The sequence below is a fragment of the Pygocentrus nattereri genome, chromosome 8 (genome assembly GCF_015220715.1).
Source record: "Pygocentrus nattereri isolate fPygNat1 chromosome 8, fPygNat1.pri, whole genome shotgun sequence".
Classification (NCBI taxonomy): domain Eukaryota; kingdom Metazoa; phylum Chordata; class Actinopteri; order Characiformes; family Serrasalmidae; genus Pygocentrus; species Pygocentrus nattereri.
The window spans coordinates 44,221,121-44,282,068 of NC_051218.1; the positions used below are offsets into that span (position 1 = coordinate 44,221,121).

Consider the following 60,948-nt stretch of genomic DNA (forward strand, 5'->3'; position numbering starts at 1 on the left):
AGGTATTTGCAAGTTCCTTTGTGGCCTGCCCTTTTATGATGGGAGGAATTTAAGCGCCACGAAAGGCCGAGTTAAATTGAATGCCAAAAAAACTCTAAGCTTGTATGTCTAAAAAGAAATTCAATTAAATGGGATTTTAGTGTTCTGAATGCGTCGGAGTCTTTCCTCGGCTGATAAGGGCTCCGCCAAGCTGAGACCACCTTTATGCCGGCGAATGATCTGCTCCCTCTAAACGTGTAATCCTTACTCAGAGCACAATATGGATAGCTGAAATATCAATGCACCCGGGATCCAATTTAAACACATCGAATCAACTGAGAGGGACAGTTGAAGATGGACTTCCTGTGGCTTAGAGAAGCCCACACAAGATTTAGAGGTGCTCCTTGAAAAGAGAGGCTACAGCCTTAATAATAGCCCATGCCCCACTAGTGGCAAACAGTCTTTTATACCGCTGCAGATGTTTGTATTTTTCTATACAAAGATACAAAGTTTAAACAAAATGAAGAAACTCCCAAAAAAGGGGTTCCCAGACTATAATATCTTAACACACTGACTGTTCCTTTAAAAGTTAGACAGAAAGATCAAACCGTTACAAAAGCAAAACACAAACCAAATGTCTTCTGATGACTGGAATAGAAACTGTTTGCTAAAATAGTGTGTGTTGTGCTGGTGCGAGTGGATCAGACACAGCAGTGCTGCTGGAGTTTTTAAACACTGTGTCCACTCACTGTCCACTCTATTAGACACTCCTACCTTGTCGGTCCACCTTGTAGGTGTAAAGTCAGAGACGACAGCTCATCTGCTGCTGCACAGTTTGTGTTGGTCATCCTCTAGTCCTTCATCAGTGGTCACAGGACGCTGCCCACAGGACGCTGTTGGCTGGATATTTTTGGTTGGTGGGCAATTCTCAGTCCAGCAGCGACACTGAGGTGTTTAAAAACTCCAGCAGCACTGCTGTGTCTGATCCACTCAGACCAGCACAACACACACTAACACACCACCACCACGTCAGTGTCACTGCAGTGCTGAGAATGACCCACCACCCAAATACTACCTGCTCTGTGAGGGTCCATGGGGGTCCTGACCACTGAAGAACAGGGTAACAGAGTATCAGAGAAACAGATGGACTACAGTCTGTAACTGTAGAACTACAGAGTGCAGCTATACAGTAAGTGGAGCTGATAAAGTGGACAGTGAGCGTAGAAATGAGGGGGTGGTCAGAATGCTATTCCTGACCGGTGTATGTTTTCCGCTTTTTTTCCTAATGTTGAAAAATGAATAGCTTGCACTTACTGGCTGTTTGGACTTTCACTCTACATCGCCCATTGTATTTTACTAATGAGCCCCAACCAGAAACGCGTGCGCATGTGTAGAAAAAAGTGCACAAGAAATTCGGATAATCTATAAAACCTGTACTAAATAATAAAAGTCACTTGAATTCTACATTTGAGTTTATAAAGAGTGCCAAAAGAGACTGTCAGTGTATGATTGACATCATCATAAATTGGAGAGAGAAGCGCAAATTCAGGGCACAAAGACAATAAAAAGGGAATCTAAAAGCCAGTATAATTGCATCAATAACAGAGTTTATGGAGAGTGTCCACCCTTTAACTGAGTAATAAAGCTAAAAGGGTACTGTAAAACGGAGCCGGTACGGAATCAGAGATCAGCTCCGACGGAATCACAGATGAAGAAGTGATGCTGAAAGGACCGTCCTGACGCACGTGTATGGAGATTTGCACGGCAGGTGTAAAGTGTTTTTCCTTTCCACTTAGAAACATTAGAAAACGAACAAGGAGGCGAGGAAAAGAAAGGCTCTTCTTCACAGCCGTAATCAAGAAATACTTTGTAGACCTTTAAATTAACCACTTCACATGAGTAATTGAATGTCTAAGATTAGAGTTAATTAATTAATTATAGGGGGACACACACAATGAGCGGTCATTAATGTTGCTAAGCTGTTGGAAGGTTGATTTGGTGCATAAATGTTTTAACTACATACGTGGCATCTTATTATACGGCCGTACTCTCTACGATCGCAAATAATTAATTAAAGAAAGCCTATTAAATTACGTGCTCCATTATGTATTTTAGCTACTTTAGCGGGCACTGTGGAGGGTTTCTCCTCCACCTTTTTAGCAGGCCGGATTTAAGTGCCTATTTGAAATCAATTTCTCTAATAATGATCCTAATGAGCTCATCAATTAAGCCTGCCATAATGGGATGTTAGTGTGTGGTTGCAGTTATCACTTTAACTCTGGCACTAATTTCCATGCTTCATCTATCAAAGATGATTGGCTAATATTGTGTTGCTTCTGTTGGAGGTGATAGGGAGATCACAAGGTGTGAGAAGGGAGAAAGTCAAACCCTTGAGTGGTCCGTAGGAGGGGATAACCATGAGGGTTATGATATTGACACGCATGTCCAAGAGCGCATAAATGAGCAGCGACTGAGGGATTTTCGGCCTTTTCAAAACGTCACGTTTCGCTATGTACCTGCGAGAGCGTGTATACTGTAAGTGAATGATGGCAGGCGTTGCCGGGGGTGTCGTTCGCATGAGACTGCCCCACACACACTATTTGAAACTGCTTATGCAAATGAGCTGGATAATGGATTTCAACATCTCAGCCTTATTTACATAAGTAAGCTTTTCAATGGCCGTTCCACATCAGGGATCCCATTATTTGCCTTCTTTCAGGGACGTTTATGAGCTTTGCCCTCTGCTCTGACCCTCACCACACACACACTCACGCGCACACACTCCCCAAAGCGCGAGCCTGTAATGGCAACGGCAGGCACGTATTCCTAATGCAGTCGTAATGTATGCGTTGGTTAACCGCCAAGGGTGATCTCTCAAACAGTGGCGCACTCTTCAACGGAGCATTTGTTTAACCCTGGGGTTCGAGGGCCTCGCCAACTGGGTTACCCCAATCTGTTCAAACACCCCTCCAGGTCAGAAGACGTGCAGCAAGCCGCTACACTTGCATAACAAAAGTACCAGTTGTATGAAGTGCTGGTCGACACAGGCAGACGTAAAGACGTCATCTCCACAGGGGGGTTTATAGGCTAAATATTCATGATGCATCCACATGGTCCTGTGTGGTGGGCAAAACCCCTTTATTAAGCCATATCCATGTTGGATCAGGGATAATGCGTGCATGATATTATACAGTTGTTATATTTTTTTGGAAGTGGGTAAAATGTTAAAATGTATTAACCCCTTATGATCCAGGGTGTATTTTACTTTGTCCATCTGAACCTACATGACCAAATCTTAAAGCAAATTATTCAGTAACTAATTAAATTTTGATTTAATTAATAATTTTTTGGAAAAGCTCCTCAAATGAACAGAACATGTGTTTTATGATCTCCACATATCACTATATGCTTACAATTTACTGCTGAAAGCCCAAAAATCTCAGATGCTCTTTGTGTTGTTTTCTAAAAGTGATGTTTCCAGAGCAGATCACTGAAGAGACGCCGTCTGTTTATAGTTTAGAGCCCAGATTTGGGGAAAACGGGTCGACTTTCAGTAGAAAAACAAACTGAGTTCAGCTTCTTTTATTATAAGGGTTTAAAATGACATCACCGTCTATTAGACTGGAGAGAAGAGCTACAGCCTCACACGACGCCCAGCTTCTGAATGGAGCTTATGGAGTATGAACGTTATGGAGAGCATGACCAAGTGCGGTTTGGAACCACCGGTGGTCCAGAGGAGCATAGGAGGCTACAGCAACATAAGCAAACAAACAATAAATCATAGTACTTTTGACAATTTTTGACTGTAGTTATCTTCAGTATCCACAGTGATTGGGATGCTATTGAACAGGCATTTCAGAAAGTCTTCTTCATGAATCACTGGAACATACAGTTTTAAACAGATTGGCTTTTGCACATGCATTTTAATTGTTTTTCAGTTTTTGATATAATCTGAAAATGCCTGTTGCTCTTTACATTGTGTGTAAATTTCACAATGAACGGCCCAAAAGAAACGGCCCAGAATGACTGGGAAAAAATTCTGGTTCCATTGACTTGCATTAAAAGTAAAGGAGGTTTTTTCCTTCTCCTGTAAAGTTACCATGTTGGACATACTAGGTTTTGTTCCGACAACAGCGATATAGACCTCTTTAGGCAAAGAACCAAAATAACGCTAAGGGCCGTTTTCCTGGATGTGCACTAAGCCTAGTCTTGAACTAATCTGCAGTGCCAGTTGTGATTCACCATTGAAATTTTTTAGTTCATCTCAGTCTTAATCTGGGTCTGGGAAACTGGCCTTTAAAGTATAATTATGGGTTGCAATACACAAATGTATATGATTCATTTTGCAAAACCCAGCCGTGACACCCAAGCGTGATTAATTGATGCTTGGCTGTGTGTGATTAATTGATTTATCACATATTTTCAAAGAGCCATTTATTATTTCATGCTAAACTTCACTAGCTTAACACAAATTCTGTGAGAGTGAGGAGGTCACAAAAGGCTAAATGATCTTAAAATGATCTTAATAAACGGAACTACTGCTTAAAAAGGTCCATTTGTTTCAATGGATCAAGCCTTTAACTGAAAAACCCACATAAATACGAATCAGAGCGATAATAAACGTCCACGATCTGCTTAAATTAACGCTATAAAGGCCGCATTTAATACTACTAACAGAAATTTGACATGTTTAATCCAAGGAATATTTTAAAGCGACTTGCAGTCGCACTCATACATTTTCAAACGAGACCAGGAAACCATGTGCCACATCACCATGTGAGCAGCTTCACCAGTCCTGAGGTAATCAAGGCAGTCCATCCTCTACCAGCTCAGGTGCAGTGCACAGCAATACAAATTCATCTAAACTGCTAAATGTAGTTCATCTTGCCATAATCTACACAAGCAATTTGACTGGGTAGGTGTTCACACACTCTATTTGGCCTGTTCTACTAAAACGAATGTATAATTATATCATTATATGAACATTTCTATTTGTTTGAAATACATTAATACACAAAATATGAGATCAAATAAGTATTAGGGGGAAAAAAAAGTTTGCAAGCTGTTAGTGAACACAACACAGTGCAGGCAGAGGCTGTACATCAGTGAAGCCATAATGAAATGCAAAACCCCGCCTGGCTAACAATTGGAGGCCTGTGTAGCAGCTTAGCCTGTTGGTCCAAGGCTATTCGTCATAATCAGCGACACTTTTCTCATTAGTAAAAAGCCATTACTGCTCGACTTTATCAGTCACCAAGCGTTATCGCTGCAGCGGCAGCAATCCTTGCATGCAGTAGCAGGGACGGTAGGTGTCCCCGCGCCTTAATAAGGCGACCACTTCAGAAGCCTGCGGTCAGGTGTCACTTAGCGCTTGAAGTTAGTCACGTTAAGCTGCCCACCGCTGCTGCACTTAAGGCACAAGGAAGAACACTCGTAATGGGCACTATCAAGCACAAAGCTGTGCTCCATTCCTCATGATTCCTCTTCCACCCTCTTTTCTGTGCGTTTAGTATGTAGCGGGCCAACCATGGGAGTCCTGAATGAGGCCATTGTTAGGCTGTCAAGAAGACAAGTGAGGTCCCACTACGGCACTTTTGGGACGACGCCTCATAAGTACCTCAGAGGCTCACACCATGATTAGATCTGACAGCATAATTTCTCCAAGTTCTGAATGAAACAGAGAGATGATAGTAAAACTGATTTTTCTCCTGCAGGAAAATCTTGGGTTATATACCATCTATACTGCATAGTAAAAAGATTACGATTTATCAACAGCCCCGATTCAACTTACAATCTCTGGATCAACTGTCAAGCGGACTTTTCAAAGAAGTAAACTACAGATGGCACTAGGGGTGGGAATCTCTTGGCGCCTCACGATTCGGTTCGATTGCGATTCAGAGGCTGCAATACGACTGTAAAACGATTATCGATGCATCTTTCTTTTTCTATACCTGATTTCTATTTTCTCGCTTTGTGAGGACTTGGGACTTTTAAAGCAAAGAATTTGTAATGATCTATAATAAATTTACTACCAATACCTTTTATTAATAAATCAAATGGAAGTGATGTGGTGAGTGAACTAGAAGACATTCATGTCATTCGCTGCTCTTGTTTGGAGCACACGAGACACTGCTGCCACTCATCTGTGATAAAATCCGCTGTTACGGTGAAATAAGGTCCAGTGGTAGTAGGTGTCCACGCAGCACGTTACAGCCGTCCTCCCGTTTTCTTTAGTGATTTCATAACTTAGGTTCTGGTCTCGTTGTAGAGAGCGTGGGGGTGTTGCTGTGTCTTTGAAATGGGACGTGTGCAACACAGCGCGAAAGCCCTGATTCGCAATGACTAAGAACTGACGTGCAGACTGCAGGTCACACAGCAACAATGCACTATTCACATTCATAAGCAGTTAAAGGCAAGTTAAATCTGCAACAGGAGACTGTCAAACATTAAAAAGTTGCAAAGATAAAGTCGCTTCTCTTTCGAATTTTCCCATTCCATCTTAAATGGTGCCTCGTTTACATTTGGTGCCTCAATTTAAGGTGGAACAGGAAAATTTGAACAAGAAGCTGGAGAAAAGTGTCCTGTCGGGGAGACATACTGGACACAAATGTTGTTGCTGCCAAGGAGGTCTGCTTTTTTGGTGAAAGGACAAAATGGCTCTTTTAAACATTTGGGTTGTGACTCCTTTCCGAACCTGGCTTTAATGCACAGTGTGCCGGTCGAATTTCTCACCTAACCAGCTGTTTCTGTTATGTGCCACCACAGACTGTCCAGGCGCTGCACTTCCCCACTTCCAAGGTCTGTCTTTTGCGTTCTGTCAAAATTATGTTATGAAAATAAATATTTAGAAAATTGATCTTTGACGTTTGTGAACTGATTCAGAATCGTTCACATCCACATCGCGATGCATCTAAGAAGCCAAGGGATCGGACCTGGCGTCTTGCTTCAAACCTGAATACAGCCTGAGAACCTCCTGTCAGTGTCCGACCAGACCTGAACCACATCATTAAGTTTTGAATCTGAACCCTAATTGAAGCTGGTAAAATCTTGCCTGAATCCAAACTCTGTGCAGTTCTGACGTCTATATTTCATTTGTGTACATTTTATATATATATATATATACAAATGAAATATAAATGTCCTTCTGGCTGCATAAAACCGTCCTCACTTGGATCAATTTGCCCCTGAATTTACTGGTGACCTTTCCAGGGTGTTCCAGACCTTTCCTATCCTGCTGAGATAGGATCCAGCAATACCCCCCACCCCCCCACCCCCAGAAAGATAAGCGGCTTAGAAAATGTGTGTGTAGATCAATTTGCTCTTTCATTTCCACGCATTTCATCATGAGGCCTCGTGGACCTCACTGCCAAATTCAACATGAGGGGGTGAGTAGTGTGTCAGATTAAACTGTTTTGAGAGAATGAAAGTAAGCTAAAGCTGGAAGGCGGGAAAAATTGTGTCCGAACTCGACACGTCCACTCAAGTCCCACCAGGTTCAGACAAATATCCACTTATCAACCTCTGTGTCAATTGTATACCAAGCGAATTTCATCCCACCAGAGAATGCAAAGTATTAAATCTTGGTATTCTTATACCGACTAACTAGAAACCACACAACAGGAGAGAAAGGGACCTTTGAGATGAGAAGAAAAGAAATCTGGCCAAGAGTGACACATGCTCGAACAGCCAGACTGCTAATCCTAGATGTATAAGACCATTGATTCTCTTTCAGACACTTCTTGGCTGACAGTAGTAAAGAAACTTCACATTATCAGTGGAAACAATCATATGTGAAAGCCCCATCAAATACACAGCACTATAATACGTACAAGAATAATTCAACCTTCAGAGCATCTTCTTCTTAAAGACCTTTCATGAAAGCCCACACAATTCACAGCAGCGGGAAGCACTGTTTCACACCGTGATTTTGACACATGCACTCAAGCACTCCAGCAAGCAGAGGTCATTATAGCGTGGCCGACCGGTTTGTAGGCATGTAATTAATACCGTAGCATTAACATTTCAGCGGCCATGGTGGTGAGTGAGTTAATCACTGGGGGCTAGATCTCTGAAATGACTCTCTGCTTTACGAATGGCTCCCCATCTCCCCTCTTAATCTGTATTTTACGAGTGAGAAACTTTGCATTATGCAAATCGGTGGATGGGAACAGGTGACATTTCGACGGCGAACAAGAGCAACGGCCCAGTTTGGTCTGGGACGCTGATTTAGACATTAGTATCTGTCAGCGCTGAGTGCCCAAGCCTTGATCTGCATAGCAGGGAAAAAAATCTCATTTAATCTGCCCTGCTTTAAGGTGGAATTTCTAAAAGCTGGTAGACGTCTGACAGAATGCCTGGCTGTGTGCGAGCAGGACTTTGGGTAGATGTGTTTATATAACCGTGCGAGATTCCCTTCGAAAATAACCCTGCTGGGAAAAAAGACATTTAAAAAAAATACCAACCCTTTAGTATTTAACCCCAAACTTAGACTAACTGAAAATGGAGCTTGAGTAATAATCTCCTCAAAAGAAAAAATAAAGATGATAACAAGTACAAGGAATCATAAAATCAATGGACGAAATTCATCACAAACGTTTCTTACTTCCAATGTTTCAAATTCCTCCATCCAAAAAAAAAAATTTCATTGTATAATTATATATAAAAACACATGGCAATATACAATTTGACCACCTATCTTCTATCTTGTGAAGGCAAAAAAATGCTATTATATAGCACAGACAGGCTTTTTTTATCTTCAAAAGAAAAAGATGTGGGAGCTGACTGCCGAGTTCCACCTTAAATGAGAAGCATCAGAGCTTCTCACCCCCCCCCCCCCCCCCCCCACCCCTCCGGCTAATGTTTGCGTCCAATAAAGAACAAATCAGCGGCCAACTTGGCTCATCTTATCATGCAGTCAAAACTGATGATCAAAGAAGTCATAAAGATCCCATTTAATCTTTTGCCTATCTATCAAACTGATGTCTTCATCCTCTTTGTGCAGCGGTAATATCAGCCCATTATGAAAGCAAAATAGATCTGGCGTGCATACAAGGCGAATGAAGTGCTCACTTTGATGTGACAGCAGGATCAGTGAGAGCGGTAATCTGTGAGAATAAAAAAGATCTCAATTATTCTGCGAGCGTAATGTGGGAGAGCAGCTCCTAGCACGCACATCTGCTTTCATATATTGTGACATGCACTGATAAAACATCCTTGCCAATTTACACTTTCTCTGCTTGACTAATCTCCAACAGCTCTCATAACCTCTAATCACTCCATCAGCCAAAAGGGGGTGAGAGAGAGAGAGAGAGAGAGAGAGAGAGAGAGAGAGAGAGAGAGAGAGAGAGAGAGAGAGAGAGAGAGATGGAGAGCTGGGGAAAGGAAGAAGGCAGTTGGAGCTCAAATGAGAGGGAGATTGGAGCACTGTCCTAAACCCAAATTACATTTGTAAATGAGGCATGATCCTGTATTTTGTGAACATTAGGAATTTTTTATACTGTGGGTTGGAAATACAATGGAACATTACAGGGCCGAGTGTGTGGGCTGTAACGTCCAGCCCAGGAGAGTTACAGCTGATATTGCCGAGAAGATCTGCTCATTATGCCAGGAGGTCGTTATTGCTATACCTTATCAATGCGGCATAAACACAGAAATGCCAAAACAATATATAATAACTAACACTTTATTTGGATGGTCCACTGCAGATGCTTTGTAAATGCTCAGTCTGTCTTTAAATAACATCTGACTAAATATCTATTAAATGTAACTGAACGTCTAGTTCAGTATGAACGATTTTATTAAATCTATTCCTAATCCTAAACCTAAGCCTAACCTTAATCTCAAAGCAAAACTTACATCTACTCCTAATCCTAACCAAAACCATACTGTTCTTGATAATCAACTGAACATCACCAGAAAACAGTGATGGACAGTAGCACAGATAATGTAATGAGTTTCTGTACTTTAGTATTTTTGGTGTATCTGTACTGAAGTTTCTCCGTTCTGGGGACTTTTTCCTTTCACTCCACTACATTTCAGAGTCTAATATCGACTTTTTCCTCCTACATTTTGAGAAATGTGTCGTTCCTTTTGGTTTCTGTGTGTATAAAAACGTCACATGTCAAAACGAAAGAAGCGCAAAGCCAGAGCACCAATCAGGGCCCAGCGGTCACTTTGTTTAGAGCTGGTTTTGACCTGTTGGTCATACCGACCCAGTGCAGCACGCGGTTCAACGTCAGCGCAGCAGCGTAAAACTTTGGGAGAGTCTGTTCAACATAAATGATGAACTAACCTAACTTTGTGTAAATAGAGCTCAATATAGAAATATGTCCACATATGCAGTCGAGACTGACGTGGCTTTTTTCTGAATTTCTACAAACACCATTTCATTTTATAGTAAATGAGTTTGGGCTGGTTTATGTTTATGAACAGACGCCTACAGATCAACATAGTAAAGGAGCTCATCTGTGATCCTGAGTTTAAAGCCAGTTTTTATTCAACTTAAACTTGGAACTAAGTTGTAAATAAATCTGAAACTGAAACTTTGCTTGTGTGTAAAAAGTGATTTCAGAGCCACTCGGTTCTCCCTGATGGAAACTGTTTACCTTCAGTGTTTTGTGCTTCTGATCATTTTAATAGACGTCAGCGTCACTAATTAATGACGTTCTATTAAAAGACTGGTTTACCAAGAGAGACGCTGGAGGACTTTCACCTGAAATGAGTTCATGAAGCCAGTCTGGTTATAAAAATGATAACAGGACATCAGAGCCAGAATTACTCTTTTAGTACTTTTACTTTATACTTAAGTACATTTGAAGGGAAATACTTTAGTACTTTTACTCAAGTGGAGGTCTAAAGGGAGGAACTTCTACTTTTACTGGAGGAATATTTTACCTTTTGGTAAATGTAGGGTGGTTTGTGTAGTTCATCTACCACTGCCAGAAAGTTTATTAATGATTTAGGTATCTGTAGAACATCTACAGGGGACTGAATAAAGTTATGGATAAAAATGGATAAATAACAGTAACAACGGCATGCATCTTATGTCCCTAAAACGCAAGGTTAGAGTCTATAATCCCAAACTGATAGGTTCCCACCAAAAACTCCCTCAATTAAACAAAATAAAGCAGCTGAAACAGACTAAAAACATTTAATTAAACCCACAGACAGATAGGGGCTAAATACCCTGGGTATTTATTAACACTAGCTCATGATAGTCTGTCGTATTTTGTAATTATGCCTGCGGGCTCAGATATGTCTCCTCGCACAATTATTATTATGCCAATTATCATAAATTTCCCCCTGCACCAATTAACAATATGGGAGGGCAGAGCTGCATGTATTTTAAGCGTTATAATTAAGCCAGGCTCTTTTGTTAATTAGCCTGTTCTGACTCTTTGCTTTTTATGCTGCTCATCTGCTCATTACCAGAGCCATTTAATTCAATTAGCACCTTAATTAGATGAACAGCCATGTTCTGATGTTGCAAATCTTGTTGGGAGAGCATGGTGTGATTAGCAAAGACAAACACTGCATGCAAATCATGGACGCTGGGGTTGGAGGGAGCTGTGGAGAGGAGCCAGGGAGCTCCGAACACCCAGCCCTGGGAACCAATAATGAACAAGATCACACACATAATAACGAATAAACAGAAGACAATAAAAATGAAAATGCCCACGAATGCCCACAAGCAAGATAAAATATGATAGAATATATCGCAGGAACAAAACCTTGTATCTCCATTTTTGTCATTTTCCTGTTTTTGACATCATTTAAAAATGCCAGCTGGCCCTTAAATCGTGTGTAAATTTCACGATGAATGAAAAGAAATGGCCCAAATTTACTTGGAAAGACATCTGGTTCCAATGACTTGCATTAAAAGTAAAAGTATATTTTTACCATTTTAGAGATATGAGGTTTTGGTCCGACAACTGTGATGTATTTCTTTCAGTACAAATGCATCTACAGTGTAATTTTAAAAAATGTAATTATTATTATTACAGATTACAGATTATTAATTCATTAGATTACAGATTATTAACTCATTATTGGACAATTCTCTGAGACTGTAAAGTTACAGCAATGCTGCAGCCTCACAAGTGGGACTGACATTTGAGATTAACACGGTGGGACTGCAGCAGAGGTAGTCTGCTCTCAGATCCCTGTTGACTCCGATAAGAAAGCCCATTCGATGACATGGAGGGACAAACTCAATTAACTATAATGGAGAGAGGCCATTGCGGCTATCCGCTGACAGACGGCTACAGAATTCACTTTTCTCACTCAGGGCGATATTAAAACCCTCTGAAAGTATGGGAGACAACAGCGAGCGCTTTGGTGACAAGCTGAAGCAAAGGCTATCGATGGGAAATATCCTAATCTGTGGATTAAATGCTGGCTGGCCATAGTTTAATTTCAAGAGGAATAAAAACTATAGTTGCTCACTCCACTACATGGAGCTCAGGGAAAAGAGAGGCTAAAGAAGGCAGTCCAGCCCAATGTCCACACTGGAGAAATCTCATGAAACTTTAAAGAGAGACAAGTGACCACTACATCACGAAGAAGGTAGCCAAGTGCTGTACTGCTGGTGGGTCTAGGCTTCCTTATTCTGGAATAACTCGTAATGCTTTCTTTAATTGATCAGGCAGGTATGACGTAAAAACTCTAATTAGTACTAAAATATCACTATTAGGTTTTTAGTTTGAGTAACATTATGATAAGTACCAAGAGAATCTAATTTGCTAAATTACTCTGAAATTTTTTGGTGTGCTGAATTTATAATTAAGCAGTAGAACACAGAGGGAGTGTGTAATTTCAAAACAACATCCCGTGATCTGGTGGCCGTAGATCATCCCAGCCGTGATGTTATTGGTGATAACTCCCTCCTCGAGTGCTCTACTGCTTTAATACAGCAGTTAAATAAATACAGTAAGAAATGAATAAACTGGCCGTGAACGCGGCTTTAATATGTTTTAATGTTCAGTTCCTTCCTCCTAATTAGAGCTCCTTAACGAGCAGCTCGTTGCTACGTCAGAGTAACGAGCTCCGCCCACTCGCCGCTCAGCCGGCAGTTCGTTCTCCAGCTCCTTAGACTAAATTCCCAGACTGTCGTCTCCACTGAGCAGCTTTTGTATTTTATTAGGTCAGTTTTACGGCTCAGTCTGATTTGGTCCGACTCTGAAGATCAGACACGTCTGGCGAATGGTGTTGGGTTCATTTCTGGCTGATTCCAGGTTGTTCAGCTGTTCTTCTGTCACAGCTGCCGACTGAAAAGCTGCTCAGTGGCGACGACAGTTTGGGAATTTAGTGTCGTCTCGTCTTCAGAGTCGGACCAAATCGGCTGTCGGTCAGATGTGATCTTATCAGCGTCCGTTTTCTGTTTGTGGCAAAGTAAGAAGTAAAAAGGTTCAAATGACTCGAGCGCCTCCTACAGCTGTCAAAGTCGTCGCTTAGCAACGGCGTCTCAGCGGAGTGATAGTGTTTGCGCATTGTTATGGTGAAATAACAGCACAGAGAACGCTTCTCAACCAATCAGCTTGCCTGGCCGGAATTAACCGTTGTATGAAACAAGACAAAACACCATTGTGCATTGTTGGGGGGTAAAAATTTGGCTTAAAGTTTTCATTTTCTGTTTTGTTCCTGATGGTTATGTTTCAAGCCAGTGATGGCAACTCCCCAGTGCCAGCTGGCAGATGAGCCCAACCACTTAACCTTTGACTAATCACTAGGGATGTTGTGTCTGTGTCATTCATTAAAGCTGGCTAGCTGACAATGTTCAACAAACAAAGCATAGGCCGTAGTCCAGCAATGGCTTTCTTGTATTTGTACAATAACGCATATTGTAACTTATCTCAATTACAGTATTGAGTTACACACTAAGCCTTATTATTATTTAGTAACTACAGGGACTTCAGTGCACAAAAAAACACAGTATGACTCCAACAATTTTCAGTCTTCACTCTGTTCACCCCCCCACACATTTATATTACACATTGGGCTGAACCCGCGGGGAGTAAAAGTGTGGAGGTGCTGTGTCCTTCACTCTGTTCTCCTCCTACAGGGCTTGCTGTTAGTGGGTGGGTGTGTGAGTGTGAGTGTAAGGGTGGACAACGTGAACAGGCTGCTGACTGGCTACAGCTGCTAAAAGAGAACCCTACGCTGGAAACTCGTGATATTTTAAACATCTGGTATTTTTACAAACTTTTTTATGACTGTATTGATTAAAAACAAAAAAACAATGAGCTTGCAGCTGTAGCTTCCACTTAAGAGTGACTTAAATGTTTAAGTCGACAAAGAGCACCAAAACACCATAAAACACTCCATAAAAACTACCACGCTTTGTCACGTGTGAAGGTTTGGTACAGTCTGAGTATCTGCTGTTGGTGTGTAATAGTATATGTGTTTAGCCTCACTTTCATATGATGGCATTTAAATGTAGAGGAGTGTTCGCTCTTAATTCATAGGAAAAAGTGATTTTTACATTTACGTTTATGGCAGGGCGGCACGGTGGCGTGGTGGGTAGCGCTGTCGCCTCACAGCGAGGAGGGCCTGGGTTCGATTCCCCGGTCGGGTGACCGGGGTCCTCTCTGTGTGGAGTTTGCATGTTCTCCCCGTGTCTGCGTGGGTTTCCTCCGGGTTCTCCGGTTTCCTCCCACAGTCCAAAGACATGCAGTCAGGTCGATTGGACATGCTAAATTGCCCCTGGGTGTGAGTGACTGTCTGTGTCTGTCTGTCTGCCCTGCGATGGACTGGCGACCTGTCCAGGGTGTATCCTGCCTTCCGCCCGAAGACTGCTGGGATAGGCTCCGGCACCCCCCCGCGACCCTGACGGAGAAGCGGCTTGGAAAATGGATGGATGGATGGATGGACGTTTATGGCATTAATCAGACACTCCACAGTGACTTACAAAAGTTAAACTTTGCTCTTCATTCAAAGAATGAATCTTAGCTAGAACACATAGTGTAAAGTCCAAAAACACAGCTCAGCTAAGACACTGCTAGAAGCAAGAGACAGTGAAAATGTTCATAGTGCAAAAGTTCTTTTGTTTGGAACATTTTTAGTGAAAACAGTGCAAAAATGGCTGAAACCTTATTTGGGCATATTACCGAGTCCAAACTGATGTCTATGCACATATTCGCCAGACGTGTGCTGTTATCTTATTAAAAGGAAGATGCTTATTATGAGGAAGATGTTTACTTATGCATCATAAATATTCGTCCACTTTCAGTTTACAGCTTTTATTTCTCATTTAGTAACGATAGCCAGGTTCGGAAGGAAGCGATCAAGTCTGAGACAACAACAAGGCCAGAGGTCCCCCTCAGCCAGAAACCCCTCTCTTACCAAACAACTCAGCCCTATTATTGACACCCCCAATGGGATGATTACAAAAAAGATGCCTGCCCCAACCCCCCAAAAAACGCCTGACTGTCAAAACGCCTAAACAATAGAGAGGGCTTGTAAGTATCCTGCTTGTATCAGCTGATAAATGGGCCGCTCTTTAAGGAACTTATCTCTTTAGGACTTGCAGCATGAGGAATGGCATCATTTGTACTGTTTGCCTGGCTGGACGAGTCAAGCTGGATCCATTTAAAAGATAGTGAGATACTGTCGACAGCAATAGACAGGGTAATTGCGGAGCCACTACTGTGGTATAAATTACATCACTCCAAATGGCAGAGGGGCCCGCCGAGAGCAAAAAAAAAAAAAAAAATCTGACAATTCACTCCGCCCGCCTCCCCACCACTGCTTATCACTGCTTAACAGAGAAAAAAGAGACAGCTGGAAAAAAATTAAGTATTGATCAAATTAACAGTTTTACCAATCCGTTTAAACAGGGCAGGAGAAATGGAACAATTAAACCCAGAATACAGGAGTGTAACTCATGACCTCCACAGGACTGGCGACTCACACCGATTCTGGCAGTAAAGTTTATGCACAACAGAAATATACGCCCCTTTTTCTAAATGTTCTCAGCTCATCTCGCCGTGCACAATTCAAACGAACTAAAATAATTTCATTTTGCCATTTCTTACACTGTAAAAACAACAGCTACAACAACTAATTAAAAATAGACACTAAAATTAAGTTCAGCCTCCTACGCTGTTAGAAATGAAGGTTCTGTTCAGGTGCATTTTTCATCATCAAGGTGCAAACAGTGTAAATGTGTAAACCCTCAAAGGTTCTACAGTGGTTTTAAGGTCCCGCTGCGCACCTTAAATCAGTTTTTCCAGGTGAAAAATTCGTGCTTGTACCTTTCCATACACTAAAGTTTAAAACAGAGCAGTAGAGTAAAAGCCTGGAGGCGAGGCGGGGTGTGTGGAGTCAGTCCAGCTTAGAACAGATCATTTCAGTGGATTATGGTTCAGATATGCTCCCTGACTAAAGGTAGGGAACCACCCCAGTGGTAGTTTCATATCTTTATTTCTGAGAATGTAAAATAGGTATAAGGAATAAGAGGAAATTCAAAATTACTCAGTATGACTCACCAGCATGATTTGTTGCAACTTCTTCGACTCTTTGAGACCACCGGTGGTTCCAAACCGCACTTCGTCATGTTCTTCATAACTTTCATATTCCATAAGCTCCATTCAGAAGCTGGGCGTCGTGTGAGGCTGTAGCTCTTCTCTCCAGTCTAATAGACGGTGACGTCATTTTAAACCCTTATAATAAAAGAAGCTGAACTCAGTTTGTTTTTCTACTGAAAGTCGAGCCGTTTTTCCCCAAATCTGGGAACGGCGTCTCTTCAGTGATCTGCTCTGGAAACATCACTTTTATAGAATAACACAAAGAGCGGCGGAGATTTTTGGCTTTCAGCAGTAAATTGTGAGCATATAGTGATATGTGGAGATCATAAATTTGAGGGGCTTTTACAAAAAATAAATATTTATTTATTTTATTTATTTCATGCAATTACTGAATAATTTTCCTTATGATTTGGTCATAATAAAAATATACCCTGGAGAATAAGCGGTTAAAAAGTAAGCAACTGGGCAGCTTATGCATTTATGCTACATATAAAACTGTGATTAAGACTCCTGGGGAGCGTCTGAAATTTATTTACTCTAGTAAAGTATTATGTAGGCTGATTTTGTTTTCATATCAAAGGCCCTGAAATGTGATCAAGATAAAGGCGCATAGGTTCTATGTCACAGGACATTTGTGAAGATAAACTGAAGAGGCTCAATCAGATCATCCGTGACCCCACCTATAAAATCAATAACTTAATTTTTAGTTCTAAATGTAGTGGGGTTCCTCCAGGTTCTCCGGTTTCCTCCCACAGTCCAAAGACATGCAGTCAGACCAACTGGACATGCTACATTGCCCCTAGGTGTGAGTGTGTGAGTGACTGTCTGTCCTGCGATGGACTGGCGACCTGTCCAGGGTCTATCCTGCCTTCCGCCCAATGACCGCTGGGATAGGCTCCAGCACCCCCCGCGACCCCGAGGGAGAAGCGGATTAGAATGGATGGATGGATGTATTACGAAACAAACTCTCATCTTCAGTTTTATAAAGCAAATGGGTCATATTCCCAAACATTCACAGCTATTATTGCTGTTGCAAGAGTTTCCTAGAAAGTAAGGAGTATAAACGCTAAATACAGGCCCTGTGAAACGACCTAAACCAGGGGAGTCAAACTCAACCAGTAAAATGGCCACGTTTAAAAATCTCCTCAAATCTGTGGGCCAGAGGAAAAAAAAAGGTTTTATTTCATTTTTAATTAATGTCGTGCTTTAACCCCAACTGGACACTGTTTATTCAACATATAAAATACAGACACTTGTAGCAGACCTTGAAATATTACATGGACACCTGAATTATTCAAAGTTCAAATGTCCTCAGGTGTTCAGTCTTTTAAACTTGAACTAGACTCCTGGGATCCTTTCTTTGATGCACGTTCATTAAGACTTGGGCTCAGTTTCTGAGCGGCTGAGCTGATGTTAAGTGTTTATGTTGGTTGAACTGAAGCTGAAATGCATTTTGGTGATGTGGACTGGTGTGAAACTGTGTAGAATTGTGTAGAACTTGAAGAAGAGCTTGGGTAGGAGAGTCAAAGCACACATTATATAGCAGTGCATGCTGGGGACTGTAGTGCAGCGGATTGTGAAACGGGCTAATATTAATAGAAAATTAAAATACTTTTGCAGGCCGGGTGGGATTGTGTGGCGGGCCTGATCTGGCCCGCGGGCCTTGTGTTTGACACATGGGACGACCTAAGCAATTACGCAAGTATTTATTAAAAATCTATTTTTTCTTGCAGACATATACATTATATTATTTTATTATTTATGTGTGTGTGTGTGTGTGTGTGTGTATAAAATGTTGTCGAAACAAAACCTTGTATCTCCAACTTTAACATACTTCACTTTTAATGTAAGTCAATGGAACCAGAGTTGTTTCCAAATCATTGTGGGACATTTCTTTTAGTCAATTCATCATGAAATTTACAAACAATTTAAAGGGCAATAGGCATTTTGAAATTATGTCAAAAACTGAAAAATGACAAAAATGTTACAAGGTTTTGTTCTGACAGCAGCATTTTTATATATAAATATATAAATATATATATATATATATATATATATATATATATATATATATATATATATGTGACAACGACGGCACTCCAAAGGTTCATCCTCAGTTTGAATATCAAATGGAAAATTCCACGTCGTCTGACCTTACCCAGACAGATGAAACTTATTAGGTTATTATTTTTCCGCTCCATAAAATATGAATACGTTAAACCCAGCAATTAATAATGAACCATAAATCTAAATATTCTGATGCATATTTTCAAACATGAATTGATGCTGCCACCTATGCATCTCTGGACATTCTTCATTTAGATGAGGAATATAATACTTCCCATTTAAAACATTTTCCTTGCCATTCTTCCGGAAAGAGGACCCCATATCCTGGCAAAACACTATAGGCGGATTTGTCTTCTGCATGGCGGTTTTTATGCATCATCGGCTTGATCTCAATTTACATGTATGTCCTGGGTTATGGTTGTATTCATTTAGGTCAGGTAGTTAAATCAATGGAGTACACTGTAACCTTCTCAGCCAAGACAAGCAACACATTATTAAGTATTAAAAGGGATGCTTATTGTATGAGATGGTATAAATAAAAACTTTATGTTTGCTATTTTATTAACTTGCGATGACCTTGTGGTGCCCCTAAAAATCAGAGGAGTGGAAGGAGAGCCTTTTTTTTTGTTTATGTCTTTTTTTTGATGATGAGGATAAGGATAATGAGTAATTAGGACAGGGTTATAACAAGACAAGATTTTGTGTTCATGACATATTTATGAGCTTTTTGCCATCAAAAACACTACAAATCATAAATTTAGACCACAATTCCCATTCTCACATAGACATTTTCCTTTTTTACATTTTGGATATCAACCAGGAAGTAAAGCTTCCCTATATAATAAGAGCCTGGAATTTTCAACACTTTTATTCTGTGGGTTTTTACTTTTCCAGTCATTTTAATTTCAGTATTTGTGTTAACAGCCAATATATCTTCACCACTTCAGAAACAAAGCCGAAATAAATTAGGCTACCCTCGCATAAATAACCCACTCAAAAGCCATCATGTATTCCATTTCCCTATATAGAACTGGGAAAAACAGCATACAATAGGAGACATGTGCTATCCAGGTTGAGAGTCAGTCGACTGTTTGGATTATGAACCACCACATTACCAAATAACTTTTATGTAGCTATTAGCTTTCAAATGAAGCTTGAGGCTGTTTTATGCATTTGCTAAATGACAACGACGACAACAGAGATGAATAACATTCAAGAATTCAGTTTTAATTAACTTTCCTATTAATACAAAAGATAAAAATATAAACTTCCAATTTATTTTTCCTGTCAAAATTTATAACCAATGACGTTAAAAAAAAAGAAGCAGCAATAAAACTTTACAAAACTAAAATCAGTTGATAATCTAAATCAGTTGATTTAGATTAAACTTTAAATGTAAACAGTGCAGTGTGTGCTTTGTGCATTCTGTCTACACTGTGGAGAAAGACCTGCTTAAACTGCCTGCGAGTGGCTTTAAACGTTCGTGGAGAACAGAAAACTGGAGACGCTCTCCTGCGTTCGGCGAATTTGAACGCACCTGCGGCCTCGACGTGAAGACGACAATGTAGCTAAATGTGAATAATAGTTGGTTGCTTCTCTGTTCCAGCTCCATTAACAATTCCAGAGAACATTTCGAAATAGAAAACGTTACTGCTACCTCGCTTGTCTATTGTCTGTTTAGAATATCGCTGTTGTCGGAAAAAAACCTCATATCTCCAAAATGGTAACTTGACAGTAGAAGGTTAAAACCTACTTTACTTAAATAAAAATACATTAAATTAAATACAAAATACATTAAATCAATGGAACCAGACGTCTTTCCAAGTCATTTTGGGTCATTTCTTTTAGTCCATTCATCATGAAATGTACACACAGTGTAAAGGCCAACGTATACTTTCATATTAAGTCAAAAACTGGAAAATCTCAAAAATGGAGATAGGAGGTTTTCTTCTGAAATCAGCGATATGTAGTTTTATAGTCCTTTTCTTTATATTTAAGATTTTATATATTTTATATATTTTATCCACATGTTTATGTTTTTCAGCTTTTGACATAATTTGAAAATGCCTATTGTGCTTTACACTTTATGCAAATTTCACGACAAAGGGACAAAAACAAATGACCCAAAATGACTCAGAAAAAAATTCTGGTTCCATTGACTTACATTAAAAGTAATGCATGTTTTTTCCTTCTCCTGTAAAGTTGCAATTTTGGAGATACGAGGTTTTGAGTGTGTGGTTTGGGATGCGCCAACAAGTTTCCTCTTCAGATGCTCCTGCATAGAAGATGTGCTCCGTGTCAGCTGAGGTGACAACTGACAGCACAACCTTTTTTTTTTAGCTTTTGAAGATTTTGCTCTCGAGGCAGCCATCGCGCTTTTGTTAACTCTCCAGTGAGAGTAATGACATCACCAACTAATCGACTGTTAAATTAGTTGCCAACTAATTTGGTCGTCGATTTTAGTCGACTAAGTCGAATAATCGTTGCAGCCCTAGTATCTACGGTAGTGATACCGTAGTGACTGAAGCCACCCACTGTTTCACAAACCAAACCCATACGTGTACCCAAACATATGAAAAGGTAACCAGCATTGAAGAAAAAACTGAAGAGTGTAGAATTAAGCAATATTCCTCTATAACCAGGTCAGTGGACTGAGCGAGTCAGTGTAAAGTAGCCAAGCACAAACCCCACTAATTTTCTTTAAACAACTTCTCTCTATTATGGTATTGGATTGTCTAAAGCCCTGGTCACCAGTACTCCTGCTGGAGAGGCACCTTCCTGCAGGCTTCGCATCCAACTTCTAAATCTTACACATCCAATCAAGCTAATAGAGGACTTCTGAAGAGAAGCACCAGCTAGATCAGGTGTGATGGATAAGTGTGACGGCGAGGCTAGACAATGGGGAAAAACAACTTTATCCATCTCTGAAATGTTTGACTGCAAACTCTACAGAGGTAAAACCTATAGGCTTATGTCTCAATTAAGGTCTCACCTTTATCACGTTTTTCACATTTAAGGTCATTGCTGTGAGGAGTTTAGAATAACAGCGAACATCATGTATTTTATTTATAATGTAAATATATGTTAGACAATCATTAGAAACTGTATATCATTACAAAGCTGAACAGGTAGCTTCATTTAATAACGTTAAAAACCGATATTTAATAACATTTAAATTGACTTTTTGAACGAATAACTTGATGATGTAATGATTGATTATATGATATAATTTAAAAGACTACATTCTTATTTTATTTTGGTCTTTCATCAACACGTAACGACTTTCCCACCTTTAAAATGTCTTCTGATTACATCGTGACATCACTGCACACTAATCGGCGAGGAAAAAAATAGTGAAATGAGCGAAATGTTCAGCTCAAAGACCCACCATTATAGTGTGTTTCCCTGAGAAATATGTCACAATACATAAAGGAAATATGTAATGACTTGCAATAGACATTGACTTTAATCACAGAATTTCACATACCCTAGACATCTTCAATTAGAATTCAATTTAGCCAATTAAAATTCCACTAGTTCTTAGTTAGTAAAGTCTATTATTATTTGCATTATCTCTCTCACTGTGTGTGTGTGTGTGTGTGTGTGTACACAACATGGACAGGCTGCTGACTGGCTACAGCTGCTAAAGGAGAACCCTACACTGGATACTTGTGGTATTTTAAACATCTGGTATTTACATATATATACACACACACACACACACACACACACACACACACACACACACACACACACACACATATATATATATGATTCACAGATTGAGTCCAAAGACATGCTGGGACAGTCTCCAAGCAACCAACCACGACCCAGAAGGATAAGCAGTTTAGATGATGTGTGTGTGTGTGTGTGTGTGTGTGTGTGTGTGTGTGTGTGTGTGTGTGTGTGTGTGTGTGTGTGTGTGTGTGTGTGTGTGTGTGTGAGAGAGAGAGTGTGAGTGAAGATACAACATTTTTGAGACATGCAGCCTGTTTTAAAACAGAATCTATGGGAGTGCATATGTATTAATTGCAAAATCATATTTTTAAAAGATATTATTTGTGCCTCAAATAGCAGGTCTAGGCATTCAAAATCAAAGCCTAGATGGTATTCGTTTCAATCAATGTAGCGTTTCGCTTTGGACAAAGTGATGAAAAATCAGTGCAACGTTGTGAAAGAAACAAAAAACGCAATGATATATCTAACTTGATTACATAAATCTGAGGGTTACAGATCCAAGTCTGCTCCCTAGACATCCGAGCACATTCAACAAAGTGGGGGCAGGAACACACATTATCACACTGAAGCCTCTTCTAACCCTTTTTAGGGCTGGACGTTTCTCAGAACAGATTTTTCTAAACTCAACAGTATCTTTCAAGATAGGATGCCTCTCCTTTAATGCATAATGTCTTAAAAAAAAAACAAAAAAACCCCAGATGTATGTTGTAGGAGGTCTATCTCCTCGGCTGGCTCAACTGCTTTAATTCCCAGACACCTTATAGTGATGGCTTCAATTTCCAGGGCTTTTGATAAAATCGTGCAGTCTCTCGTGTATTGGGATTGAGCACCCTGCTATGGGAGCGGTTTAATGAAGTGCCATAGTTTCACCGCCTTGTGTTTGACATAACCTCACTCACCAGGGCAATAAATGCACTGTGATAAATGTGAAGCCAGTAAACGTAAAACATACAGCTGTAATTGAGTTAATATGACTTAAAATACTAACTATTTATTATACCGGATTGTGCTGTCATACAACTTCTACAGGTTAAAGCTGTGAACAATAGACTGTATACACATTTCTTTGTGCACAAGGACCCTTGGGGGATTCTAGATAATATAATCTGAATTTCTTAACAAAGAAATCATACTTAGGCTGTAAAATCTAGGGGTGGCGCCGATTAAATTAAGCACCACAAGCTGATGTGGTCACGTTCTGTGGTCTTCTCCCTTTTATCACATGTTAGACCAATTATTTGTTAAAAAAATATTTCATACATGTGGCTTTGTTCAAAATCCCAGACATTATGTCCAAAAGAATGATGGTCATTTTTTACTGGACTTTGTTCAGCGGATGATGAATAAGCAGACACATAACTGAAGATATATTGGGTTTTTGACAAGAATAGCTGGTTAATAACAATACTTAATAACTTTACTTTCTCTAATAAGGTATTTATTATGATATAGCACTGATATTTCTTGTTTGCACTCTTTCAACTATGTAGATCATGGGAAAAAAAAATTCTCAAAAATCTACAATGAATTTTGCAACAAAACCCAATCAGTGGATACATAACTGTCTACACACTGATATCACAGCAGGTAATGACTCAACATCAGACTTTAATCTGCATACTCAATCAACAAATCACTGGCTCATAGGTTGGTGGTGAAGTGACGCAGAGGGTGTTGATTGCATTAATGTATACGTGCAATCGAAATATCTTTCGGAACTTTATTTCACATAATCCATAAATAACGGATGTGGTGGCAGTTGGGTCGTCAGGGACTAACACTGATTTCTTCTGACAGCTCAAGGAAATCACTTTCCTGCACTAAAACCAAACCAATCGCCCTCCTAACACAGCTTGATATCTCCTTGTTTATTTTGTCGCTGGCAGATGACCATTATGTGAGGCTCTTTCGTGGAGGTACTACAGGATATCTTGCAGGTCACATCATTCTAGGGAGGTTGATGACTCGGTTAGATCTCCATCACCCTCCACTCAGGCGGAGAATATGTCCTCAGCAGAGGTGCACTGTTTAGATGGTGATGGAATCGAGAGCAAGTGACAGGCCACTGACAGCCGTTTCCTGAGGAGATGCCTCTATTAGTCCCCCGTTACCCACTAAACTTGTCTTTGCATTGATACAGTATGGTCTAAGGAGGGGGTAGGTTGCCCTGCTATTGTACACCATGTTCGTACTTGAGTATGCAGGATATAACAGATATGCAATCGTGCAAATGTACAGATGATACTCTTGAGACAAGGGCGGCAATTAACAAAAAACTCTTTGCCCTTTCTGCAAGTAAAGATGAGCCAATACTACTGGCACAACACTGGCATCATTTAAGGATGCAGCACTAGAACCAACCAAGGTCGGAATTGGCACATTTTTGCTCCAAACATGTAATCCCAATACATTTTTATTTTGGCTGATCTGTGATTTACCACATGGATAATGTGAGCAAGCTGCATATTATGCAAAGATTATAGCATAATTATGCATGAGGCATTGTGCTAAAGAGGCAGCTGCCTGTTACTTTCAGAGTAGCACTTTATTTCATTTTGTTCTGATTCTGAAATACGCAACTGATTTTCTGCTGCCAGTTTGGTGCTTTAAAGAGCAAATAACCTTATGTATACCTAGACATGGTACAGTGCTGTTTTCCTTTTCCTAAGATAAGATAAGATAAGATAAGATAAGATTTTTTTTCTTCAGTTTGTTACTTGCTACTATATAGAAAATATATATTAAAACTAAACATGAAAAGATATAAATAAAATAACAAAAATAAAGAATTATAAATAAATGAAAAAGCTAAGGTATTTACATTGTAAGGAGATTTTGCCTGAAATTCACATGGAGTTTTGCTCATGAGGTGCTGGTTTATATCACACATGGGACGGTGAGGAGTTACAATATGAACTATTATAAATAGAAAGCTCAGAGTATTTACACTATAGAGATATTTAAAATATATATATTGCACATGGAGTGTTGATTATACTGTACACAGGAAAAGGTGATAAAATCACAGTACGTTCTGTATGTGAGGTCCAGTGGGGGGTGGAGGAGGTTCTACTGGGAGCAGTGCCGTTAATCAGTTAACAGTAAAGTTATCAATATTGAAAAATCAGTGGATATTCCTTTTTTATAATCTACACACACACACGCACACAAACACACCTTCTAAGCTGCTTCTCTGACTGGGTTGCGGGGGGTGATGGAGCCTATCCCAGTGATCATCGGGCAGAAGGCAGGATACACCCTGGACAGGTCGCCAGTCCATCGCAGGGCACAGACATAAACATTCACACCAAGGGGCAATTTAGCACGTCCACATGGCCTGACTGCATGTCTTTGGACTGTGGGGGGAAACCGGAGTACCTGGAGGAAACCCATGCAGACACGGGGAGAACATGCAAACTCCTCACAGTAAGGGCCTTGGTCGCCCGCCCGGGGACTCGAACCCTGCTGTGAGGCGACAGCGCTACCCACCATGCTACCATGCCCCCGTTTATAATTTCACTTCACTTAAGATGAGCATCTAAAAGCAGGCTATTGTGCTCAAAATACACTGTACAACCCCACAGGTAGAAGATAACAGCATCACAGCACACAATGCGAGTGTTTGCTCTTTCAGGCTAGATTTGCTACAGGACTGATTTGGATGCATTATATTTACGCTATACTCCAGCATTCTCAGGTCGTTCTGCTGATGTCGGTCCGATACACATACCCAGAATTGGATCTGCGCCAACTCTGTTGATGATGCAACTTTGGCAAAAACAAAGGATCTGAAATGTGCTGGTGTTTTCACGTATTCATCTGATCCACACAATGTAAGTTTCAGGTTTAAAAGGCTAATAAGAAGCAGCTTTAAATATCAATGGGTAGTTGCTTAATATAAGCATATTAGTTTCAGTTTGAAACTAGTTGATGGACTGGCAATACTGGAACAGAGTATCAGAGAAACAGATGGACTACAGTCTGTAGCTGTAGAACTACAGAGTGCAGCTATACAGTAAGTGGAGCTGATCAAATGGACAATGAGGGTAGAAGCAAGGAGGTGTTCATGATGTTATGGCTGGTCGGTGTAGCTAAACACTGAGGTCTCAATTATCTGCATAACCACAAATTTGATCAATTGGTCCCTGAAGTGCTGCTCTCGCATTAGACTATGCAATACATAAATACCATGCGCCTGAAGGCTACGGCTAAAGCCTTCAGAGTGTGCCCCCAAGTGATGCTCAGGGCAGTCAGGGTTGCATTCATTTGAGCCTGGAGCAAATAATCCTGACAAGTGTATAAAGTGCCAGGGTGAAAAGGTTATTCACTTAGTGTGCCGGTCGGCTGTAATTTAAAACAACTAGCCCCCGGATCTGTTCCTAAGGCCACCCCCCTCCCCGACACTTTCACAGGCCTCCCTCAGCGAAAGTTTTCAGCAGGATATTACACACTAGAGCAGGCACCAGATTGTGTGAGATTACGACAACATCCTGGAGCAGTCTTGGCTCTGTAATATCTCCATGTTTGCAGTCATGGCCTGTCACCCCAGCTGACCAGTGGGGACGCCTGGTGGGTCACGCCCGTTCCTCAATCAACTTCAAGTGTTATTAAATAGTGACCTCCATAAAGCAAAGCGCAATGTAATGATGGCTTAAACAAACGCAATTCATCATCCTCCTCTCGCTGACATTACTTTACCCTAGCACAGCCAACCAAGCAGGCACAGTTCAACTGGCTCAATGGCCAGGCTCTGACCCCAAAAGGGACTTCGACTTGCTTCGGACCACACAGCGGCATTCAACACAGCTAGTTCTCAACAAAAAAATGAATGTACAGAAACGTTTTTCTGAGGACAAATTCCTTCAGCAACAAAGTAAAGGTTTGCTACTGGACTACATCTTCATCAACGTCTTTATTCTAGTCCCCTGTCAATTTATCATTTTTGCTGGAAGAAATGAAAAACGATGCCAAATTAAGATGCAAACACATAAGAAACTAGTTTACTTTTACAAAAATACAGTGCCGCACCACACGGTTCACAGTCCCCTGTTAAAACAGTGAAAATTCTCTACTTTTTAAGGCTACAGTCATCAAAGAATTGGGCTGGATACTCCTGTCCTGAAGTAACAGATGATACTGGACAGAAATCTCTGGACTCTCAGAACATTGGACGGATGCCTGGCATTTTCTCATTGTAGCCTCGGTTTTATAACGAGCAGTATGGCTATAAAAAGTCTGCATTATTAGTTAACCAATAAATGCACTGTACTGGTCAGACCCATCAAACAGGTCATTCAGGAAATTATGTGCCAGCTGGATTTTTATGACCATATTTTCTTATGTAGTATACACTCCAGGTCAATGCTAAGCTGAAGTTGGTTGACACTTCATCCATGGAGTCATGATTTTTTATATACATTATTGACTTGGCCTTTATTGATTGCAGGGAATGTATCACACAAATCATTTTGCACCAAATCAATAAAGAAATCTTGTGGAAAATTTATATTAAAAGACTTTTGTTTGCTTAAGTGAGTTTCAGACAGGGCGTATTGAGTGTTTTCCTGATTAATCGGGTTAGTTTAAATTTGACCACTGTGAGCCCATTAAAGAATGCATTCTTAAATCATGCTCTGCCATTTATGATTGAAATGAGAATTTCAATGCAATGAGAGGACTGTTAAATAAATCATAAGTGCATTTTACGGAGAACAATAAAGGGGACATAACTCTTATGAAGTAAGGTCTTTCCATCTTCCAAGTTCAGCACTTACCTGCATGCATTTCCATTGAGCTACTTACTCGCACCTCAAGCTGACAACATTAGAAGTTTTCAGAAAGTATCAGAAAACACTGGTAGTTGATAAATGAATGCAAAATTAATGAGTTTTATTTTACTGCGTATTACTGTACAAAACTGTACATTGGTGTGCAGTACTAGTGTGTATTAATGTTTACACTGTTCAGGCATAACATGATGACCACCTCCTTGTTTCTATGCTCACTGTCCACTTTATCAGCTCCACTTACTGTATAGCTGCACTCTGTAGTTCTACAGTTACAGACTGTAGTCCATCTGTTTCTCTGATACTCTGTTACCCTGTTATTCAGTGGTCAGGACCCCCATGGACCCTCACAGAGCAGGTACTATTTGGATGGTGGATTATTCTCAGCACTTTAAACACTAAGGTACACTGAGGATAGTCCACCAACCAAAAATATCCAGCCAACAGCGTTCTGTGACCACTCATGAAGGACTAGAGGACGACCAACACAAACTGCAGCAGATGAGCTGTCGTCTCTGACTTTACATCTACAAGGTGGACCGACAAGGTAGGAGTGTCTAATAGAGTGGACAGTGAGTGGACACAGTGTTTAAAAACTCCAGCAGCACTGCTGTGTCTGAGAATGATCCACCACCCAAATAGTACCTGCTCTGTGAGGGTCCATGGGGGTCCTGACCACTGAAGAACAGGGTAAAAAGGGGGCTACCAAAGTATCAGCGAAACAGATGGACTACAGTCTGTAACTGTAGAGCTACAAAGTGCAGCTACACTCACCGGCCACTTTATTAGGTACACTGTTCACCTGTTCAATTGCTTGTTAACACAAATAGCTAATCAGCCAATCACACGGCCGCAGCTCACTGCATTTAGGCATGTAGAGGTGGTCAAGACAACTTGCTGAAGTGCAGACCGAGCATCAGAACGGGGAAGAAAGGGGATTTAAGGGGCTTTGAACGTGGCGTGGTTGTTGGTGCCAGACGGGCTGGTCTGAGTATTTCAGAAACTGCTGATCTGCTGGGATTTTCACGCTCAACCATCTCTAGGGTTCACAGAGAACGGTCCGAAAAAGAGGAAATATCCAGTGAGCGGTCAGTTGTGTGGACGAAAATGCCTTGTTGATGTGAGAGGTCAGAGGAGAAAAAGAGGAGGAGAGCCAGAAAGAGGAGAGCCAGAAATCTTGCTTGTTTGTGGGTGACCAAATAATTATTTTCAACCATAATTTACAAATAAATTCTTTAAAAATCCTGCAATGTTATTTCCTGGATTTTTTTCCCCCATATTGTCTCTCATAGTTGAAATGTACCTATGATGAAAATTACAGACCTCTCTCATCTTCCTAAGTAGGAGAACTTGCACAATCAGCGGCTGACTAAATACTTTTTTGCCCCACTGTATACACACATACATACATATACACACACACACACACACATATACACACACACACATTTTTCATGTCTGTGTAATGTGATAAAAAAAAAACGTGATTTGATTTGAAAGTAGCTTTGTTAAAATTTTGCCTGGATGGAGAAAAACCGAACCAAGCCATAATATAATCTTAATGGTAAAATATGCTTGTGTAACATCTTCAGGTGCTTAATTTATTTTGAAAAAAAATCAATCAAGTATGTGCTTATGATGACACAATAACGAGGAAAGCAAGAAAGCAGGGCAACCATTGACAGAATGCCAATTTACACCAATGAGACGTTAAAATTCGACTGAAAAATAATCGAAACGTTTGACTTATCGATGGGATACTCAATTTGAAGCTAAATGGCACTTGATCAAAACATAATGGGTGAGCATATCAATTTTGAGCTCTAATCATGTAATTGATGCAAAAGGGTCACTTGGGCTTAGAGGTCTTGCTCACTAAGCCACACTGCAGAAAACCGCGAGGGGATGTCTCGCTTCAGTGACACTGAAGGGCAGACTTCTCAAGGAGGCCACTTTTTTTTTATTTTTTTTTTTTATTTCTATCAGTTGATCATTTCTGTTTAATTATGTGGGGTGGATTTTGGAGTAGATAACAAGCTGTTATCTCCAAGTAAGAAGGATAGAAAGGATATCAAAAAGATAAAGTCCCATTCCAGATGCCTGGATTGCCAATGTTCAAAATATTTTAATGATCTTTTATCTTTTAAAAAAGCTGAATGTTCTCCAAAGAAAAAAATGTAAAAGCGTGGAACAGAGTAACACAGAAAATCTGCAGAAGATAGTGCCAAACCAGTGTAGAGATACATTAGCCTTTGAACTGATAAAGCCATTGATGAAATAATCAAAAGGGAGAGAGTGAGAGGCTCCACTGCACACATAATGGCCCAAGGGGATTAAAAGATCACCTGAGTCAAGAGGTAAGTTAAAGCCTATGAAATGCAGAAATGATTAGAGATGATACAGATGGTGCAATACCTGTTGAGTAACTGAGAAAGGAGGCACGCACAAGGTGGTGGCATCTAGCTAGAAAGTGAAACTGGGTACAGGATTCTGGAAACTAAGTCAATTTCTGGGATAATCAATGCATATAACAAATTTATGTCTCCTGAAATCGTAAACACGCTTCTCATTCTGTAACAGCTCTGCATCCCACCTTCGAAGTATCTGAGCAATTGGTACTGTCTCTAAACAGTGAAACCCTTGTGTGGTGGTGTTGGGGTCTGTGGGACCCATTTTTATTGCTTTATTATTATTATTTCGACCTCAGATTTCTTGGCCTTTGATCATTTTCTGTGAAGACCATATAAAATAACCCATTTTCAGTGCCTTCACTCCGTTCATCCCCACACATTTATATTACACATGACCTGCTGTTAGAGTGTGTGTGTGTGTACAACATGGACTGCTGACTGGCTACAGCTGCTAAAGGAGAACCCTACACTGGCCACTTGTGTTATTTTAAACATCTGGTATTCACATAAATTGTTTTTACATTGATTTAAAAACAATAATGCAGCGGTCCACCGGACCACCAAGCAACAAACACATCAACACCACACAAGGGATAAATGTGGCACATGATTAAGTGCTCACATAATCATAAACACTGGAAATACAGGGGAGACTAAGTGAGAGAGACTAAAAAAGGTGAAAGTTCCACACATGCGGTGTGGGAACGGGTGATCAGAGGCTCCATTAAGAGCGGATTTATTCAATCAGCTGGCTCACCTCTTAATTAAAGGAACTAATTATGCTATCGAAAGACTTAGCTGGTGGCTCAAAAAGGGGCTGGCCTGCGTGCTTTCCCCTCCTGCCTCGATGAAGGTGATGACCTTGTGATAACCTGTGTGTTCATCAGTCAAATTACTGTCCCCGGTAATGGTAATGCCAAAGCACTGGAACACTGGGGCCAACTAATCTGTATTCAAATTACACCCCACCAAACAGTAAGGTGGGCTCAGTGGCTATAACTCAGCCACAGTGTACGCAGGGAGGAGAGCTCGACAATGCCCAAGAACCCCTCCCGGCCAATCGGACATTATCATACATTTCCCAGGTGTGCGACAGGCCTTCTGGGGAGCGACTGATATTGGAAAAATTAATCATAAGTTCCCTGTGCTGCCTTAATGGTCAACTTAAATTAATTAATTGCCAGGGTGTAGGAGGGGACTGTGATGAGTTAGGCAGTGCAAGCCTGTACTGAGACATGGTTAACGGCAGAAGATCCCGAAGCCTCCTTTATAGTTATCTAACTATGAGAGGTCCTGTATTTTTTATTTTGTGTTATGCTTAAAACAGTTCATAAGCCCTAATACTGATCTAATTATATGATTCAATTGTGTTAGGGCAGAGAAAACATGTGATAGCATAGAACCAGAGCTGGGAACTACCAAGAGCTTATGCAATAGCACACTATTGAGGTTAACAGCGCGAGTTAACTTCTCTAACATTTAATTTTCTGAGAAGTTTAGCTATTCTAGGTCTCCTCTACAGCGACACCAGTTTAGTTTACCTTAAGCGTTAAACACTCTTACATTTTTCTTTTCTTTTTTTCTTTTTCACTTGTAATCTTTGTGTGGTTATATGTAAGAAAAACAATACAAATTCATGTTTATATGGCCTACCTTACCCGTCTTTAACACCTCTCTTCTGTTTGCTCTCTATTGTAGCTCATTTAAAACACAATGAAATCTTTTATGCCTTAATTGCGGATGGACAGGGGATAAATGTAAATATGTTGCTTTTTGTGAGATCACAAAACTAGAGAATTCAAAACAGGCTGTTTTTGCAGCTTAGTTTCCATTTTTAAAAAGGTGCTTATTAAAAAAGAAGTGAGGAATATTCAGCTATTCAGGAAGAAGTGCAAGTGCCATACCTATATGTAAAAAAACAGAGGCGCACTTATGCAGTTACACCATGAAACAGCTAAAAGTTCTCAATTTATATGTTTGGTTTACCTTGCAAGTTCATATAAATCATATGTGCCATATAATTACACAGACTGGTACGAACAAAAAGATTAAGCGATAATCCACGTTACGGAGAGGAGGTTCTTAGGTGTGATTTCCTAGGTTTTGAGCGGGAAAATCTAAATAAAGTCATTCAGGTGCAACAAAGAAATGCAAAAAGAAGGAGGAAAGCAAGAAGTGTGTTGCTGCACTTCTGCACTTAATGCTACACTGCAAAAAGCGGTATCAAAGCAAGTGAAATTGATCTCAAATCTAGTTATTATATCTAATAGTTCTCAAGCAGAGGTTGTTGTAGGCTAATTATAAGATAATTGAACTTATTTTAAGTCATTTTATCAAGTAAATTTAGTTTGTTTCAAGAATACATCTTAAATGAAGCAATTTCATCTGCTAATATAGTGAGACAACTTTACTTAAGTTTACTAAAACGACAAATCAAGCAAAAAATGTCTAAAAATGGTCTTATAATAAGTGTACAACAATCTTAACACACAAAAATATTATATATATTGACAAGATTCAAGATAATTTTACTTTTGCCAAGACACCGTTTTCCTAGTGTAGTGTTAATGTTAGTACAGGTGGCTACAGTTTTGTGATAATTACTTAAAAAAAAAAAAAAAAAGTACTCCATTTCAAGATACCAATTACTCCTCTCAAAATGCAATGGGACTATGTTACTTAATTCCTGGAATAAGTAACTAATCACACTACTTACCAAAGGATCTCACTACAGTAGCAGATCATTTTGCTTGTTTTTAAGTAAAATGATCTAATATTGTTAGATAATTTCACTTATTTCATTATCTAAGAAAAAAATGTCTAGAAATAAGCTTAATATTGTAATAATACTCCAACAACAACCTTAAAATTAGAAACATGAGATATTTTGACAAGAATTAAGATGATTTCCCTTGCCAAGATGTCTTTTTTGCATTACTAAAACCTGCCTCTGCATAAAACGGTACTCAAAGGTGACAAATGAGCCTCCAACCTCTTAAATTTCTGATTTAATCGTCATTAAATGTGCATTATTTACCGTTTTGAGGTCTGCTTCACTGGACAGGGTACATACAGGTTAACGCTAACGTTACAGCTGCTAAGCTAAAGTTTCACCTACCTTCATTTCTTCTCCCAAAAGAACCATTCCCGACAGAAACTCTGAGCCAACAGGCCTGAAACAGAAAGATATGATGCGTGTTGGCTATCTGACAGTCAAATAACGATACATTAAAAAATATATATGATTATTTTAGCAACTTTACGTTGACGTTAGCTGGACACGTTGGCCTTCAGCTAGCTAGCTGACGCTATTCATCAATTCAGCTTCGTTTACGTGACCATTTACAATTTATTAAGGTCAACGGCAGGTTTAATATAAGATTAACTCTTCTTTAAAACATTAGTTTACGATTAAACTTGAAATAGGTGGGAATTTACACCAGCAGAGCACACAACCTTAAAGGGGAACTCCACTGATTTTTCAAAATGCTCCACATAATCAGACGGTTGGGATGTAAACAGTCATTCACGGTGGTTTGGTGTAAAATACTCGGTTCTAGATAAAACATCCAGAGTCAGAACTGTTCTCCAGTGGTGGTGATAGGAACCAGACGTCCACCTCTAAGAGCTCCCTCACAGGAAGTTATTTGTTTAACGGTTGTTTCGGCGTTAAACGTATTTTAATCCATTTTTTATCTGTTCATGTTGGGGAGACAGACTAAGAGTATTCGAGACAAAATAGTCCCACAAGGAACCTAAATATATATATAGATATATAGATACATAGATATAGATATATAAGAACAGTGTGGGTGCGCTGGTGGGTTTGGATAGTATATAAAATGGCTATATTTTGGTTGTTGGCTATAAAATTGGCTATATTGTAGACATTCCTATCATAATCATTTCTGTAAAGAAACATCACAAGGACTGAATTAGTGGGAAATTTTGGAAGAGTGGTGGAATTTCCCTTTAACGTATACAGCGCTTCGAGCTCAGAGAAAAATACAGGATGAAACTAGTCGCTGAAAATGTCTCTGCGTGAATGTTGTACATTTAATAGCCGAGGAAAAGTCGCAGCTGACACTAAACACCGCATTTAAAGAAAAGCAAAGGCAGTAAAAGCCTCACTGAGAAATCCTTCCTGAGGAGACGCCGTACACAGAGTCCTGTCGCCATCTAGTGCGTGCGTGCGGGATTACCGATGTTCCATCGTCTTTCGTCACTGTCACACACACACTATCTATCTATCTATCTATCTATCTATCTATCTATCTATACACACACACACACACACACACAATATTGCCAAAAGTTTTCACTCACCCATCCAAATCATTGAATTCAGGTGTTCCAATCACTTCCACGGCCACAGGTGTATAAAGCCAAGCCCCTAGTCCTGCAGACTGCTTCTACAGACATTAGTGAAAGAATGGGTCACTCTCAGAGCGGGGTCAGTGGATGCTGAGGGGCATAGTGCGCAGAGGTCACCAACCTTCTGCAGAGTCAATCACTACAGACCTCCAAACTTCACGTGGCCTTCAGATCAGCTCAAGAACAGCGTAGAGAGCTTCATGGAATGGGTTTCCATGGCCGAGCAGCTGCATCCAAGCCTTACATCACCAAGCACAATGCAAAGCGTGGAATGCAGTGGTGTAAAGTGTCGCCACTGGACTCTAGAGCAGTGGAGACGTGTTCTCTGGAGTGACCAATCACGCTTCTCCATCTGGAAATCCGATAGGTGAGTCTGGGTTTGGCGGTTGCCAGGAGACGGTACTTGTCTGACTGCATTGTGCCGAGTGTAAAGTTTGGTGGAGGGGGGATCATGGTGTGGGTTGTTTTTCAGGAGTTGGGCTCGGCCCCTTAGTTCCAGTGAAAGGAACTCTTAAAGCTTCAGCACCAAGAGATTTTCAACAATTTCATGCTCCCAACTTTGTGGGAACAGTTTGGGGACGGCCCCTTCCTGTTCCAACATGACTGCGCACCAGTGCACAAAGCAGGTCCATAAAGACGTGGATGAGCCAGTTTGGTGTGGAAGAACTTGACTGGCCTGCACAGAGTCCTGACCTCAACCCCATAGAACACCTTTGGGATGAATTAGAGCGGAGACTGTGAGCCAGGCCTTCTCGTCCAACATCAGTGTCTGACCTCACAAATGCTCTTCTGGAAGAACGGTCAGAAACTCCCATAAACACTCCTAACCCTTGTGGAAAGCCTTCCCAGAAGAGCTGAAGCTGTTATAGCTGCAGAGGGTGGGCTGACATCGTATTAAACCCTATGCATTAAGAATGGGATGTCACTCAAGTTCATATGCGTGTGAAGGCAGACGAGCGAATACTTTTGGCGATATAGTGTAATTACTCCCTCGTGTCTTTCAAACCATTTTCATGAATTAATTTTAGTAATTTTTTGGCATTTTTCTTTTTCATGCACTCTAAGGTACCAAAATTTTCCCAACAATAAAACAACATTTACAACCGTTTCAGAATCTGTCCCGGAAAAGCATTCCATACACAACGTCTGCCTTTGTAAAAGCACTTAAACCCACGATCTTTGGGTATAACCAATAATGTAAATCATCCCAAAATGTGTTCAAGTTCTTTCAATATCTTCTTTACAGAAAGCAGCAACATTTTCATCCAAATTAAACCTCTTTCTCAAGTTCTTTTGATGGATTCAATTCCATTCATTGTTTGGAAATTAATTTCCTTTACATATGTAATCCTTTAGGGGGAAAAAAACGAACTGAATTTCTGAAGGAAGGATTTGGGTACAGTAAGTAGTAAGTAAGTGAAGTTTATTTATATAGCGCTTTTCACAACAGGTGTTGTCACAAAGCAGCTTTACAGAACAATCAGTATTACAGAGAGAAAGAAAAGAAAAATCCAGGTCCGAGCCCCCATGAGCATCGCCAATGGCAACAGAGGAAGAAGAGGAAGAAACCTTGAGAAGAACCAAAGAACCAAGGAACCCATCCTCCTCTGGTCGACACCGGGCAGCAAACATGGTTAGTATGAAGTATTATAGAATGAAGTGGGAAAAAAACATTAATTTGATTAGTTTATGATTATGCAGCAGCAGCAGCAGCAGCATCTGAGGGTGAGGATTGCACAGCGTTGTTCAGCAAGAAGCTCAGTGGTGGTCCCACTGAAACCACTCCTAAGAAAGTTGTTTGAAAATTTTGCATGAAAAAATTCTGCTCAAAGGACAAAGGAATAATTAAAACTGATATTTATTTAATTTCATGACGGAAGCATAAGAAAAACACATTATAAATAAAACGCTTTGTCTGCACAAGTCAATGGTAGAGACGTAAACAAAGTCATTCAGAGTGGTTTGGTGTGAAATGGTGCACCGTAGAGAAGCTGACTGATCCACTCACTGTCCACTCTGTTAGACACTCTACCATGTCGGTCCACCTTGTAGATGTAAAGTCAGAGACGACAGCTCATCTGCTGCTGCACAGTTGGTGTTGGTCATCCTCTAGTCCCTCATCAGTGGTCACAGGACGCTGCCCATAGGACGCTGTTGGCTGGATATTTTTGGTTGGTGGACGATTCTCAGTCCAGCAGCGACACTGAGGTGTTTAAAAACTCCAGCAGTGCTGCTGTGACTGATCCACTCAGACCAGCACAACACACACTAACACACCGCCACCACATCAGTGTCACTGCAGTGCTGAGAATGACCCACCGCCTGAAGAGTACCTGCTCTGTGGTGGTCCTGACCACTGAAGAACTGGGTAAAACAGGGCTAACAAAGTATCAGAGAAACAGATGGACGACGATCTGTAACTCTAGATCTACAAAGTGCATCTACACAACTGTTCAACTACACTCAGTTCTCTAGCACAAAATGTCAATAAATATAGATAAAATTAAGGATCACTGAAATGCACGTTAACATTGTACAGGAGATAAATAATCATCTTTAAAAATGTTAAATTATTTAAAAACTTCAGAACACAAAACAACATACAATAGCTACACACCGATTTGCAAAAATAAAGACCTTCAAAAAGGCCCTCAACTGTTTGCACATTCTTGTTTAAAAAGGCATTCAAATTGGATTAGATATTAGGGTAATATGCTCATTTTCAAATTTAGTCTAAATTATGTTCTGCTGCACCTGATCCCACACTTCAGCCTCTTCAGAAGACAGTGTGTTCATCAAAATGGTCCATTTACTACTCCCTGCACTGAAAAGCATAACATAGAACATTAATATTGCAAAAGGAACATAGGAGTTAGGCTAGAACTGAACCAAGTGCAGGTGGGTAGATTTCTAGGAAGACCACTGCTGTAATACCCCCCCCCAATAAATACTCTAGTACTGTATCAGACTCTATTATAGTAGTACCCATTGTTGTTTATTTGTACCACCCCTTTTGTGCATGGTTTGAATAGCAGAATAAAAAAATTAATCATTTACTGTGCGTACTTCATGCTACAAGTAAGAGCTATTGTAAGAGTTATGTAATCTCCAACAATTTAACTTTGGTTATTAAGAGTTATTACATTCAAATGGTCAACATGTTTTCTGAAACTGTCATATTAATACAGAAATGCTGTTTATGTTCGTAAATGTGCTTTTACAGGCATTTCTAGTTCAATGTAAATTTCACAGTAGGTTAACATCAGTTCCACATTCTCGTCCCCAACGTTGGCTGGACGACTTAATACTAATCCAAAAGGCTTTGGGATTTAGGACTCCGATTTAGTGAAGCACTGCAAGCCAGGAAATTTCCAGCGAGAGCCGCTGTGGATACGCAGGTCCAGCCACTCCTGTTGGGCCACAGCCAAGTAGGACTCTGGTGGAGCTGAGGAGAGTAGCTCTGGGGTCACAGAGCCTTCCGCCTGGGTCAAGGCCTGGTGGCTTGCTGGCTGGATGTCCATAGTTTCCAGGTTATTGAGGCTACCAGCTGCCTGGTCCACCACCTGGCCTCTTTTTGGACCTAAGAAAACAAAGCGTTCAGATTTGGAACATATTTATTTACATTGATATCACTTAAGCAGAGAGTACAATACATGCTTTTAACCCTGTTTTGATATATGCTGAAGCAATTTTCCAGGTCAGAAGCTTCGTGGTGCGAGAGGGGAAACAAGTCAACATTTAGGCCTCCCATCAAGCTCCAAAGTGACTGGAGACCTTGCAATGTTTTCAAGTGTTTGATTTTTTACGACTCCAAACATTCACACGTCCTGTAACTTGAGATGGTCATCAACGTAACAGAATGGGCGATTCAGGCAAAAGCCAGTAAGAGGGCCAGGAGAGAGGAGAAGAAAGCGACGGAACGATATTCATGGTGCGTGTACAACGGACACCAGAGGAAGAGGAGCAATTAAAAGCCTAATACAGTGACTGGCCACCCAAATGTTAAGAAGAGCCATTATGTCCTTTTAACAAAAATCAAACCCATCACCCAGATTAAAGTAGCAGTTATACATTAAGGTCATTTAGTGTTAAAATTGTGTTGAACAATCAACAGAGCTTTTTTTTTTTACTGTAAAGGAGGATTATTTTTACCTACAAATCAATCAATCAATCAACCTTTATTTTGACGTACATTGAGGGCAACCCTCATTTTCAATGTAGCCGAGCATTTACAAAAACAGGGATTGACATGACAAAGAAAATAGTAACTACATTTAATCATTTTAAATTAAAAGAAAATTTAAAATAACAGTGAATAAAAGATAAAAGTAGATAAAAATAGAACTTGAGATTTTAAATGGTAAGAAATTAAGATCAAAATAGATAAGAAATTAGTAAAGTAATAATACAATATCACAAATAAAAAAAGTAATCATAAAAACTTAAAATAAAATGAGAGGAAATAAATAAATAAATAAAAAGAGATAAAAAAAAACTAAGGAGAACTAATACAAAAATAAAAGTTACGAATAAATATAATTAAGTAAAACAGGTACAGGCTGTCTGTAGGTGGTTTGATATTAAAAGTTTAAAATGACTGAGTGACACCAGTGACCTGAGTTATAATTCTAATTATAACTCTATAATTATATAATTCTGCTGTGGAGCCACAACAGGACAGTAAAAGAGCCGCATGCTGCTGACCCCTGGCTTAACGTTTATAATGTTCGGACCCAGACGTTACGGCACTCTTTTCAATTTCAAGTCTGCCAGTCTGCAGTAAATACATTTCTCTAGTTCCATCTGGAAAAACAGAATGATATCTAATATTGTGAACCACATATTCATCTCCAATATGCTTTTTGCAACAGCTTTTGTGCAAACATAAAAGCATAAACAGGTCCGGGCCAGTTTATATTTGTTTGTAGCACATGATAACTGGTGCTACAAGATAGCTGGAGGTTAGGGAACTAGCCCTGTGGCTGGAAGGTCGCTGGTGTGATCCCTCGAGGCGACAGTACGTGACTGAAGTGCCCCTGAGTGAGGAATCTAACCCCCCAACTGCTCCCTGGGTGCTGCGGATTGGGCTGCCCATTGCTCCGGGCAAGTGTGCTCACTGCCCCCTAGTGTGTGCGCACATTCACTAGTGTGTATGTGGTGTTTTACTGCATTGATTATTTAAATGTGGAGGTGAAATTTCCCCACTTTGGGACTAATAAGTGTCACTTAATCTTAATCGTAAATCTCTAAAACTGCCACCAGAACAGTTCCAATCTTTTCTTGTCTTACTGTATGAATTCACTCACAGCAGCGTCTGAAGGGATCCCATCCTCGAGAGAGAACGTACGGTTTGGCCATGGGCTGCTGTAGCAGGCACACTATAGCACTGTCCACTTGGTGAAAGACACGTAGAGACAAGAGTCTGTGGTGTAGCTCCTCTGGGAGGCTGTACTCCTCAGAGCGAATCAAGTCTCGGATCAGGTCGAAATCCTGCTTCAGCTGCAGAGCTCCCTGGATACTGGAACAGACAAGAACTGAGGTACATAAACTGTGTCTATTTATCAGATATGGATAACATTTAGTCCTAGAGCTTATGGTAAAATATTTCTTGGGCCATAACTGTGCTTAAAGTGAGAGTTCAGTGAAAAATCTAATTTCACACGTGGACCAAAACACTAGCTACTACTGTTTTCAGATATACAACATACTTTTGTCCATTTTTTGAGAAGAACATGCAATGCAATGTCAGAAACCACGAAAGCAAGTTCATCAAAATTATTTCAAGGAAGGATCTGCTGAAAAATCAAATTAAAATTTTAATTATTCCAGAGATTAGTACTGGACCTTCAAGGCCAACATTGCTAACAAACACTAGAAGTCAATAATCACCCAAACATCTTCCAGACATACACTCTGCACCAACGTTCTTGCAATCCATTCAACCTCTTCTAAACAACAGGGGCGTTAAATCAAAGTATGACTCCCATTCACATCCACAGCCCTATGCCTACCACTCCGGGCAAGTGTTCACTGCCCCCTAGTGTTTGTGTTCAATAGTGTGTATGTGTTTCACTGCATGGACGGGGAAGATTGTGGAGGTGACATTCCCCTGTTGTGGGACTAATAAGGGCCCCTAAATCTTAATCTAAACAACAGGGGTGTTGAAGCACAGCATGACTCCAATTCACATGCATGCACATCATGCAGGCGTATGGATGTTAAACATTACAACCAAGATTACTGTTTCTGCTGATCTTGAATTTTCAAACTGAAATGATATGTTTATAAATAGAAACGAAAAATAACGAACACGTTCTATGAACCATGAACCTGCATGCACACAAGAGAATTCAGATTCTGTGGAGGGAGTCAGCACAACACCTTGTCTAGAATGGCTGACCGCAGTGCTCTGCCACAGAGTAAAGTTCTGTTCATATACATACTGTGTCCTAAAAAAGGGTTTCTCAACCTGTGGGCTGTTGACCACCTATGGACTGTGAAGCACTCTAGTGGTCCGTGGGCCTGTACTCGGGGGGGAAACAGTAGTTGGCCAATAGAGACGTATAAACAAAACCCCCCACAGTCGCTGTTCATGTCACTGCTGGTGGGATGCATTTTATGATGAAACGGGATTATTCACTAAAGAGATGGCCTTCCTCTTCTTCTACCAGCACATCAGCGCTGGACCATCAGTACAATCTGCCTGTTTTAGCGTCCGACTTACTGAATATCTTTCCTGCAGCTCGATCTACCGCTGATAAAAACAACAGACGAACCACGAAATAATAGCGAACATCTGTGTTTGATTTCTGGCCGAGCATCAGTGACCTGAGTAGTTCAACTCAACTGGATAACTAATGACGAAGTAGATATGAAGTGAGTTTTATTATTATTGATTTTAGTATTGTATTTTCGACATCTCTGCAAACGTGTGCGGCTTTTAAATTTTGTTTTTGATTGATTTTAGTGAAATGGACGGTCTGATCTTTTTCAGGTGTTAATTCACAGGTTTTCAGTGTGAGCATTTAAGAAAAAAAAAGTTGATTGTACTTTTTCTGTGGGCCGCTATGCTTCATGGTTATAAACAGGTGGGGTGAAAAAGGTTGACAACCACTGTCCTAAACCACACCGACAAATCTGTGCAACCTTACTGAACCACTGGATGTGGTTTGAGGAGACCGAGGTTTGGCTATATATTTATGGAAATTATTTAGGTCACTGTAGGCCTTTAGTATTTGTTAGCATCATTAGCCTCATAGCTTCGGTGCTAAATTAAGATTTGCACACATTACATGTCTTGGCTAATTGACCTGAAATAAGTGGAAAACCTTTTTCCACTTTAACAACCGTATAGGTGATGATGTGATGATTTAGACATGTAATTTGCACAATGATAATAATAAGTACAACCAATCTTTCATAATTTACTACAGAAGCTTTGTAGTTCGAGGGCAAAACTAAATAACAAACACCGGACACAATAAACATTCCTAGGCTCCACTACGTTTGGGATGAGGGGTAAACTGCCTGAAATTTCAAGTTGCTTTAGTCTGCATCTGAAAAATCAGCTGTGAGTGCCACTACAGAAGGTATAATACATTAAACAAAGTGGAAGACTTTCTGTTACCACACATGAAACATGTCCACCAACCTGAACTTAATTTTCTGTTTGAGGATGTGCTCCATCCAGGCCTCCATAAAGGCAGTCATGGCCTCTGCCAGGGCGGGAATACGAGCCTCATCTGGTAGAGGCTGCACTCCTTCTAATACTTGGCCAATCACACTTTGAGCTGCAGAGGCTGCATAATCACTTGGGCTGCTGGGTAATTCTATAATAAGGCACACAAATCAGTCCTTCCATGCTAGAAATAAGCATACAGATAAAATAACATGTGCACGAATGTGTATCTTGTCCCACTGTAACTAGCTGCCTACTAACCTGCTTTGTAGTTGACTCTCCAGTGTTTTGCTGATGGCATTGTTTGCTCAAATATCTCTACTGACATTTTTTTGCAGTCCATTGAAAAGATCCTCAGGACAAGCTCAGAGAAGGCCTGTGAGAAAAAAAATCCTATTTATTAAACCTCAAGACAGATTAAGCACTTTCTTGATTTTATTAACAGCATTACAATGTTTCCATGAAAGGGGGGGGGGGTACAAGCTGTATTCTATACATTCTTCATGAATAAGCAACAAAGGGGATCCACTCTAAAATAAAAGTAGACAATAACATAAATAAATGAAAATTATGTATGACAGATCATTAAAAAAAAAAAGACAAGATTTCTCACTGTATTAGTAGATCTCTAACAGGGCCCCATCTCTTAGTAAATACATCTTTTTGAATTCTTAATGTTATTTCTTCCATTTGGTAGACACCCCATAACTTTTGGATCCATAAATTATATGTAGGAGGGTCTGGATTCATCCATTTAATTGCAGTACATTTCAGAGCTACTGCTAGTAATATTCCTAGAAGGTATTTCTTAGATCTTCCCTGATTAAGCACTTTCTGACACTGCTTCCTGATATCCATATACTCTTCTTGGGCTGGGGTGCTTAATCCTGGTCCTGGAGATCTGCTTCCCTGGTCAGTTCAGTTCCAACACACCTGGCTCTAACTGTCAGATGCTCCTGAAGGCTTTCAGTACCTGGATCAAGTGTGTTAGATTAGGACTGGAGCTAAAAGCTACAGGGTGGTAGATCTCCAGGACCAGGATTGAGCAGCCCTATTCTAGGGTATGGAGGACTGCTTACATTACTTGACTTTACATGAATACTTGCATTTTTGCACATTCTATTTCCACAACAATTATCTGACTTTGCATTTCTGCACTTTTTATACTTCACGTTAACACTGTTAACTGCTAGAATTACTATATCAACCAAATACTGTATACTGTATATCGCTGCTCTGGTTGCTACCTCAGTGACTGCTGTTCATATGTTCATATCTGCCAATATGTCATAGTATGTTCCATCCTCCTTTGCCCAGCTCCACTTACTCTCAGTACCGTGTGCTGCCTGTGCCCTGTTTTGTATTTATTGTACTGTATTGTCTGCACTGTGTATACTGTATGGTCTCACACTTGGAGGAATGCTGTTTTGTTTCACTGTGTACTTGGATAGAGCTGAAATGACAAAGCTTGACTTGACTTGACTTACATGACCATCTCATTCAGAATTCTTAGCACATGAATACCGACACTGAATGGCAAATTTCCTGACAGGGTGCAAAACAGAAGAAAGACTCTTGCTGCAGGAACTGAGCACTGAAATGTAAGAACATCTTACCTGTAACTGCGAGACTGCCCGAGTTAGCTGGAGTCTGTGCTGCACAATGAGAGGATGTTCAACACCTGCACCCACAGCTTCCAGCTGCTGGGAAAGGCTCTCCACAGTTGCCCTGAGAACCTTCCAAATGCAGAAAAGCAAGAGGATCAAACTGTCTTCTCAAAATGTGTAAGGCTACACAATATATAGCTTGTTTACTGCCATCTGTCCGTTGTAATACTGATATCAAAGCAGGCTGATATTTGCAAACAAGCCCTCCACATGAGTGCTGTTTCAGTGTTTTGACAAATCAAGACATTCACCTGATCCAAAAATGTCCATAATTTTCATGACAATAACACAGACCAACTCTCACTGGGTCACATCAGGGCTCACAATTTGTGTTTGAATGTATTCGATGTTACATTACAATCGCAATGTGTAGCAAAAATGATTTTGTCCATATTATCTGGCCCTGTTATGTGTGGCAAAATAAATCCTCCGTACCTTAAGGTCTCCTTGTGTGACCAGCAGAAACTTATTGAGAGACCAAGAGGCTAGAAATTGGTAGGCTTTACTCATAACCCAGAATGTAGAGGATTGGACAGTGGCTACAGCCCTCTGCAACAGCCCCAAATGATGGCTCGAGGTTTGCTTTCCACCTAACAAAAGAAAGACAAACATGCGACACCACCGCCTACAACACTGTCAGAAAACAGATGCATTAAAGGCCATTTACAGCTCCTCTGTTGGGGAGACTTATGATCACATACACCTATCAGGCATAACATTATGACCTTGTTTCAATGCTCATTGTCCATTTTATCAGCTCCACTTACTATATAGGAGCACTTTGTAGTTCATGGTTATATACAGAATGCCTTTTTAACCTATGGTTAAACATGGAAAGTAGAGGTTGTATAATTCTTTAGTTAATAGCAAAGCTGTTGCACCTGTTCAATGTAGTCTATAATCTGCCTTAATTAGTCTTCATCGTAACTAGTTTTAAACAGACACCGATCAGGCATAACTTTATGACCACCTCCTTGTTTCTACGCTCGTTGTCCATTTGATCAGCTCCACTTACTGTATAGCTGCACTTTGTAGTTCTACAGTTACAGACTGTAGTCCATCTGTTTCTCTGATACTTTGTCACCCCCTTTTACCCTGATCTTTATTGGTCAGGTCTCTCACGGACCCTCACAAAGCAGGTAGTATTTGGGTGGTGGATCATTCTCAGCACTGCAGTAACCCTGATGTGGTGGTGGTGTATTAGTGTGTGTTGTGTTGGTACGAGTGGATCAGACACAGCAGTTCTGCTCAGAGTAAGATGCTCAGTAAGTGCAAACGTAAATAACAAGTGTGAATAAAATATTTAACATAGGTGATTTTTTTTTAAGATTTAGGACAAAACAAATGAGTACCTGAGTCCGTGTCTGGACTATGGAGTAGCTGAAGCACAGAGAGTAGTGGAGGGAACAGCTGCAGTGTTAAGTCCATGGTGATAGTCCTCACAGCAGAGTTTTCCAGCACAGGTCTAGGTAAACATTTGTCATTCAGCCCCAAACCCAGTGAGGCACACATGACTGGAACACACAAACACAAACCTATTAACTCTCAACAGACAAATAAATGTAGATAAACGCACTGACACTAGACAAGAAATGCTTAGGTAAACATATGAATCAGTTCTGTAGTAGGACCCGACATCATGATGCCTTCACAAGATAAGCACACAGGACTGTGCACTGATCGGGAGTAATGATTTCTACACCAACGAAACATCATACACCTCATAAAGAGGGCCTTATATATATCTTTACACTTTAAACTTTAATCTACGTTGGGTAAAAGGAAGAAAACAGTATTAACCAATTCCTCTGCGACAACCAGATGTAGAAATCAATTTTCTTCCGGTTAAGTGACTTACTTTTATCCCAACACATAAAGGCAGCAGTAGATAAAAGGTGGGAGCAGAATTTATTCAAGACCTCTTTGCATTCTGCTGGAATGAGTTCTGTAAAGAAGAAAGTATAAAGCTCATGTTAGTAATATTAGCAGCTGGTGCAGAAACATAGTTCAATAATTAAGCAAACCAAAAAGCATATCCGCATAAAGTAGGGTGTAGTGATACACACATTTTCTTAATAATAGCATTTTCAAAATTACGATTCAATACGATTCAATTTGATTTTCAGCATTTTATGTCATGAAAATGACTTCATCCTACATAATTACACCAATCAGGTATAGCATTATGCCCACCTCCTTGTTTCTACGCTCATTGTCCATTTTAGCAGCTCCATTTACTATACAGACTGCACAGCCTGCTGTGCTGGTCCGAGTGGATCAGACACAGCAGTGCTGCTGGAGTTTTTAAGACTGAGAATAGTCCACCAACCAAAAATATCCAGCCAACAGCGTCCTGTGGGCAGCGTCCTGTGACCACTGATGAAGGACTAGAGGACGACCAACACAAACCGTGCAGCAGCAGATGAGCTGTCGTCTCTGACTTTACACCTACAAGGTGGACCGACCAGGTAGGAGTGTCTAATAGAGTGGACAGTGAGTGGACACAGTGTTTAAAGCCTCCAGCAGCATTGCTGTGTCTGATCCACTCGCACCAGCACAAAACACACTAACAAACCACCACCATGTCAGTGTTACTGCAGTGCTGAGAATGATCCACCACCCAAACAGTACCTGCTCTGTGAGGGTCCATGGGGGTCCTGACCACTGAAGAACAGGGTAACAGAGTATCAGAGAAACAGATGGACTACAGTCTGTAACCGTAGAACTACAGAGTGCAGCTATACAGTAAGTGGAACTGATCAAATGGACAATGGGCGTAGAAAGAAGGAGGTGGTCATAAAGTTATGTCCGATCGGTGTATATTCACTGTTTCTCTACAATCCTTCTTTGGCTCTTTCTTACCTTCTTTACAAGCATGCTTTAGCCATCTGACCAAGAGGAACACCATCTGATAATTCCACTGGCTCACTCCACCCAGAATGGTGTTGTGAGACTGATAATAAAAGTAATAGATAACAGTTCTATCAAATTCCTTCCACAGCATGTCCCTGTATTGTGAGAAAAGCTCTACACATGCATCAGATTTGCTCAGGTCCATCCACTGAATAGCCTTATGCCTACTGGAGGCCAATCTGGGTCTGTTTAGAAGTCTTTCCTCTTCTCCTTCACTGGCTCTAAGGTTCCTCTCCAACGCACCTTCTGTAGTGTCAACTCTGTCCAACGGAGGCCTTTTGGGAATGTGTGGTGCTAAAAGGTCTGTTGAGGACACTAAGACTTGAAAAAGGATTTCTAGATACTCTCTATCACGACGAACAAACAAGGAGAAGGGCAGATTGGAGGACCAGAAACCATGGAGTGGCTTTTTTGAGGGCTGGTCTGGAATCATGTCAGGTGAACTCTCAGCTATAGGAGTAGGAGTAAGGGCATCAGGGGGTCCCAAGTGTGTCCACTCAGTGCTGGGTTGCCCTGCAAGAGAAATAAGGTCAGTCTGTTGACCGGTCCAGTCATAAAGCTGCTGTGCTGCAATCTGCGCTCGTCTCTGGGCCAGAATGGTCATCAGCTGGACCACGGGGAATGGGGCAGGTCTGGAACTTTTCCTGGGCAAGCATGACCTGATTTGAGACCAGTCAGCACGGAACAACATCTGTGAGCTCCAGGCTGCAGCTCTTTGCTGGGACCTTTGGTATCCCACAATATGGTTATAGAGTTCTACAGCAGCCAGCAAGTCCTCTAAGGCATCTCTGGGTACGCGCCCCAGCTGGGCGGCCGCCAGGGCTAAGAGGGTTGTGTGGATGCACTGCTCAATCAGCAGGACGGCCTGAAGTCCCAGCAACCACAGGGCTCTCCGCATGGAGCCTAGCATTTCTGTGCGACTGTAAAGAACAGGTCGCAAGGAGGGGTCAGAGCGTGCTCTGGCACATAGAAGGTCCCAATGGCTTACATGAAGCTGTAATTCCTCACACATAGCTCGAAGGCCCAGGTTCCAGGGAGAGCTGGGCTGCTCTACAGCTTGATCTCCAGCCAGCAAGAGACGAGCTTTCTCCAGAACATCACCCAGCCGTGTCACAAAGCAGCTGGCAACGCGACACCGGCGGCCGTACTCATGGAGGAAGAGGAGTTGGGCCCGTTGTTCTAGAAGCTGCTGAAGCTGTCCATAGTGCTGGCTGAAGTCTGCTGCCTGAGGATGGTGGTAAAAGTCTGCCTCAGTTGAAGTCGAGAGTCCCGTAATGCATCCTCGCAAGCAGCCTCCCAACCCACGAAGTACACGGCATTGAGAACTAAGGCTCAGCAAATTTTGCTCAAGGCGTTGGAGGCGCATCGAAGAGCGGGACGTGAGATTCTGGCATGCCACAAAGTTATCTTCGTTTTCATAGTCCCAGCAGCTATCTTCACTCTTTTGTCTCAGGAGCCACTTAAGGCTGGGGTTAAAGCGGATCCGAAACAGAGCCTCTGCCTTTTGAAGGGACTTTGTGAATGGACCATTGTTTCGAGACCCTGGGAACACATAAGGTTTACTTTATGAATAGGAATTCCTGAATTAATTATTTATTTGTGTGTCTATATAAATCAAACATGATGTACAAAAACAAGCCACTTCCACTCTGAACATGTTAACTAACCAGTTATAATACAGGGTGATTCAAAAAGATTAATCTGCTTTCAAAATGATCTAATTCACTTGTAAATCATTCAGTGATGGACAGTAACTAAGTTAATTTAATGAGTTACTGTACTTAAGTAGTTTTTTCGTGTATCTGTACTTTACTTAAGTTTTACCATTACTGGGTGACTTTCTCCTTTCACTCCACTACATTTCAGAGTCTAATATCCGACTTTTTCCTCCTACATTTTGAGAAATCTGTCGTTCCTTTTGGTTTCTGTGTGTATAAAAACGTAACATGTCAAAACGAAAGAAGCGCAAAGCCAGAGCACCAATCAGGGCCCAGCGGTCACTTTGTTCAGAGCTGGTTTTGACCTGTTGGTCATACCGACCCAGTGCAGCACGCGGTTCAACGTCAGCGCAGCAGCGTAAAACTTTGGGAGAGTCTGTTCAACATAAATGATGAACTAACCTAACTTTGTGTAAATAGAGCTCAATATAGAAATATGTCCACATATGCAGTCGAGACTGACGCGGCTTTTTTCTGAATTTCTACAAACACCATTTCATTTTATAGTAAATGAGTTTGGGCTGGTTTATGTTTATGAACAGAGGCCTACAGATCAACATGGTAAAGGAGCTCATCTGTGATCCTGAGTTTAAAGCCAGTTTTTATTCAACTTAAACTTGGAACTAAGTTGTAAATAAATCTGAAACTGAAACTTTGCTTGTGTGTAAAAAGTGATTTCAGAGCCACTCGGTTCTCCCTGATGGAAACTGTTTACCTTCAGTGTTTTGTGCTTCTGATCATTTTAATAGACGTCAGCGTCACTAATTAATGACGTTCTATTAAAAGACTGGTTTACCAAGAGAGACGCTGGAGGACTTTCACCTGAAATGAGTTCATGAAGCCAGTCTGGTTATAAAAATGATAACAGGACATCAGAGCCAGAATTACTCTTTTAGTACTTTTACTTTATACTTAAGTACATTTGAAGGGAAATACTTTAGTACTTTTACTCAAGTGGAGGTCTAAAGGGAGGAACATCTACTTTTACTGGAGGAATATTTACCTTGGATATTTCTACATTAACTCAAGTACATGATTTGTGTACTTAGTCCACCTCTGAAATCATTACAGATCACTTCAGTGAACGGTAAATGCTTTAAATTAACAAAGTTTATTATGTAGTTTTACAAGGTCTCAGTCTGAACCTCCTCCAGCTGTACAGACATCAACGCCACGGTCAAACTCATCCCAGACTGGACTGAGCGTGTCGGGTGTTGCTGCACTCACGGCTCTTTCAGTGAGATTTCGGAGATCATCCTCTGCTGTGGAACCAAAGATGAATGGAGGTTCACTGCCATACCGACAGTCAGAAACTCTATGACCCCCTCCTTCAAATGGATTGTGATTGGTTCCTATGCACCTCACTGTTGTAAAAATATGCCGCTTTGAAATCGGATGAATCTTTTTGAACCACCTTGTATAACAAACATACTGTCAACCTATATAATGTAAAGCTATGCAAATGCATGGCAATTTTTAGCGTAAATTGCAGTAATTCACAGTTTAAGTACTGCCTCCTTTCTGTGATTCAAATATGGACTATTGGAAATGCAGAGAGACGCTCACCCAAAACCTACCATCATATTTGTCCCTTGAGAGGTACTCCTCAGCAAGTACTTCTGGACAGACCTCTGGCTTTCTCTGCGGTTAAAATGAAAAAAATAAACAAATGACAGCACAAAATGCTGCAAATCAAATGTCTATCATGCTTAAATGTATATTGTACTTCAGACATTGGCATAATGCTTCATAGCTTAGCTCTAGTATTCAGTTCCAAATTCTCAAAACCTTTATACTGTGACATCTTTAAACTGCAACACGTTTGAATAAAATTATTTTAGATTATTTACAGCTCCACTGAGATTTCTACTGAATACAAACTACACACTGTTCAGCATTCACTCATTCATGATGCACAGCAAGTGCAATCCCTGGTGAAGCCTTAATTCCATAGTTCATGGAGCTACTGGCTGTAAACATATGAAATCAAGAATGGGAAAATGACCTGCTCATCGTCGGTGGCTGGGGGCTCAGAGCTGTCAGTCACAGCAGACTGCTCTGCTCCATCTACAACAGAAAACATGCTCAGAGTCAGATCTTACATAATAAATATGTGGAAATAAACCTGAAATGTGCTCAAATTAGAGATGTGTAATGAGGTAAACAATCATGAATGATAAGTCATATTTACAAGCACACTTAATGCCAACACCCAGAGAGAATACAAACTCATAGTACAGACATCAAGCATAAATAAAAAATATCTGTATTCAGTCCAACGCTTCATTTTGTAAAGGCAGTATTGAGGATGCAGTTACTTTTGACATTTTAGGAGAATACTTTTAGAATATTATACCCACTAAATAAAAAACAAACAATCTTCAAAAGAAACACCATCAATGCTTGTTTAACCTGTTATGCTCCAGTTTTGGTTTGTCCATCTGAATTTATGTGAACAAAGCGTAAGAGAAATTATTCAGTAACTGCAAGAAATAAATGTAAATTTTTATTTTATTTACTATTTTTTTTTGTAACAGCTCCCCTCAAATGAATAGAACATGTGTTTTATGATCTACACATATCACTATATGCTCACAATTTACTGCTGAAAGCCAAAAATCTCTGACGCTCTTTGTGTTATTCTATAAAAGTGATGTTTCCAGAGCAGATCACTGAAGAGACGCCGTCTGTTTATAGTTTAGAGCCCAGATTTGGGGAAAAACGGGTCGACTTTCAGTAGAAAAACAAACTGAGTTCAGCTTCTTTTATTATAAGGGTTTAAAATGACATCACCGTCTATTAGACTGGACAGAAGAGATACAGCCTCACACGACGCCCAGCTTCTGAATGTAGCTTATGAAATATGAACATTATGAAGAACATGACCAAGTGCGGTTTGGACCCACCGGTGGTCTCACAGAGATTAAGAAGCTACGTATCTTTGAATCAGTGCACAGCACGTAGGACGTAACATGCTCATTAGACTAACTCAATTAACAGCTTCTTTACAAACACTGAGGTTACTACTAAAGCCTGAGTAGACTGATAAATCAACGTAACGAGCCACTTATTAATCTCAAAACAAATAATCTCATCAGCAGTGGAAATGTTTGCGAATATTAAGTTTTACATGCTGTACTGGACTCCTGCTTCAGGGATTGAGGGAGCAGCAGTGGACGTAAGCAAGCGGTGTGAGAGGAAAAAAACAAAGAATTTTCAGAAATTCATTAAAATCATAAGCAAATTTTTCAGGAAACATATGAACAGAATTGCATAAAGAACGCTGCCAACCACGAACGGCAAGAAATAGCATGAATTTAAAAAAGTATTCTTTATTATGTAATATTCTACATTATGTACATGTTAGGGAATGCATTTACAACAGTGTATTCAGCCATCACTATTTTGTCCAACTCTGCTTCATACTTAACATGCATCTAGCTGGTAAATGTGACCCCAAAAATTAAATCATAGACGGAAGGGGGGAAATCTGTTTCATATAACTTGTCAGATAATGAGCCAATGAACCTGCAAGATTCTGATAAAGCCACATGAATCTCCATCCCGTAATACAGTACCTGCAGTATGAGGATCTGCTTGCCCGTTCTTGTTTGCCTCAGCACCACTTTGTCCCTCCTGTGGGCTACCAGACGTCTGAGCCATCCTACCCTCAACCCACTAACTCAGCTCCTTCATTTCTCCTATAATTGCATGCAGAAAGAACAGAAACCACACTTAGATTTAAAAAGATGAACAAGTTTTAAGTGACTACCTTTACATGGCAGTATAAGGTTTCGCTTTCCAAAGCACTTTCTACACTATAACTACACTACTTGGCCAACTACATGTTATAATGCAACCGATGTAACGTTAATTACACACGATCAAGTCAGCTTCTCGCTCGAATTCTTCCGTTCCACCTTAAATGCAGCGGCAGTCACTGCAGCATTTAAGGTGGAACGGGAAACTTCGGAGAAGAAGCTGGCGAATGGGAAGCCAACGTCAGTCTCGTCATATTATCTTAATTTCAGTTTCATATATTCGGTATGTACAAGATTTATGTGAAATCTTAATTTAACGTTATCGTTTCCCCGGCTAACGTTAGCTTAGCAGCGCAAATCTCCAGTTATTATGCTAACCTGGCTAAATGTTGTCACCCGGCGTTAAACTCCAGAACCCATGAATAAACTTTAGCACTAGCCTTTCTTGCTGTTGCTGCCAATAAAGTAGATAACTAGATATTATACGGCATAGCCGGCTGACCGTAGCTACTTCACCGGCTGCCCAAATCAGACCTTGTTGTCAGATTTGTCCAGGTACGTTAGCTAGTTAGCTAAGTTAGCTCGAAGCTCTATTAGATCTATTACCGTAACCGGCGTTGGCTCATCACAACAATCCGTAACGTTACATCTATTCAGCCTACAGTCACCGCGGTAACCCTCGCTTAAGGTTTAAGATGAATACCTGTTTTTCAGGAGGCCTGTGTTTAGCGCTGAACACCACAGGCTCACTAATCCATCCCCTCACAGAGCACTAAAATTAGCCTGCTGTCCCGGCCTGAGCCCTTAGGAAACCAATGAGAGCTCCAGGACGGGCCTGGAGCCTTTAATGACCACACTGGCTGGTTTCATGTAAGGTTTAAGTTTTATTATTTGAAATAATGACAATAATAAATGTATACACACGGGGCTGGGCAGAATATTTCGAAAGAGCACTGATGGGTGATTTCTGAATACACTATATATACCACAATATACTCAGTACTGTATTCTGTTACAACGCATGAAAAGTAGTCGAGGTATTCAGAATACATTAAAACAAACCATGTACTTGAGTTAAAGTAGAGACACCCAAGGTAAAATATTGCTCCAGTAAAAGTAGAAGTTCCACCCTTTAGACCTCCACTTGAGTAAAAGTACTAAAGTATTTACCTTCAAATGTACTTAAGTATAAAGTAAAAGTACTAAAAGAGTAATTCTGGCTCTGATGTCCTGTTATCATTTTTATAACAAGACTCGCTTCATGAACTCATTTCAGGTGAAAATCCTCCAGCGTCTCTCTTGGTAAACCAGTTCTAGGACTCCTAGTTTTCAGTTTAAGATTACTTTGTAAATTAGTTACAAGTTGAATAAAAACTGGCTTTAAACTCATAATCACAAATAGGTTTTCCTTTACTATGTTGATCTGTAGGCGTCTGCTCATAAACATAAACCAGCCCAAACTCATTTACTATAAAATGAAATGGTGTTTGTAGAAATTCAGAAAAAAGCCGCGTCAGTCTCGACTGCATATGTGGACATATTTCTATATTGAGCTCTATTTACACAAAGTTAGGTTAGTTCATCATTTATGTTGAACAGACTCTCCCAAAGTTTTACGCTGCTGCGCTGACGTTGAACCGCGTGCTGCACTGGGTCGGTATGACCAACAGGTCAAAACCAGCTCTAAACAAAGTGACCGCTGGGCCCTGATTGGTGCTCTGGCTTTGCGCTTCTTTCGTTTTGACGTTACGTTTTTATACACACAGAAACCAAAAGGAACGACAGATTTCTCAAAATGTAGGAGGAAAAAGTCGGATATTAGACTGAAATGTAGTGGAGTGAAAGGAAAAAGTCGCCCAGAATGGAAATACTTAAGTACAGATACACTTAAGTACTTAAGTACAGTAACAAATTACATTTACTTAGTTACTGTCCACCACAGCATTTAAAATACATATGATATAAAACACAGTTATAAAACACACTGATAAAAACTACATTTACAGCATTTGGCTGACGCTCTTATCCAGAGCGACTTACAATTTGATCATTTTTACACAGGAAGGCGAAGGTGGTGTTAGGAGTCTTGCCCAAGGACCCTTATTGGTATATTGTAGGGTGTTTACCCAGGTGGGGATTGAACCCCAGTCTACAGCGTAGAAGGCAGAGGTGTTAACCACTACACTACCCAACCAAAACGCTGCTGTAATTTTTACGTCACTGACGCAGTTCCTTGCCGTTGCTGCTTGGCCGTTTTCTTCACGTAATTCCTCGGTTAACGTTTTGTGGGAAAATGGCTTATTTCAATTAAGTTCTGAAATTTCTTAACTTCTCTCTCTTCTCTGTCATCTCCTGCTTCAGTCCACAATTCCTGAGCAAGAGCACCGAGATTAATGACTGATCATCGCATTGATTTATCAGTCCACTCATGTAGCGGAGCTCAGTAACGCTGAGATTAATAAGTGATCATCACACCGATTTATCAGTCTACTCAGGCTTTAGCAGGAACTTCAGTGATTATAAAGTGAAAATGGTAGACAAGCATCAATGTTTTTTTTGTATTATTTAATGGGTATTATATTCTCTTAAAAATGTAAAAACTAACTATTCAGAATAAGCAATATGTAACTTGGCCTGACAGATTCAAAATTTTAGTATTCCGAGTACATATTTCAAGTACTTCTATTATATACTAACCCTAACCCTATTTACCCTCCCCCTCCATATGTACAATCCAACAAATAAACCATAATTGTGCATTCAAGTGTGCAGAACTGCTCTCTGTCCAGTATGTGGACTTGTTCAATTTGAACATGGGCGCCTACATTTTTGCACCCATCTACTTGTATAATGTTACAGTAATAATTGAGAGGGAAAAAAAAAAGTCTTTCCAGTTTTATTTATTTCAAAATCATCCTAATAAAACACCTGAGTAAACATTTAACAAAAGAAAGCCTGTACACAAGATAAAAACAGAAGCTATGCATTTAAAATGATTACAATTACTTACAATTTGAATTTGGATTGAATTCTGATGTGGAAGAACATAATATGCAAAAACAATAGAACTGTGCATTTTACACTTTACAGAAAAAAAGGCAAACAACAAGGATTAAAGGAAGTTTGGGGGGAAAAAACCCCCAAAAAACCAAAAACAAAACACAGATGTAGAAAAGAATCAATCAAACAGTGCATTACAACATACAGCAGCCCCCCCCGCCCCCCGTCCCCCCCACAAAAAAGTCAAGAGCACCAGTGATGGAGGTCAAGCAATTTCTAACTCATCCAACTTCATCATCTTGCTAGGGGTTCCTGTACAGGAGTCCTAGAACCAAACAATATAGATGAAAAAACTACATCAGAAACAAACATTTACTATAAACAGCAGTACCAGATAATCGTGCTAGTACATGTGACAACACTGTACTTTACTTTCTAATACCAACTGCAAAGTACTACAAATCTGAACTACAACTGCAACCAAACATCAGTGGTCACAGGACGCTGCCCACAGGACGCTGGTGGCTGGATATTTTTGGTTGGTGGACTATTCCCAGTCCAGCAGCAACACGGAGGTGTTTAAAAACTCCAGCAGTGCTGCTGTGACTGATCCACTCAGACCAGCACAACACACACTAACACACCACCACCACGTCAGTGTTACTGCAGTGCTGAGAATGACCCACCACCCAAATAGTACCTGCTCTTTGGGGGTCCTGACCACTGAAGAACAGGGTAACAGAGTATCAGAGAAACAGATGGACTACAGTCTGTAACTGTAGAACTAAAGTGCAGCTATACAGTAATGGTCATAATGTTATGCCTGATCGGTGTACACAATAATTATAATCCTTAAATCAAATTTCCCAGCATGCAAGCAAGTTACCTGAGGCAAAGATGACGAAGCACTAGTGGATTTTGGATATTGTAGTTCAATTTCAGGATCTACTGAGCACTCCATGTCAAAATCAAAATCCTCTCTGAAGAAGGGAAACAAAAGAACTTCAGATTAACAGTGCAGAGATTAAAAAAAAACAAAAAAAACAATCTGGGCTCTTTCATAAAAGGTGGGAGCCTAATGATCCAATTAATTGTACTTAATTATACTTTTAATTGCAACCTATGATGGGTGTGTATTACTCATGTCTCCAAAATAGTCCAATTTAGCATCATACATTTCTGACAAATGCATTCAATGTGAGCTTTAGTTATACACTGTATTAGAAAAACATTAAAGTATGCCTATACATATGCGACCTTTTAAACTAAAGGCATTTGATTCCCAATATTGCTGATAAAATTTTCCATATTCAATTTGAATGTAAACCATAATAGTAACCCCCACACACCCACAGTAAAACATACACTGCTTGCAGGTCACTGCCTTCTTCAGCAGGTGGGTCCCACGCATGAAGTTTGACTTTCCACAGTTTTATCTGCTGGTCCCAAGAGCGCCGGCTATACTTCTTAAATTTGTTGGGTGTTCTGGGATGGATTCCTGGCTTTCTTAAGTGCCTAGAATTATTAAACAGATATTTTTAGTTTTCTCTCCATCATTTAGTGTAATTAGCTTCTTATAAAATACATAGAAACTATCTGTACATCATCCCTGTCATAACATAACCTTATATCACTGGAATGGAAATTTAGAGGGGGGGAGGAGAAAAAAAAAAAAAGAAAAAAGAATTTTATTAAGACCACTAATGTAATTAACTAAAATAAACGAATAAGGGGAAAAAAAAAAAAAAAAAAATAATAATAATAAAAAATGCTGTAATGCTACAATGTTCTGATATAACTGCAAATATACACAAAAACTTCTAAGACAACACCACAATGCAAATAGCCATGTATACATTAGCAATGTATTCCACTCACTTGGGAACTTCTTTAATGTATCGGTCATATGCAAGGGTGTTCTTGCCATAGTTGATCTGCTTTTGTCTCCTCATTAAGACCGTCTCGTCTGTCTCAATGTCACCAGGTGCTGGAGAGTCCCTGGAATCTCTGGAGTCTGAACTGTAGCCAGGTGACAAAACAAAATTACTACCACATCACCAGGTTAACACCGTACAAACGCGTCAGAATTAGCAGCCGCAAGAACAAACCTTCCAGACGAGGTTTTCCTCTCTCTTTGAACAAACTCTCCAGCCAGTATCCTTCGCCTGTACCTGAAACAGTAAGATGTTTTCCATTAGCAGCTCAAAGGTATGTTGCACAGCTCTGATTTGCTGTAGATTGATTAAAGCTTCTAATTTATAACTGGAACAAACCAAGCAAGCAAAAGCACTCTGAAGCCTTGCAGACACTTGTTAAAAATTAAATATCAAGAGAGGCAACTGACCGCTGCATGTCACGTCGGACACTGGTTCGCATTTCATCTGCCTCCACCTCATCCCCCCAGTTTCTTATTCTTGACACTGGTCCTTCACTCTCTGGAGTTGTAAAACTAGACATGGGGAATAAAAAATGCACACCATTACATTATTTAACCTGCTGCTGCTGCTTTTTGTTTCATGCATCTCTTAGCACAGAGGTGGGACCTGGCACTTTTTAGAAATGTAGACAGTCAGAATCTTGCCTGAAATAGACGTTCCAGAAGATTCCTGATAAGAATGGACCCTTTCCATACTTCCCTATTTGACACAGAAGTTGTCTTATTAAGGAAAACATTACAGCAGTGGAAGTGAATGCAGACTTCATAACGTCTCTAATGAAGACAGCTTTTTTTTTTTTTTTTTTTAAATAAAGGTTTTTACCTAATTCTGCAAAAGGAGTCATTCATTCGACAGAGAAGCTTTCATTTTCAGAGGACAGCAAGCTTGAAAGGGCTGCAAGCTTTTCTTTGATTACATTACTATAAGGTTAAGTTAAAAGATCTTATGACGCACTATCAAAAGGAGTTAGTCCAGTGTTCACTGAATAACCTCTCACACACACACTTGATGCTCTACACTTGCACCTGGAACACTGCTGCTTAAACTGCGTTTACAGTGTGTTTACTCAAGTACTCTATATATCCTTCCTCAGTAACTGCTGTCCTCACATGTTATCTGACTGCGTTTACTCACAGATCACACCATGTTATATCATCCCGTTTATATTTTTTCATGGAAATATAAGGCAAATGCCCTCATAAGGATGTAAAAATGTGCAAACCCTCTGCATCGTCATTTGTAAACACCAATGTTGCTGTAATGTTTTCCCTCCGCTGCATCACATATGGAGGTGTGAAAAGGGTCCAATTCAGGTGACTCTCTTGACATAATAGCTTCAAAGCACTGAATGTCCCATCATGTAAAGTTGACACGGGCTCTTTCCTTAAACACAAACAAGACAGATACTTCACCTCTCTGGCCTCTGTGGCCTGTGCTCTCTTTTGCTTGAGCTTTGCGTTGATTCGGCTTCTCTCTGAGGCCCCCTCACACTTCCATCAGCACCACGCTTCCTGCAGTGGGACCATCTTAAAGACCCTTTGTTCCTGACAGAAATACACAGAAAAGGTGTTAAAAAGCACAGGAGATTAAGATTAAGGCGCTAGCTAGTGGGAACTAACTTGCGGCGTAAGGTTATCTAGGTCATCATATAACCTACATTTATGATCCCAAAACAGCGCCAAGAACGACCAAGTCTTCCACATCGCTAACACGTACCCTCGTTCACGACTAGGCTAAAGCCAAAAGAGCTCTGACGATCATTAAAATGAGAGAAATCTATTTCAAGTTGGGGGAAATCGGCTTGCTGACCACCAACAACAACAACAACATTACTCTAGCGTTTTACGGTTTGGGCGCCAAAGCGACTCTAAAGTTACACCGCTCACATTGCGAGTTTTCCTGGTTATTTTAAATAATAAACAACGTTAATTTGCAATATAGGAGATCTGACTGAGGATATGTAAACACTAGCCGGACAAGAGCTTAACTCTATGGACGCTTCATCGGCTTTTTCGAATTTTTCCGTTCCACCTTAAACAGTTAGCTTAGCTGGTTAGTTAACGTAAGTTAAGTGGTGCAACCGCTGCATCATTTAAGGTGGAACGGGGGGAAAAATCGAATAAGTAAAAAATAAAAGCAAATAAGTAGTTCTGACCGCAGCTTCGTCTGAGTTGGGTCTTAAAGTGATTTAACCTAGACGAGTGTTCACGCTGTACAACTTAACAGCTACAGGTTATACTTCTATAAATTAATGGAGAGGAAAGCTACCCGACACAACAAACAAGCTGTGTTTAATTTATATTTCGTAAGTAAGTATTTAACAGTGATGCCCGGCGAGAAACGCAGGGCACAGACAGAACAATGAACACAAACAGACGAGCTGATCCAACTTCCAACGCCTGACAAAGGCGAGGACGGAACTAAACAGGTACGGTCAGTCGCCGCGCTATTTAAAACACGATATTTAGGTTAGCTAGCTGGACCTCGCAGCAGAAAGAGGAAAGAAGTGCTTTAAACTGAAAGGGAATCTGTAGATTAAGCACAGCTGGCTGCCAAAACAGCCAAGTGTTACACGGCCAGCCGGGAAATAAACCCGCGGTTTCGTGAAACTCGCGGGAGAAGCGTTAGCCACGTTAGCTAACAGCGAACAGAGCGGCGCGTAACCGAAGAAAAACCGACATATTCATCAAAATATTGTCACAAATCAATCCCTCCGAGAAGCCCGAGCGTTTACCTGTTTTCGTCAACCTTACAGTCATCGTCACGTCGGTATTTGTGCGTATATGACATTATATGAGGGGGTTTTAATCGCGGAGCTCCGGCGACGAGTCGAAAGGATGCTGCTCTCAGCTTTGATAACCCGCGCCACTGAGCCGCAGCGCACCAAGACCCGCGGAGACAGCGGCGATTAAACCCGTCAAAATAAAAGTCCCAGTCTAAGCGTCACGTGACCTGCTTACTTTTCGAGACCTCCTTCTTCTTTCGGCTGCTTCCTTCAGGGGTCGCCACAGCGGATCATCTGCCTCCATCTTGCCCTGTCCACTGCCTCCTCTACTTTCACACCAACCATCTCCATGTCCACCTTCACTACATCCATAAACCTTCTCTGAGGTCTACCTCTTCTCCTTCTACCCGGCAGCTCCATCTCCAACATTCTTTGCCCAATATATCCACTATACTTATATATACTATATAGTATATAATATATATAGTATATAATATATTATATTACTATTATAGTATATAATATATATACTATGCTTACTTTTCGAGACCAAAGGCTTTAAACAGATATTATAAACAAAGATGTTTTTTTTTTGCATGATTAAAAAAATAATGAACTGGCTCAAAATGTAGGAATTTTGTTTGCTAAGAGTCCTTAGCGAAATGGTGGAG

The 60,948-nt window shown here is 40.5% G+C and overlaps 2 protein-coding genes across 2 annotated transcripts; both read right to left on the bottom strand.

Annotated features, from left to right (window-relative positions):
• Positions 1-37,847: 37,847 nt before the first annotated feature.
• ccdc142 (coiled-coil domain containing 142) lies at positions 37,848-53,469 on the bottom strand. The gene is made up of 13 exons (XM_017712518.2): positions 53,319-53,469; positions 52,433-52,555; positions 50,860-50,921; positions 50,432-50,495; positions 47,086-48,678; positions 46,082-46,168; positions 45,576-45,737; positions 44,659-44,813; positions 44,173-44,292; positions 42,818-42,932; positions 42,530-42,707; positions 40,185-40,396; positions 37,848-38,458 (listed from the first exon to the last, which is right to left on the bottom strand). The coding sequence occupies exons 2-13, from the start codon at positions 52,515-52,517 to the stop codon at positions 38,208-38,210; spliced, it is 3,084 nt and encodes a 1,027-aa protein (XP_017568007.1). The 5' UTR covers positions 52,518-52,555; positions 53,319-53,469; the 3' UTR covers positions 37,848-38,207.
• Positions 53,470-55,497: 2,028 nt separating this feature from the next.
• On the bottom strand, positions 55,498-60,434 carry LOC108436163 (stem-loop binding protein). Its single transcript, XM_017712487.1, has 8 exons — positions 60,287-60,434; positions 58,965-59,096; positions 57,960-58,064; positions 57,724-57,786; positions 57,494-57,634; positions 56,981-57,130; positions 56,502-56,595; positions 55,498-55,940 (listed from the first exon to the last, which is right to left on the bottom strand). Exons 1-8 carry the CDS (start codon positions 60,340-60,342, stop codon positions 55,881-55,883), a joined length of 801 nt encoding a protein of 266 aa, XP_017567976.1. The 5' UTR covers positions 60,343-60,434; the 3' UTR covers positions 55,498-55,880.
• Between the last annotated feature and the right edge of the window lie 514 nt (positions 60,435-60,948).

Excerpts from the sequence above, each read along its gene's own strand:
- ccdc142 (XM_017712518.2), bottom strand. The coding sequence starts at position 52,517 with ATGGCTCAGACGTCTGGTAGCCCACAGGAGGGACAAAGTGGTGCTGAG. Across the intron at positions 40,397-42,529 it reads AAACAGAAAATTAAGTTCAG|TATCCAGGGAGCTCTGCAGC; the intron begins GTTGGTGGACAT and ends TGTCTGTTCCAG. Across the intron at positions 38,459-40,184 it reads GGATCCCTTCAGACGCTGCT|GTCCAAAAAGAGGCCAGGTG; the intron begins GTGAGTGAATTC and ends TTGTTTTCTTAG.
- LOC108436163 (XM_017712487.1), bottom strand. The coding sequence starts at position 60,342 with ATGTCATATACGCACAAATACCGACGTGACGATGACTGTAAGGTTGAC. Across the intron at positions 59,097-60,286 it reads TGTAAGGTTGACGAAAACAG|GAACAAAGGGTCTTTAAGAT; the intron begins GTAAACGCTCGG and ends TATTTCTGTCAG. Across the intron at positions 56,596-56,980 it reads GGCAGTGACCTGCAAGCAGT|AGAGGATTTTGATTTTGACA; the intron begins GTATGTTTTACT and ends TCCCTTCTTCAG.